The 68,542-nt window shown below is 37.7% G+C and overlaps 3 protein-coding genes across 4 annotated transcripts; 1 reads left to right on the top strand and 2 right to left on the bottom strand.

Moving 5' to 3' along the window:
- Nucleotides 1-10,395: 10,395 nt before the first annotated feature.
- On the bottom strand, nt 10,396-49,545 carry glcci1a (glucocorticoid induced 1a). Its single transcript, XM_084424019.1, has 8 exons — nt 48,652-49,545; nt 30,709-30,860; nt 23,466-23,555; nt 14,523-14,663; nt 14,266-14,415; nt 13,171-13,381; nt 12,885-13,005; nt 10,396-11,507 (listed from the first exon to the last, which is right to left on the bottom strand). The coding sequence occupies exons 1-8, from the start codon at nt 49,088-49,090 to the stop codon at nt 11,177-11,179; spliced, it is 1,635 nt and encodes a 544-aa protein (XP_084280145.1). The 5' UTR covers nt 49,091-49,545; the 3' UTR covers nt 10,396-11,176.
- A 1,987-nt stretch (nt 49,546-51,532) lies between these two features.
- umad1 (UBAP1-MVB12-associated (UMA) domain containing 1) lies at nt 51,533-63,100 on the bottom strand. 2 transcript variants are annotated; one of them, XM_084424020.1, is made up of 4 exons: nt 62,979-63,085; nt 62,597-62,724; nt 57,857-57,942; nt 51,533-52,462 (listed from the first exon to the last, which is right to left on the bottom strand). In XM_084424020.1, the coding sequence occupies exons 2-4, from the start codon at nt 62,673-62,675 to the stop codon at nt 52,184-52,186; spliced, it is 444 nt and encodes a 147-aa protein (XP_084280146.1). In that variant the 5' UTR covers nt 62,676-62,724; nt 62,979-63,085; the 3' UTR covers nt 51,533-52,183. The 2 variants fall into 2 exon arrangements, with proteins under 2 accessions (XP_084280146.1, XP_084280147.1); XM_084424021.1 differs by having other exon boundaries at nt 52,050-52,462; nt 63,052-63,100.
- Nucleotides 63,101-63,806: 706 nt separating this feature from the next.
- On the top strand, nt 63,807-64,974 carry rpa3 (replication protein A3). Its single transcript, XM_084422593.1, has 4 exons — nt 63,807-64,036; nt 64,323-64,397; nt 64,492-64,600; nt 64,685-64,974. The coding sequence occupies exons 1-4, from the start codon at nt 63,938-63,940 to the stop codon at nt 64,765-64,767; spliced, it is 366 nt and encodes a 121-aa protein (XP_084278719.1). The 5' UTR covers nt 63,807-63,937; the 3' UTR covers nt 64,768-64,974.
- Nucleotides 64,975-68,542: the final 3,568 nt, after the last annotated feature.

The raw sequence follows: 68,542 nt of genomic DNA, 5'->3' as shown, positions 1-68,542 counted from the left end.
ACACACAATTCCAGTATTCTTGTTTATCTTATTTATCTTTTTCTTTTTTACTGAAAAGGGGAACATGTAGGCTAGTCCACAATACTGGACCATAAAGAAATCTCAATTGGGGGAAAAAAATAAAAAAGATTAAAGATTTGGCCTGTCTCACCTCAGAGTCTTCTCTATGGCCCTGTCCCAAATGGCACACTTAATGTGTACGGCCGGGTTTTGTGAACTTACAATGGCCGCCGCGTGCGTGTGTCTGTTAAAGCCCAAAGTAAATGTCCGCGTGACGTAATTTTCGTCATCAGGAGGGTCCGCAGATGTCCGCAGACCCCATCCACGTGCAGCCCAATTTTTGTGAGCTTACAACAGCACATGTGTGAGTGACTTGAGCGTTTGAAAAGAAAATCCTCTAGATAGTGCGAATGCGCCGAATGCGTCTTTCCACGCTCACGGCCAAAGGAACGCGGAAAATTAAGCATACCCGGGCATTAAAGGTGCTGTATGTAACTTTTTCACTCTACTAAACCATAAAAATACCATAATATGTTTGCAGATATTTAGGAAACATGCTGAGTTCACATACTCGTTTCTCTGAAAAACACTTCTACAGCCAGTTATTTTACTTTGAAATGTGCGTTCCGTGTCTGAATGTCTGTTTTTGTTTTGTCTGTGTGATCTCGCCCACTGCCAGTTCACCCAAATAGTATTTCGACACCCGGGATGCCAGTTGGCAGGAAACAAACTGGGTCAGAGATTACATTCTACCCAAACTAAAAAGCCTCGGTATCCATCTAAAAATCTCTATAAACGAGAGCATATTAAAACACGGATGAATCAACTCATCAACTTACTCCTCGTAAGTCTTTGATTGTCAATTGTGCTCGTTCCTGAGTGCTCGTTCATCGAGTCTGAGCAGGACGGGCTGGGAAAACTACGATCTTTGATCTTTAGAATTTGGGCTGCAGTACCTATTTCGACCACTAGCTGTAATTCTTACAGACTGCACCTTTAAGACCACAAGACCGTAGGCTTGGGCTGGGTTCCAGTCCACTTTTAGACACGCACTTGCAAACTTCCCTAAGCACTTCCCCTCGGGGGAATCCCTGCTGCCATTTCGTGAAGTGGACAAGGGAAGTTTATATGGACAGACCCTCGTTCCCTCGATTTTGACAGAGGGAGCGAGTCTACTTCATATGTACACTTCAGGTACCTATATGTCCCACAATGCAGTACGATTGTGACGTATCTCGTCTAATCACCACCACAACAAACAACTCTATGATATATTAATTATATATTTTTAAATTTAAAACAACCCAAGCACACCTATATACATTTGAATGTTGAAAAAATTGTAATAATAAATAAACTTCATAGCTGATACCAAGTGATCAAGGGCTTAGGACATTCCAATTCAGCCCATTGCAGTTTCCGCCAGTAGTGGGCACTCGTGCAACGTAAGCAATGACGTACATCATGAGTGAACGAGACGGAGGGAAGTTAGCGAGTGAAGGGCATGACAATTTTGGACTGGAACGCAGCATTGGGCTGCATCTGAAATCGCATACTTCCATGCTATAGTAGGCAAAAAACACTATGTGACAAAAGAAGTATGTCCGAAATTCACAGTATAAAACTAAAAACTTTACATATTTAAAATAGAAACTAATAAACCTTGCAAACAAAATTACCAAACCTTTAAGTAAAAAACAGAAAATATGTTATATTGAATAACTAACTAAAATAATTCAAGCTCAACCATTCAACCCTGTTATCCAAATTATTGTACAAATTTACAATGATTTTTCTTTCATTTATGGGATTGTTCATTTATGTGTTTAAGATCACAAGAAAAACGCATTCTTATATTTACATGGAGTCTCCTTATCTGGAGCGTTCTCTCTGTGCACAATACAGTGTGGGATACGTCATGTTGCTGGTACACAATTGGATTAAGAGGTTTATGGATTATAAAGATCTAAATGGGCTGACAAGGCAGTGATAGTCACCTGGAAAGTGAGTACTATTGGATTAATGGTGGCCCAGACGCTAACCTGTCAGAGAGAATTAAAGCAACAGCCTCTCTGCAGAGGTTCAGCCATGTTTGTCTTTGCTCCTGGACATGAGGAATCGTTGCTGATGCTAGTGTTCACTCGTGGAGAGGGAACAATTCCTAATTTTGATCCTGCCACTCATTAAAACCACTACTCTGGCTTTTATAAATGTTTTCATTATATATTATTTTTGCGACTGCCAGGAAAAACAATAAATCCAAATACCAGAATGACTGATATAGTGTAAGAATTCCCAGTCCCGCACTTTCAAAGCAAGCATCTTCTCAGCACAACTGATATCCAGGAATAAATGTTCCAAAATCCAGGACAGAAGGGAAGACTTTGTGACACTGAGAAATATTATTTGCCAAATAATAAATAATGCCAAATTGTTTTACCAGTAGGTCAACATTGAGGAAAATAAGTATTTTAAAGGACCCTAAACATTAAAATGAATTTTTATGAAGCAGTTTAAGAAATTTTTATTTTTATTTTTTTACATCCACAAGTAAATGTTGTGTTCAGTTCAAATAGTCATGGAGATATTCAGATTTATTTGCATGTTTAATGTGAATAGAACATTGAGAATGAATAGTTTTTATCGTGACTTTTGCATACTGTACTGAATTAATGATCTCTGATGTGGTTTTACCAGAATACCCGTCGCAGATCTGTTTATGGAAATAGGATTAGGTAGGAAACAGTGATCGTTTCCTTGTTGCAGACCCTCTTTAAAAAGGGGCATCTGGTTGTATCATGATGAAATTCATGTTATAATTGTGCAGCTGTGTGGTTTTGAGTCATCTTCATTATGGCTCTGTTTTGTTGTTGATAAATCAGAAAGCTGTGAACAAAAGTTTTTGTTTGTTTTATTTTTTGGAGAAATCTGTTGCATGTAAACAAATGTGTTCTTTGTTTTGGAGAAATCAGAATGCTGTGAACAAAGGTTTTTGTTTGTTTTGTTTTTTGAGAAATCAGAATGATGTAAACAAATGTGTTCTTTGTTTTTGATCAATCAGAATGCTGTGAACAAACGTTTTTGTTTTGCTTTTGATGCTGTTAACATTTTTGTTTTGCTTGAATTGGCTTTGTTTTTTGTTTAGTTTTGTTTTGTTTGTTGTTTTTTAGAAATATGTTATGAGAAATCTGAATTATGAAAACAAAAGCATTTTTGTTTGTTTTACTTTGCTTTCTTTTGCTTTGATCTGCTCTGATTTGCTTTGCTTTGCGTTGCTTTTCTCTGCTTGGGTTTCTCTTCATTTTGTTTTTAAAAACTAACCAGAGCAAACTGGCATCATAATCAGTTATGGGATAATTAAAAAAAATCCCTTGTGGCCTTGTTAAGAGTCATATTTGCTCTTTAATAACAGAATCACAGCACACATGTGACAGCCTAATGTCTCATTAAGGTCATGTTTTTGCATCATAGTGTTTTTGTTTTTGCATGTTGATTGCACTCCATGTCAGATAAAGACTGCAATGCATCAAACAGTCAAATAAAACCTTCCAGGCAAAAACTGTTTGGATATCTTGTAACATGATTCTAAATTAGGTCAAATGTCTGCAGTGACTGCATTCTGAAAGTCTCACAGTGTTTTGCACACTCATTAAATAAATGTTAAACACTATTTTTGATTGACTATTCTGGAGGCAAACGCTTTAGAGAGACTTGCAGCGTTTGCTGGTAAGACTTATGACTATGTAGTTTGTTAGTGGTGAATGTTGCTGAATAGACCTGAATGTAGCATCTGCAGCATAAATGTAAGGTCAGCTAAATTTCACCCCCCTTCAGCAGCAGTTCATCTTAAGCTGCTGTACAACAGTAAGAAATCTGAGCCAGACGCTACATATACCTCCTACACACAATCAATATAGCAATTATGAGATGACAGGACCAGATTCAATATACACTAACACAGCATCTTTGTTAACAACCCTTCTGAACTGATTCAGCACCCTGCTCATCACAGCCGAAGCATCTCTTTCATTGGGGTCCTTCTGGTTTTCGTGAAATAGCGCCCTCAGCTGTCCATACACCATTATGAGTCAAATTACCTTTTTGTATTCAAATAATTGTTTCAATCTTTTCTATTATTCTTATAATTTATTTTAAAAACGTTGACATGCATTCATCTCTCACAACCGTATTTGGTTCATCCATTCAGTTCTTTTAATCATTTTGGCCATTCTACTTATTTCTTCTTATTTACCAGTGTCAGATTGAGCTTTTTACTTAAAACTCTGCCTAAAAGACCAGCATCTCAGAGTCTTCTCTTCACTGTTGTTGCGGATAAAGTTGTTGTTTATTGTGTACTGTTCAATGCAATTAGAGACCCTGATCTTCTTGTCCTCAAGTTGTTGTGCATCTGTGCTGTCCTCTTGTCTCTCTATCCTGATGAGATTCTGTTGGCTGGCTTCTTTTAAGGCCAAAATTCATAAAATACACTGTAACATTGTACTTCAATTGTCAGTCTTGTTTCAAATTTGCACACCAGAATGATTTCCTATAGTAATAAAATATTTTTAAAGATGAATCTCTTATGCTCATTTGATAAAAAAATACAATAAAATGCAATTTTCTTGTTTATTGTATTTTATAAATCAATTTAATCCTGTGATGGATATACTGAATTTTCAGCATCCATTAATTAATTAATTTTAATATTTTAATTTGAATACTTTTGTGGAAACGTATACTTTTCTTTGAATTCTTTGATAAAGACAAAGTTCAAATCCAATGACTGGATTGACCAATTGGGAGCAAATGGCAACCCAAAGAGCCGTGCACCCTCGAGCAAGATCTCCCCACAAGAATGACAAAGAGACCGATTGTGACAGAACTGATATAGCTTCTGACACGTCATCGGTCACGAGTGAGTGAGTGAATTACGTGATTCTTGATGTGATGTGTGAGATGCGACTCCTTCCACTCTGTCGGTCTGGAACTGTGAAATAGAACTGTACTGTTACTCAAGTATGTTTCCAGGAACTCTTTACACCTCTGCTTTACTTGATCAATTGAATGCAGCCTTGACATTAGCCTAATTATAGGGTCTATGACTGCAGTTGAAGTCCACTTTTGGTCTAGATATCAAAGCTTTTACAAAACCTTATAATGTAAAATTATCATTCAGTCCCCAACAATGTATCTGATCAGTTTGTTCTCATTACAGCCTGTGACCTTCACGCAGTCAGCAAGAGCTTCTGTCATGCAGAGTTATGTCTTTAAGTGTCTTCTAAAGTCAAACAGGCCCAGAAGCTGTGAATAATTCGTCTTGCAGAGAAGGTGAGACGTGTGCCTTTGAAAGCCCTCAGGGCTTGTACATAGAGACTGAATCCTGACAACTGAACTTCCTCAACCCTCTTCATAAGTCCTGACATGTGACACCCACAGTTTTACCGTTCAAGACCAACAGTTCAGAGCTCTATAAAACATAGTTAACCCAAAAATAAAAGTTCTATCATCATTTACTGACCCTCATGTCACTCCAAGCCTCAATGACTTGCTTTGATACTTTGAATAACATTCATAGTCTTCTGAAGTTAAGAGTTTCAGCAAATTTTTCATCCATAGAACCTTTCAATCACACGAAACCTTTCCATTGTCCATATTCTTTATGGTAGAAAATGTTTTCTTAGATGATTAAAATGTTCTTCACACACACACATTTTTTTGAAAAGCCCCTTTTTATTTTTTTGAGTGTAGAGTACATTTGCTGCTTTTTTTGGTCAATTTTGGTGCTTACAAGCCTCTGGTCACTATCATGCTTTCATTGCATGGAAAATATTTGCCTGAACATTCTTCAAACGTTCTCATTTTTTGTTTCACAGAAGAAAGTAAGGTTTCGTAATGACATGAAGTTGTGGTCAGATTTAAAACGACGGAGAAATATAAAACTATTGATTTAAAGATTTTTAATATATAGAAACAACGTGTTATGTTTATTGCATAATATGCATATAGCAACATTTAAGTAGGCTAGTTTAAGAGGGAGACTTACTCTTTTTGATCAACTCTCAACTCTCTTAATTGGAGTGGGAAATACAGTTATAGCTCCCCGGCAACTCTGATTGGCTGAAATTTCTTTACAGCATCATGGGTAATGTAGTTTTCCACCAGGAATTCTGGTATTAAATGATTACTTAAAGGTGCAGTGTGTAATTTTTAGCGGCATCTAGTGGTGAGATTTGTGAATTGCAAACAGTCAGTCACTCACGGCCTAGTCTCGCGTAGCCAGACCTTCAGACTGACGGCTGAAGGTCTGGAATTCATAGCAGCTTTCTTTGGCCAAGGCCCGCCCATAAGGCTGTTTGACCGACATGTCAAACAACCAATTACAGTTAGTTTCGTTCAGCGTCACGTTTCGGGGCGTGGAAATGTCCCCACAACAACAGACCGGCGTGCAACAAGTCAGTCAGCATAGAAAATCAAAGAAGGAGAAGAAAACAAGCAGTAAGTCATTGTTCTGTTTATGCACGTATAACAACAATGGCGTCTTTTTGTCTCCACTAAGTGCCTCAAACAAAACTCCTGGACATCTCTTAAAGAGTCTATGCCGTGAACCTCGCATACTTTTCAGAATCCTATAGCTGATCATGATAAATGCTCATTGTCACTCATGTAAACACAACAGTTTTTCTTCCGCAATCACACGTCTGCGCTTTGTTTCCCGGCGGACCGAAAATAAACGCGACACTCGCGCCCCCCGGAAATCCGATAAAATTCAACCAATCAGATGACGACTTTGACATTCCTGAAGTGTTTCCAGTTAAGTGTACCATATGCATCAGACGTTTAGCCAACGTTCCGTGGGCGTGACGTCTGAGGCTGAGACTACTCACGGCCTATCCCTCCATTTGCATACTCGAAAGAGAAGCTACGGTGGCCGACGTAGGATCGGAAGATGTCGTCGTCTGAGTCTGAGTCAGCAGAGAGTAGCAAGTCAAGCAATGAGGTTTCTTTATATTTTATTTTATATTAAATTATATTTACTTAATTATTCAGTAAAACCACGTTATTGCGATTGTTATTTTTACTTGTTCATCATTGTGTTAGTCTTTTATTCACTGACTTTACCATAGCTTGTTTCCATGCTAGTTAGTATAAGATAAGAGCATCAAAGCAGCTAGGTAAGGGAAAATAGCTAACGTTACGATGTCCGAGGCGTCGTTCAGACAGCATGTTTTTCTCCTCGTTTGCGGAGTCAGGGACAACCTGAGTATTCTGCTGCGTCTTTTTCTGCTGCTTATCATTCAAGTTAGTGACGAAACGCGCTCTGTAGCGCGGTTTGTTCGCCGTCGGCTACGGTAGAAACATGACGTCGCGATATGTCGGCTTTCATAGAAGGGGGGTGCCCGCAGTTATGTAGATATAAATGACTCATTCTAAGGTAATAAAAACCTAACGGTTCATTAAGTAAGGTCTTTATACACCACTGAAAACATAGTTATGGATCTTATATTGCATTTCTGTCAATAGATCCTCAGAAATATTACACATTGCACCTTTAAAAACATTGTTGATGGTTTAAGCAGAAGCATACACTATCGAACAGCCTCATAGCTCACAACAGGTCTGTCTTTAAAGTGTTAAGTTATTGATAAAATATCTCATTTTCTATGGATAAAATTAAAGGATTTTATTTTACTTCCGGAACCAACCATTGCACTATATTGACAGTCGACATTTTTAGAAAATTTTCTTGGGTGAGCTTTCAGGCATGTTTTGATATTTCAAGAGGTCCCAAAAACTATTTTGCTTTATCTGAAATTTTCTTTTAAACTTCAAAAAGAAGCATAAACTTATAAAGCATTATCTTATATCTATGGAAAAATAGTGAGGAGACTGGGTTTTAATTCTGATTATTTTATTTAATTAAGACACAATATTCCTATTACTGAAATAAAGAAACAATTAGCCACTTAAGGCTAAAAGTTGAAGAAAGTGTAAAGTGTGGTTTTTGATACTGTCATTTGTATACAGACACAGACAACGGGCATACTGTATTACCTTATGCAAGCTCAGCAGCCTGTGCCAAGCACTTTGGCAAGACCACAGGAAAACAATCAAAGCTACAAGGCTTTAAAAATCATTTTCTCGACATTAGAATTGGTGCTAGGCAAAGAGTAATCGCCATGTGGGTGAAGTGCTTCCAAAATAGTTGTTGAATAGAAACAGTTTTCGTCCTTTGTCCTCAGTCAATATTTTTCTCTTTCAAAACAAATGATGCCCTCCATCCACACACATATCTGGTTTGTACAGTCACAACAACAAAATGGTTTATTGCCATTGTGTGTAAACAGACAGCAGGTCAGCCTGACATATTGACCTGATCTACAAACACATCTCCCAGGCCAGCAATGTGCTCTTAAACTGCCAGTGCTGGTTTTAATAGCAGTCGATGGCTTTATCAACAGGCTGTGCTAATTTGGCTTCAGATTTAGGGGCCGTTCACACAGAACGCTTTTTTTCCATTTCCATTTTTCAATGCAAGCGTGCGCTAGACGGACGTCTTTAACCGTTGCGCCGTCTCGTGCATGACACGGCATTTTAAAAACGTGACGCTCATGTTAAAATAGGTTGAGTTTTTAAAAAAACGTGTCTCTAGATATTGCACCGTTTCTCGTTCTGCGTTCTGTGTGAACCGGCCCTTAGTCATGTATGGAATGGAGATTAAATGATGCACTATTCAAGCATTTAAAAACAAATCTGCATTATTGCAAACCCTTCACTTACCAAAAATGAGTTTAATCATTTTATAAACTACTTGGTCTATTGATATAAGGTGCAGCATAAAAGGTTGCATTGTTACTTTTAAAGCCTTTTGTATTGATCATGTAATATTATGTGGGCTGTCAATGGTTGGTCTTATGAGATGGATACATTAATTTGATTGCAACCGCACGATACATTATTGTTTGACCTTGGTTCATATAAAAATTCTGCTTTAAGACAAGAAAACCCTTTTCTGACAAACCATGCTTGCCTGTCACTTGTTCCTGGACAAAAAGCTGATTATTATTCACAATCGGTGAAAGTCTTAAACACGTAGGCTACTTATGTTGTCACAACGGTAAAGTGAACGGATAGATGCTCTTGAATTAAAAAAAATTAAATAAAATTGTCGACAAAACATTTGGGCTTGGTATTCTATGACTAAAATGTATCCTGCTTATATAAAGCCGAGCTTTTAGGTGAATCTCATGATGAAATCAGTCAATTTCAGATTAGTCCATAAATAAAATGAAGATTGGTTTTAGGTCCATTATGATATTTTGCAGTGTGACATTCTTTGAGAATTAAGCTCATTTATCTTCAAATTTTCATTACCATGATGTGAAATAAAAAATTAAAAAAAATTCATAAAAGTATTAATACATTGTTTAGTTAGTGCATTTGTTGTAATTATTTTAAATAAATAAAATTATGATCGTTAAAATGTTTTTTTTTTTTGTCATAAAAAATGTCACAATGCCAAAAGAAGTTAATGGTCCTAAAGTAGTAATATATGTATATTTTAGCCAGAATGTTGTGTGTGTGTGTGTGTGTGTGTGAGATTCACCTTTTTATTTTAGACTAATTATCAGCAGCATGTCCTAGTGGCATGTTAAAATTGTAAAAAATTTAGAAGATTTTGAGAATAAATTTGTAAAAGTTCCAAGATGTTATGAGATCAATGTTGTAATGTTACATTAATAAAGTGAAGTGTAATGGTAACAGGTGTAAAGTAACAGGATTTACCAACTAAGAAATTCTTGCTCTTAATCTCGTAACTATACAATTTATTCTTGAAACTTTATTCATGTAAAAGGCTTATTATGATATCCCCCCAATTTTATCATCAAAATCTGTTGTTGTTTTTTTTCAACATGCCACTTAAACAGTATTATAATAGACAGAAAAAAATTCTTCTACATCTCAGACCTGGGATCTGGGCTGTAGTTTGTCTTACTAAATGATAATATATGTCATATAGTGACTGTGAGGGTGTGAGTCTGATCCATGAGGGTTGTACGATCTGTCTAATGGTTTTAACACACAGTATGTCCGACCCAATCAAATTCTCTCCGCCATGTCATCCTGACAGCACCTCCCAACATGGAATGTCATGGAATGCAAAGAATGATGAGACGGATCTGAATGTGAATTTTTTTCCTGAGTTTAAACAGCAAGTGATGCACCTGGAGCGAGGCCGCAGGCGGACACTGTGCAACAAAGTGTGAAAACAAGAACCTTATTCTGTGTTTTTCTCTTTCTGCGATATCATCAGAAGGTAGGAAACCTGGATAGTCGTCAACCCGTGGAGTACAGCTCATTTCCCATTATGTACATAACACAGCGATACACGGTTTTAAATTCAAACAAGCTTTTTTCTTTATATATAGATTTTCTCATATATAGATATATTGATAGAGAGAGAGCTTATTCATACTGTGGATGTTGAAAGAGAACACGACACATAATTTAATGTTAAACATACGATCAGTTTCAAATGCATGCCCCTGACACTATTAAGACCTTGCTGAAAGCTTCAGTCGTCTTTCTCCTCATAAATCGGCGGTGAATTCGAAGGCGACACCTCGCTGTGCGCTGTCTGATTATAGTGTTCATACAAAAGCCACTTTGCTTAAATTTTAAGCACACACGAAAGCAAAGCTGCGTTTGAAAACAGCTGTGCAGTTGCTCGAGATGAATGCGGAATCGAATCAGATGGACAAGTACCTGTGAACGCATCCACATCCGTATATATGACACTAAAAAAAAAAGCAAAACGGGAATATCTGGAATGTGACTGAACTAATCAATAAGCAAATTTAATAAATTAGATTTCCGTATGAGACTCTCACTCATTTATCAAGATAACAGTGAAGCCATTTGAATTTTTGATTTGCATATTCTAAGGTCCTTTTCTCAAAACGCATCCTTCAGTCCGACACGAAAGCGTGGCATTGCCACATACTCAAACCCTCCGGCTGCATTTACATTTGCTATTCTCGTTCGGGCCACAGTTGCGATGCCATGCAGATAGTAAAGATTCAGCACAAAGGTGGGGTCCATCAGAGAGAGAAGAGGAAGTTTGGGGTGGGCGAAACGTGTGTGGCGGGGGGCGCGACGGAGACCGGCTCTGCGCGCTTTAGCTGACTTCGAAGTTCTGAGGCTGCGAGGCCGATTCCGAGGGCGCCTCCTGCTGCTGGGAGGGAGAGATGGCCAGCGCTTCCGGGGGGTCGTCTGTGCTCGTGCTGGTGGAGACCTGAGTGGGCATGTGATGGTGTTGGGCGAGGGGGCATGACCCGCTGGGGCCGGCCTGTGTTTCCTCTTTCTCCTCGTCCTCCTGCTGGGAGCTGGAGTGCTGGAGCAGGGATCCCGGGAGCTTGACGGGGCAGAACGCAGAGCCGGTGGGGATGAAGTTGACCTTGTTTTTGTCAGGGCAGGAGAAAAGGGGGACGGTGGCTGACTGTCTGGATCTGAGAAAGAGAGAAAAGAGAATGTTCCAAATGGAATACTAATGTACCGCCTACTAAATACTACACATGCAAGGTTTTTTTTTTTTCACGATTTCTGTCACCTGATAGGAGTTTGGGTTCCTTTGCAACTGTCGCCTTTGGCTTGCTCAGTTCGGGACAGTTAATATTCAGTAATATTATTGTTTTGACTGCACTGACAGTATCGGATGAGAACACAACTGAAATGATTTGGATGATGATGTCACTGATTTCTGCAGAGCTGCTTTATAACTGATTGAACTTTGTTATTGAACTGAATGGAATCAAAAGAACTGACGCAAAGTGAAAAACGACACTACTGTCTTCTGTGGAGCTGCATATGGCTGAATTGAACTAATTTCATAATTGATGAACTTTACACAGAACTCACTTCAACTGAATATTGACACTATTTTCTTTTTTAGAGCAGCTTTACAACAGAATTAAATTATTTTTCCATCATTGATCATTATTTTGATGTTTTGTGTTCAAGTACTTCATTGCTGAGTGCTTTTTTTTCCTGCATCATGGCTGATTTGTAGATTGTAAAAAAAACAAAACAACATTCTGTATTTTCGTATTTCCCATTCATTTTCTAAGGCGATAGTACTAGTGTAACTATGTCAATTTTGTGTGTGTGTTCAAATAGCTACAAAAGTGCCACAAAAGTCACAATTTGCAACATTCCGATAAAGTAAAATCCTTTTAAAAATCAAAACATCATTTTTTTTTGTCATAAGTGGCCAAGGAGCACCTGAAGGTTAATATGATTTTAATTTAATATGAATTTAAAATGAGTGTTCCATACAGTCAGACTGTGAATTAACGAAATGCAAAACCTAGCCAAATCGTTGTCATTTAGGATGGCAGGGCATGTAAAGAGCTAAACAACTGGCCTGATGGTGTCAATAAAAAAAAATAAAAAAATAACAAAACATTTTTGTTGAGCCCTGCATGTTATTTCTTAACAAATAGTCTGTGAAACCATATGCAAAAAAAAACGTGCTTCACTGATGTTTTACATTAGCATTAACATTTCAGAAATAAATAAATTCATTCATGCATTAATGTTTTGCATTTTAAATCCAATTTCCTGAAATTATACATTACAGAAAGAGATGATGTTTGATATTCTGGTTTATTCATCACTCTTAAAATGGATGATCAAAATGAATGCATTGTATTGTAAGACACTATGTACTATACTCTGGTTGGATACTGAATATTTTAGCAAATGTTGTAGGTCAACAGAATATTCCATGCATAAGGAACATTTGCATACTGTGTACATTATACATTCTGCGTGCTGGTATGCTATTTTAGGCTCACTACAGAAAAAAACAAACAAACTCTACTCACGTCATTTCCTCAAACACTTTGATCTTTTCACAGCCCTCTGGAGGCTCCCGTTTGAACATGTAGCTGTTGTTGGGTTTTGGAGACGAGGTGAACTTAGGCAGAGGAGAACTGCTGCCGCTGTCTGCAGGAAGAAATTACAAATCTCAAATGACTCTCTGGATTATTATCAGAGCTGAGAATCTGTCCAACTCTCATGATATAATACAGCAAACTATCAAATTTAATATGAACTTGATATAGCTCCTTGACCAACAATCTGGCTTGATCACAAGTCTGTAGGTTTGACCTTTGTCTCTGTCGTCCAGCATCTCGTCAGTGGAGTATGGGCTGCCGTCGTGTGAGCGAGGTGGGCATGCGGGTGAGGGGCAGGGCGACAGGCTAGAGCAGCTACTGGAGCGCCCGGGCACTGATGGCGTCTGAGTGTCTATACCACGACTACTGCTGCTGCGCTGCTGGGGCTGAAACGGAGCCCTCCGTCCATCAGGAACCTCCAGCGCCTGAGTGCCAGTCAAAGAGAGAGTCTTTTAACAAGTGTGCTCTGTTATCACTGTACAAGAGTAGAATAAAATAGAGCAGATTTGTCCCATTTGTTAACATTAGTTAATGTTAGTTCATGGTGCATTAACTAATGTTAACAGATATAACATTTGATTTTAATATATGTATCAGTAAAGGTAGAAATTAATATTAACTAAGGATAATAAAGTAGAATAGAACAAAAGTATTATTCATTGTTATTTCATCGTAACTAATGTAGTTAATTAAAAACAACAAATGGAATCTTATTATAAAGTGTAACTTTTTTTTTTTTAATAAATACTTTTATTCAGCAAGTACACATTGTGACTCTAAAGACATTTATAATGTTACAAAAGATTTATATTTCATATTATATATTTTTTACTTTCTACTCAAAGAATCAGTTTCTGCAAAAATATTAAGCAGCATAACTGTTTTCAAAATCGATAATAATATTAAATGTTTCTTCAGCACCAAATCAGCATATTAGAATGATTTCTGAAGGATCATGTGACACTGAAGACTTGAAACAGCATCACAAACAGTCGCTTCAACCACACACTATCATTATTTCTGACTTACAATAATTAAAATTACTGTATCACAGGAGTACTGGAATAAAAGTTTATAGTTCGGTTATAAACACTGATGTCTATGGTAGTTATTATAAAAACAGAGCAAAACCTTTTGAAAGTAACTGGAAGCTTAAAATAAAGATTGTATAAATTACATTGTTACACCAGTAAAACAAAAAAAAGTATGTGTCATTGAATCATTCAATTCAAGAGATTCGGTCAATAACGCTGATGCATCCAGTAATGAAACAAGTACTTAGTATGCCTTCAGGAGTGTGTGTGTGTACCTTTAGCTCCTCTTTCTCTCCGTTGTCTTTGATGAAGACTTTCTCCAGCTCATGGTTGATGCCTTCCATGCTGCTGGGAACCCTGGAGATGGAGGGCTTTGGCACTGTGATGTTGGACAGTGGCATCTGTGCTGACTTCGACATGGACGACTGTGCAGTGAGATGGTACAAATGTGCATTTCACAAACTATTCAGAAATTGCTGGATGTATTTACTAAATACACTGATAGTACAGTATGTGTTGAGCGTGTGCGGACCGGAGCTTGGCTGGCTGTGCTGATGGTGGTGGTGATGGTGCTGGTACAGCAGTGGAGGGGGGAAAGACGCTCTTTACTGTCTTTACACGGCCGGCCTCCGCCCGGTTTACTGCGCTGCAGCTGGAGCCTGAGCTTAGCAATCTGAAAGTCACAGAAAAATAAATAAATTATAAAAGACAGAGGAGACAACAAAGTTACTTTATCATCTACAAGGCTGGTAAATAAAAATAAATAAATAAAAGCTGGGACTCGAACTCTGGCCGCCTGAGGCGCAGCTGTGCTAAATGTGAGAGTGCTGCCCATAAAGCTATGGCTCCGATAAAATACCTTAAAGGGATACTTCACCTCTGGAAAGATGAATGTGTATTTAAAATGGGTCATTTATGTAGTAGAAATGTGAAATTATTTTTGAATTTGGAGCTTTCTAGACTGAGAAAAGCCAGAAAATGTATTTTTGGCTTATGTGGATGAAAGACAACAACTCCCAGAATGCACTTGCTTCGCTGCTCTACGAGGCCACTCCTAAGCCACGCCTACCGGTAAGAGCGCGCGCAGTTAAACAACAAGACTAGGCTACTAGTGAGTCTCCGTGACGAGTCTGCCATATCGAGATCGCCCAAAATGTCCGGGATTCGGCTTTTGCGTTCTACAGTCGCCATTCATCATGTTTACTGTTAGATTGAAACAAAAGGTGTGCATGTAAATAATGAATGGCGACCGCAGAAAGCAAAAGCTGAATCCCGGACATTTTGGACGATCTCGACGGCCGGACATGTCCGGGAAAAAGAGGATGGTAACCCCTACTACTCAGCTTTCTCCACAGAACAAGAGCCTGCTAGCTTAGCTTCCAAAGAAAGACGGCTGACACTATGTGTACATTCTGTGAGTGAGATCCCACCCTCTATGGGCGGGTTGAAAACATGCGGGACAGCCCCTACTACTAGGGCTGGGTACCGAGTTTCGATACTTTTTAGGTACCGATCGAATTGCCTCGATACTATCGAGTATCGAAAAATGACATGTTGTTCGGTACCAGATTTCGATACCTAAGGGGTTAACTCGTCAAAGTCAGTGCTCAAACAAATACATATGAAATGCACAACGACACACATAAAGTCGCTCACGCACATACATGTGTAGAGTTTGCGTAACTCTACACACACGAGAAGCGCGGAACTCTCCGCGCACATACTCATGTGAGACGCGCGCGCGCACGCACAAACTCTCCACGAGCATACGAGACGCGAGCACACACACAAAACCCGCGCACATACTCAGAGACGCGAACACACAAACTCTCCGCGCACATATTCATGAGACGCGAGCACACACACATAATACCTTAAAGATGTGGAAAAGTCGATCAAAAGAGTGGCTACATTTCTCCAGGCTCGATGCCAACAGCGCACGATGATGCAGTATTTGCGGTAAAATAATTGCTGCAAAGACCGGTACCACGACAAATATGATGAAGACCTTGACAGTGCACGGCCACGGAGTAAACATAATAGCAGAAAGTTGCTTCGCCTTCGACTGGTAAATGAAGAGGTACCTTGTTGATCACTCTGACAGTGTTTATATTGCAATAATAACCTACTGAATGTACACTGTTGTTCAAAAATGTGTTGGTTAGTCAGATTTTTTTTTTCAGTAAGGATGCATTAAAGTTATCAAAAGTCACATTAAAACATGTGTAATGTTACAAAATATTTCGCTTTTAAATAAATGCTGTTCTTTTGACATTTTTATTCATCAAAGAATCATGAAAAAAACTATCATAGTTTCCAAAATATTAAGCAGCAAACTGTTTTCATATTTCTGAAGGATCATGTGACACTGAAGTAATAATTTTGAAAATTCAGCTTTGACATCACTGAATATATCAATATATTCAAATAAGATTTTAAATTGTAATACTATTTCACAATATTACAAGTTTTACTTGTAAATGCAGCTTTGGTGAGCATGAGCTCTTTATAAAACATTTTTTGTTCCTTTGTGCTTTTTTTGTTCCTTTGTGCACTGGCTAAGGAGCATGAGTCAAACTGAAAAAATAAAACCAAAAATTTCTGAGGAAATGTGTTATGTAATCTTGTTAAAATGGATTTCATAAAATTGGTATCGAAAAAAGTATCGTTAGGAACCGGTATCGAAACTGAGGTATCGAAAATGGCACCGGATCGAAAGATTTTAAACAATAGGCCTACCCAGCCCTACCTACTACTGGCTGTAGTCTTTAGCCTCTGGCCAAAAAAATCTAAATGAATTTTTGCGTCTTCGGAGGATTTTTTCCAGACAAATAAATACATAAATCTCTCGTCTCAGGGGGACATGAGGGAGGAAAGCACGGTAATTCGAAAACACTACGGGTTTTGTACTGATACAAAGCTTAATGCTAAATCCTGAAGTATCCCTTTAAATTGACCTGAGTGCTTGCTGTAACTCACAACGGCCACAAGAGGTCAATACAAAACAGGCAGCTATGTGACAAGGCTCACCCTTTTAAATCCTGTACCAAAACACACACACACACACACACAAAAAAAGGTAAATGTCTTTCCTGGTCTATTAAGAATTGCTACCCGTAGTAGGAAGAACAACAACAAATAAATAATATTGTAGACACTATTCAAGATACAACTGAAAACCCATCTCTTTTGTGAAACCTTAACTGCATCCTACATATTCTATGCTTTTACCATTTCTTAAACCCTCCCTGTTCTAGCTGATACTATTCTGAACAATGTCTGAAATTTTGTAGGGATAGCACATCTTGCGTTATTGCCTCCTTAAAGTCTATTGCTTGTTATATTACTCATTTGTTACTTTAGACAGAAGTGTCTACTAAATTAATAAAATGTAAATATTGTAAATAATGAATCTACAACAAAAATTGGAAATTTATATTTCCACTGGCTTAATCACTCATAGTTTACTTTTATTGTCTATATGTCCTGAGACAACAGAACAAGTCTAGACTTGTGCGCTCCTACTGAAAATACAATCGGCTTTCTGTACATGGATGTTTGTCTTGATAATGTTACAGAATATTAAAGTCACCATGAAATCAAAATTGACAATTCTTTTTATGGAAAATTGCAGTACATATTAATTATTTATCCATACATATCTTTTTTTTACATTTTTATTCATGTGCTCTTGTAATCTTTAAATAAAATTAACTTCCCCTCCCTCTTGCAACAACATTCTCTTCTCTGATGACGTGTTTACCGACTTGAGGGCAGGAATAACCTGTCAATCACATGAGACCACAGGAAAACCACAACGATTTAAACAATTCCCAATGGACACAAGTCCCGCCCTACATTTTTTCTTGTTCGAGAAGCCGTTTCACTAGGATATATGTCACAATATATGTCCATCTCTGTTTGTTCTACATTAGAGATGTCAATCTAGAAAAGACATGGAAATGTATTGCAAATGACATGTACTTCATTTAACTCAAAAAGGCAGCAAAAACGCTGTTTGAAAATTACAGTGAAAAATGTTTTCTAGAGGTGTGTAACTGCATTGCATTACCTGAATTACACAGTATGTGTTCAGTTGTAACAAGGGGAAATCCTGAATGTGCTCTCTTATAAAGCCCTGCTAAGTATGTCAATATACACAACCTAAATCCACTTAAGAGGTGTAAGGGGTTATAAGCCACTAAGCGAAAGCACTTGACATGAACCTGGATAAAAATGTGGATAACGAGGACATGAACTTTCCATATGCAGGGAAGGAAAGAAGGCCTAAACAGCCTTTTCTTGGAAAATCTCCCAAATGGGAAACAGTGAGATTATTCAGGCCTTGCAGAATGAGCTCGCTGTGATGAACTCCTAAGAAGCCTCCAGGGTTTCCCATACATTCATTAATTTGTGGCGGCCCGCCACATATCAACGCTGACCGCCACGGATTGATTCAGATTTTTTAACTATTTAATATGGGTAAAATTGTATTTTATTCGCGCTGCTTGCTCCCCCTCTCTCTCACAAACTGACAATGGAGGCACGACTAGCCCCTCCTTCTCTTACCGCACGATCTGAATCAAAACATGAACATGTAGAGGGCGGATTGTTGCTGGTGCTTAAAGTCCCACTCCGATCATATTTTGAACTATTTTTAAACATTCTCAGTGGTCTTTAAATGATGATTATGCCGTTTTTAGCCAAAATCACAAAACCTGTGCCGTTTTCTGGGACTTTGCTTCAGCAGAGCGGCAGTAGCTCATTAGCAATTCGCCTCTGCGTTGTGGGGGGAGCCGTTGACACGGAGACGACCCTCCCCCTCGTTCACACCGCCGCCGACTTGAGCTTCCGAGAAAACGGAGGAGAAGCTGATCATCGCCGTTGCTGGGTTTCCTATCATTATCGGATTAATTGCAGTTTAACCATCAGAGTGAAAGTTTATCATTTGCATGTGTTTTTAAGTCCTGCCAGTATAACAGGGCGCGCTTGACAGGGCATATAAGAACGCAGAGAGATAGCAGAGAGAGAGAGAGAGAGAGAGAGAGAGAGAGAGAGCCTCGGCCGCGCGCGCGCACTCACTATTAATAATATTAAATAATAAAGTGACCAAAACGGTTATACAAATGCTGTCATTATAAAAGGTTTCTAGTGTCAATGTATTGCTTATTTATTTTGTTTACTTTTCATGGTGTGGCACTTCTCTTCTCCCATGATCGAACATAGAATGCTGCTACTTCAGAGCGGCCAAAGCGTCAACAAGCTTCCTCGTACTTTTTGACAAGCGTCCTTAACAGGGCGGCCAGAGCTTCTTTGCTGCTCAAGTCGGCGGCGGTGTGAACGTACAGTTAGCATTGCAACCCGCTACCGCACATAGGTGTTGATCCGCCATCGTCTTCTCTACTCCTCAAAACCTGAGCCGCGGGGGCGGAGGGGAGTATGAGCTTGTGGCCCGCCCAGTGGAGTTACTACGTCACAACTCCAGTCTATTTTAGCTGGCATTTTAACGTCTGCTACTGATTCACAGCCATTTGAATGCAGAAATACAACTTTGAACTTATTTTTCTCAAGATTTGTCCTCTAACATCAGAAAAATGCCACAAGAACATGTTAACACCTAGAAAAACATGATTTTCATCGGAGTGGGTCTTTAATGCTTATTCCCCCAGCGAAGATTCCAGAATCAATCCGGAGTTGAATGGTTAGTATAATAAACACTGTTGCTCAACATAACTCTGAGAAGTTGTCTAGATGTTAAGCGCGGTCGCGTTTCATTACAGATTCGCGCAAAACTTTTGCGATTTTTTTTTTTCTAAATATCAATTAACGTTACAACTATTGCGAAATGACGGCGTTTCCATTAACCGATGTTATGCCACTAAAACGTAATTTGTTCCTCTCGCGATCAGTCATTCCAAAAATCATTGCAACGGACGTTGGTAGGTTCATATCACAGCCACCAGACTAGACATTATATTATTATTATCTCCAGGTTCAGGTTGGTGTGTGTTGGTTTTTGTCCACCTCAATCTCCAGGTGTGCGTGTGTGTGTGTGTCTGAGTCTGTGTGTGTCCACCTCCAGGTCCAGTTTGGTGTGTGTGTGTGTGTGTGTGAGCCTGTGTGTGTCTGAGTCTGTGTTTCGGTCTGAGTGTGTGTGAATGTGTGTCTGTGTTTGAATCTGTGTGTGTGAGTCTTTTTGAATGTGTGAGAGTGTGTGAGCCTGTGTTTGAGTGTGTGAGCCTGTGTTTGAGTGTGTCAGTAAGTTTGTGAGTTTGTGTGTGTGTGTGTGTGTGTGTGTGTGTGTGTGTGTGTGTGTGTGTCCAGTTCCAGGTTTGTGTGTGAGCAAAATTTGCAACAAAAAGTCTGTGGAGCAGTCATAGCATAGAAATGTAGCAATGGCAAAGTCTTTAAGTTATCTGACACTAAGTGTTGGCAATGGGAATGTGTACTTGTCAATAAAAATATATGATATATATATATAAACATTATTTATATATATATATATATATATATATATATATATATATATATATATATATTTAACTTAATCACCCCCCCCCCCCACCCCCGCCCCGCCCCGCCCCGGTCCCCGGTCCCCGGTCCCCAAACACCACACCACCGCAAATAGAATCTAATTCTGTGGGAAACACTGGCCTCTATTACTTGGACACAATCCTGTGGCTGGAAATACAGCAGGAATTGTGTGCAAGCAACCAAAATGACAGATTCACATAAGAATTTAGAAAAGAAAGAAAAGACAAGGCTGAAAATACCACAAAATGGTTACTTTGGTGTCTCAAAAATGTAAGTATTAGATGTACAAATCTCATGCTTTTAGTTGTGATACCTATTAAATATGTTTAATGCATTTTTTTTTTTTGCATGAAAACTAGATTAAATGCATCCAATGTATGTATTACACAGCAGAGGTCTCAACTGTATATAATATACACACACACATACATATATATGTATATATACATATACATATACACATACTCACACACATATGTACACACACACATACATACATACTAGGGCTGCTTGATTATGAAAAAAAAAATCATAATCACGATTATTTTGGTCAGTATTGAAATCACGATTATGTAACACGATTATTTCACATGACTTTGGGAACGTGTTGCATTTATTAAGACACCTTTCAACAATTCTTAAAAAAAATAATTTGAACATTTATTGTACTTTTTGAACTATTAAAATAAATAATTTTAATTTCCCCGCAGGTCTACCACTTATAATGCGGGAAATTCCCCCACAAACATTGATTCACTTTAGCAAGTAGATTGTATGAGTAGCCTAAATTAATCCACACAGATTACAAAATCAAATCTATCATTTTAAATCTTTCACAAAGACACAATTTCACAAACCGCGTGAGTGTTCATCGGTGCTGCGTCTTCTCTCTCTCTGTCTCTCAAAATGGGTTGGACAAAGCAAGCGTCGAAACTACACTTTAGGAGTGTAGCGTTTTTAGCGTTTAGGAGTCGGGACATGACGGAATTGTCACTTGCACAATCGGGCAAGTATTGCATCGTAACTAAAATTGATCATTTTCACTTCTTTAGTCTTATCAGTTTAAACATTCAAGCTGAGAGAGTTTATGGCTTCGGGAGGGGCGGAAGTGCGCGTGTCATTCAGAACACAAGACAAAATAAGAGTGTTCTTGCAAAACAGAACATGACAAGATAATCGGTTTTACTCGATTGTACTATTTTGGTGATCGTTGGGAGCCAAAATCGAAATTGAAATCGAAATTCAATTAATTGCACAGCCCTAATACATACATACATATACATACATACATACATACATACAATAAAGTGCATTAGTTAACTACCTTAGCTAACATGAACTAAGAATGAACAATAGCTCTTCAGCATTTATTAATCTTATCTAATCTTAATCTTATATTGATATGTTATTCAAATCAAAGGTTGTATTTGTTAACATTAGTTAATGCACTGTGAACTAACATGAACAAACAGCTATATTTGTATTAACTAATGTTGTCAAAGATTAATAAATACTGTAACAAATGTATTGCTCTTTGTTAGTTCATGTTAGTTAATACATTAATGTTAACTAATGAACCTTATTGTAAAGTGTTACCAATTCTCCTCAGTGTTCCTCAGAATTGTGACAACCACAAGATAGCATTTTTTAGATGTTTTCTACTGAATGACAGGAAGTAAATGTTTATGCAAATTGTAGTTTTGACTGCGTTAATCAAGCTCAATCATTCAACCCTGTCACCCAAGGAATTGTAAGAAAACGATCAAACAAATATCTGTCTTTAATTTATGGGGAATATAAGTTTATTAATAATTACAAACCAACATTTGGGTGGTTAGCCCCTTTTGTGTGACAGCTTAAATTTGGCTAAATGTGCAGCTCTATTACCCATTCTGACATAATAAAAATCATTTTGATGTTTATTAAATGTTTATAAAAAGCTATAAAAAGTTTTGGTTGAAAGTTTTAAACCATATTTGACAGCTCATAACTTCTGGTAACAGGGTTGAAAAAAAAAAAAAAAAAAAAGGCAAAGCCCATAGAAAATGACCTGTGAATAAAGCGGCTCATTTTCTGAGGGTTAAGCCCAGTGTCGTCAAATCATTTTCCCAGCAAAAAATTATACAAATAGTAACAATTCTGAGCAGACACTTTTGAGTTTGAGGGTTTGCACAGGAAATGAATTACTTTTGCACCTGCACGCTGATTATGCAAGAGAGGACTATAAGGCCTTTGTAAATTAGACAGGTTTGTGCACATCACCGATTAGGGCTTTCCATCAACACAATGTCTAATTGATAAAAATGACACTTCAGTGCGAAAGGACACACGACATGACTTTGCACATATTACTTCCTCTAAAACCCACACGCCCGTATTGTTCCAAAAGCTTGGAGGTGATGGGAAAGCCATAAATTGGCAGGAGGGGGATAATGGTTGTTGCCGAGAGGGGAAGTTGATTGTTAAAAGGGGAGATAGTCTTATCTCACTGTTCCCTGAATCGTCAGGGAGGGGCTGAGTGCCCGTGATAAGGCTGACTTTGCTGCGGCTAGCGCTAGCAATAACACAACGTGCAGCGCCGGAAGTCTGAAGCCACACAGGAAGTTATATATAGCAGCGGGTGCAGGAGGAGACGGATGGGTCGTCGTGACTGGCAGTCTTGTATAGAGCTGTGTAACGGGGGTTTTATTTCCATCGCCTGGCTACTTCACTGGCCACACAGGATGAGATCATCGCAAATGCAGAAGTGCAATGCTCATCATTTTCAGGACAGTGAGAGCTCTGTTAATAGCTGTTAGTGTGATTGCACTTTCTTGTTCTCCAAACCCAAGGGGAAAAACTACACAGCTGTGTGCGCAAGACACACATAGTATTTCACTGTTAAAAGGGTGTGTGTTTTGTGCTACTGATGTAAGTGCGTGTGTGTGTGTGTGTACCGTACCTCTTTAAGATGGTCAGAGCTGCCCCAGGATGCTGAGCGCTGGTGTGTGCTCTTTTTCTCTTCGGTCTCGTCACTCCAACATCCAGGAGTCTGAAACACAAATTGCACTTTTGTCTTTTGACTATGGTGAGGATCTTATATTGTTTTTATATAAAGCTAGTTCTATATAAAGCTAGTTCTAATTAATATGGACTAACTTCATATTTTTATAATAAAAAAATAAAAAATAAAAAAAATATATAATATATATATATATTTTTTTTTTTATATCTTACAAATGCATATTGATATATAATATACAATTCATTCAAAAGTTTGGTGTTGGTATTTATTATTTTTTGAAAGTCTCTTATGCTCCCCAAGGCTGCATTAAAAAATAATAATTACACCATTACTCCAGTCTTCAGTGTCACATGATCCTTCAAAAATCATTCTAATATGCTGCTTTGGCTTCTCAAGAAACATTTCTTACTATTATCAATGTTGACAAAACAGTTGTGCTGCTTTATATAAAGTGCAATAATTTTTTTCCAGGATTTTTTGAACAATAGAAAGTATAAAAAAAACAGCATTTATTTGAAATAGAAATCTTTTGTAAATTTATAAATGTGTTTGATGTCCCTTTTGACCAATTAAATGCTGTTTTTGTTTCTTTCAAAATAAAATCTTGACTTTTAGTGACAGCGTACAGTGTACACTTTACTTACTTTCTTTATAAATAATTTTTACCTCCCATAGAAAAGTTTTGAAAGATTTAGTTAACTTCTGGGGACAATTTCCCCCCAAAATTGTAGCCAAGTAAACACACTCACACACTCACATTCCCATGCTTCATCCTCCTGACCCACTATTTCACACCAAAATCACAAAGGCAGCATTGTTCCTGCAACCGGTTCCTCAATAAACGGTCACCTACATTCCTTTCAAAAACATTTTCTGTTACTATAGGAAAGTCTGCAGGTACACGTGGATGTGATGTGTGCACTCAGGTATGTTATTTGTTTAGTCAGCCCACCATGCAGCACACACACTGTAAAATGTGAAGAGCCCATAAATGAGGCCCTGAAGTGTCAATCCAATGTGATTAACAGCATATTATGCAAAAAAAGTCTATCATAAGCTGATGTCCACTGATATTTTCCTACTTTTACCTCAAACGTTGACTGTACAATTGAACTTTTGTAAAGTTCGTCGGGCCATTTTTGAGCGTCGGTCGTTGGCTCTAGATGGACGCAGTCTGTTTTTTTGGGAGTCGGGCCGTCGGTGATAGAGTGAACTCTGATTGGCTGTTCAGTTTAGCGAACGAGTCAGTGCACGAGAATAAGAGCAAAAGTGACGAAAGCGAGCACATAAGTCATGACGGCACAGACAGAAGGCTGTTCTAATTTTACGTCATCTTACCTGAGCATTCCACTGCGTGAACATTTTCATAATAACATGAGGGGAATACAGAATGTGATCAGCGTGATTGATATTCAAAACTGTAAGCACGCGCCACTTTGTTTGTGGTTTGTGTACCTCCAGTCTTAATTTCGCTTTCCCTTTCTGAATGACGAAAATAGACGAATACAGCTGCTTAAATAAGAAAACACCAACCACAATTTTTTATACACTACTAGTTTTCAAATACACTACTTCTCACAATTTTGTGGTCAACAAGATTTTTTCCATCAAAGAATATTTGGAAAAAAAGATCCACAAACTTTTAAATGGTAGTATATACACAGAATATCAATCACAATTCATTATGCAATGGAGTCATCAACTTGCTGTCTTGTTACAACTTTCAGTCAGTTACAACTTGCATAAAAAAAAGCAAAAAAAAAGCAAAACAACATTAAAAATCTCAATAGCTCTGTTAAACAGCATGACTATCTTCATGGTACTTTTGGGGGGTTTTAAGGGCTTCCTGTGGACCAATAGATGTGGTGGAAATGTGCATGTGTACGTTGTGAAAAACAGAGGAAATATATTTTCTAGTGAAAGATGAAAATGGCTCTCTTGAGCATACATTGCCTCTATGGGACTGCCTGGAGCTGCTGCTGTGGAGAGAGGCAGATTCAAGCCCAGTAAAACCCCTGTGTTCATCAGCCAAACAGACGTCACACTTCAAAGCCTGACCTTTGGAAACAGATCGACACTAGAAGGCCAAAAGGAACAGAGGCTTTGAAAGCCTCGTCTTTTCTTTCTGTTATTCAAATTCTTTTAAAGGATTAACAAATTTTTTTTTTTTTTTACCCTTTTTCTGTGAAACACAAAATTGTATATTTTTTATTTAGCTATTTATTTATTATTATTGTCTTTTATTATTATTTGTGGGATACTACTTTTAAGGTACTTCTTGCTCTTTTCGAAGTTTGACAGCTCCTGGGCACACATTATTTTTTACATACTTTACATTATTGCAGCACCTCTATTCCTAGTCTGTCTGAAATGTTCTGATTGTCCAGCTGACCCTGTGGGTTGTGATTGGCCAAACACCTCAAGCATGTGTCGGAAATGTAACAACCCTTACCAATATCGTGAGTATCAGCTTCCAAGGCTTCTAAAGCAATTGCAAACACAAAAAATATGAGCAAAGTTGGAACTGCCCCATTTTTTCAAGAGCAGTCTTTGTATATAGCCGGCATTGTACTCTCCCAGGTTCAGGAAGCTGTCCTCCGTAAAATCCACTGTACACAAGCAAACAGCATTATGAATAAATCTTACCCATGACTCCTAATTTCATAACTTTTTTCTTTGCGTATGCCTTTGGATGGCCATTATGCTAATATTTCAAATTGTGGCATAAATGTTTGCAGAAGTAATATCGGGACTTTGATCGAGGAGCTTTAGCCAGGTATGGAGCAATAATCTCTGTTTGAATACATCCCTTTTATGGGAGACTATGAGTTTTGCAACTTTGCAGATCTTATATAAGCACAAACAGATATTTAATTGTATGGAAAAGAACAGTGCAAATATGCAACAAAACCTCTCCTTGTTTCATGATAGAAAGAAAGTCATAAGGGTTTGGAGTAACATGATGGTGGTGTAAATAATGATAGAGTTTTCTTCTTTTTTTGGGGGGCGAACTATCCCTTTAAGAAAAGGGATGCAGGCTTTTGGTTATTCCGAGAGTAGAACATCCCAAAGTCACCGCTGTTCACCTGATCTGACTGTGTTACTGCAGAGGAAAGCAGCACTGAATCACTGTAACAAAGGGGACGAGGGGTTAAACCCAAGACACGGTTCAATAATGGAGTGGAAAAAAAATCTGAATCCCAACAGAGCTGCCGCACTAATCTATAAAGCTTTTGTCATTGCATCAAACTTTAAAGACAAGCTAACATGAGAGTTGTTTGTAGTTCTTTGACACCGGTGAGTAATAAAGGGTGAGACTTGAGATGGCCTGCCCTGGTAACACCCAGGGCTTTGGCAAGTGAACATAATTATTGCACGTTTTTAAACCGACTGGTTATACAAAGAATATATAAAGAACTTCTTGCATGAAATTTCACACCAAGGAAATACAGTAGGCACAAAAATAATTCAGTATCTCGGTGTCAGTAAGCAGAGCAGAGCCGCAGAGAGTGTGCGGCCTCAGTTGCCATGCAGCAGTGAAAACAGGATGCGGGGGGGGGGGGGGGGAGTTGCGCTGCAACTCCTCCGTTGCTCTCACAAGTCCAAATGGACCACAACACCTGACCTCTGACCCTTCATTCACTCACTGCATGTGTATAAGGGGCCATATTTGGTTCTTTTGTAGCATTATAGTCCTCTTATAATGTTACTCAAGGCTTGCACAAGAAACAGTCGTAATAGTTTACATAATCATTTTCCACATTTTGTTACTTTTTTAGAGTCAGGAGACTGAAGGCTAAACAAGAAGTTTTTGCTTCTGTATCTTTAAGCTCCTATTTGTAAATGACCTTTGTTATGATCGGCTCTGTGAAATGAATATCAGCACTCTGTCACTCATGTTGCCTTCAAATTGCCATTTCTCATTAAAAATGAATGCATTCTGGTCAATTTGTTGCTGCAAATTGTTGCCCTTTAAAGTTACATCACAGCTGTGTTATTTTAGGATTATTTACATTATTATAATTAGCTTTTATTTTTATGTTTTCAGCTTTCATTTTAATTGTGCTTTTTGTCATTTTTATTTATTTATTTTTAGATTAATTTTTATTTAAGCTTTAGTCATTTATTACTTTAACCTATTTTATTTCAGTTAGTTGCGAAGACAACATTTAAAATTTTTATATTAATTATTAAAATTATATTTTATTTTACTTCAGCTTTTTTGAATTAAACAAAAATATTTGTAATAGTTTTAGTTAACAATAACAACACAGCATCACAGCAATGTCTTGCAGAGATAAAAACGAATTTCTGTCATTTAATCACCCTCATGTTGTTCTTTCCCTCTGCTGGAGATCACGAATCTCTTTTGAGCTTGTGTTCAATGTACAAGTGGATGCGCCCTATTTGATGTCACTGACCACAAATTTTATTGGTTCTTATGGGTCATGTGACCAACCACGGCATGACATGTTTAAAAACGCAAATATAAATTAATTTTGAGAGTTATAGCAAAGTGGAGGTTTGTGAATAATGACTTATATTTGGTTTGTACCTAACAAAAAACTATCATGTGACTTCAAAAGAGTCCAAATATTGTATATGAGACACTTGGTGAACACTATGGTGTTCTTTTTGGAGCTTGGTAGTACATGAGAACTACATTGACCCAAAAAGGAAATTTACTCAAAGCACAAATAAAGATCCAACAGAATTACAGAATAGCGTCTGGTTTACACAAAACGTGTTTTTGCTTTGAAAAACGCAATGCGGGTAGTGGAATGGATAAAAACTGCATGGTCTCAAGACGCGTTTTTTTTTTTAATTGAACTTCTTTTAACTCGAGCGCCACGTTTTTAGAATGCTGTGTCATGCGCGAGCTGCTGCAAAATATGCGAGACATGAGCGCAACGGTTAAAGATGTCCATCTATCGCGTGTTTACATTGAAAATCAGTCAAAAAGTAGCGCAGTAGAATGAAAAAAAAAGAGATTTGTTCTGTGTGAACATATCTAAGAACATATTGAACAGATGCACAATGTAGTTGTCTTTCAAAAACTAAGGGTTAACATTGGAGGCCGTTAACACTGGGAACGGCATTCTTGCGGTCTCGTCTTTCTGAACGGTTATATGACACTCGGTGCATGCTGAAGCACACAATAAGAGGCACGACAGAGTCATTACCTTTAGACACACTGCACTCCCGGAGGTGCCAAATCTCACCTTCAGTGTAGCAGCAGATGGTGGGTGGAACTGTGGGATTGTGGTGATTGTGTTCCGCCTGATACACCTGCTGACATTTGAGGGTAAATCAGCACCTGACCATAAGACAGGTGTGCGTGAGGTACGTTGTGTTCTCTATAGGGACGTGCCATAGTAATCGACTAGTCAAAGAGGCTACTTGCTCTGTAACTAACACCTCAAATTGGTTGCCCCATTCACCGGTTTCCTGTAAAATCGGGGCTGCTTTTAAACTGTGCCACTGGTAGATTTTTTTTTTTTTTTTTTGCAGGTTTTGACATTGCTCTGACAAAATGCTTGTATCAAATTATTTCACTCTACCTAATTAATCGTCTAATAATGATAGAACTGTGCTAGATAATGAGAGAGTAAGGAGATTTTTGTGAGCAAGGGCACCGGCATGTGTGTCCAGCTATTATCACTTCCAAGGAAACAGACTGGTGTGCGTTCCTATTCTATGGCACATGATACATCAAGACCTGTCAATCTGAGCGATCAAACCAATCCAAGCTTGCTCCAGCTGTACAACAGTGTCCGACTGGTCTCTACACATCGTCCCTACCCACTAAACCAACTCATCACACCGGAGATCCAGTTTCCATTGGTTGAACTTTCAAATGACGTTGGAAATCACTGCGTCATGATCGCATTCGATCAGGTTCCTGAAGTCTTACAGCTTTAGCCAAGCAGCATGTCATGTCACTGTGATCTGTGCATTGACTTATGTTGTGTTTGGGCTCGTTCAAGGCCACCTGCTCTAAATAAAGATATGTGATCTACTATGGTTTACTAATGTATTGCGAAGTTACAAACAACAACACGCCGCAAAAGCATCATGAGTATACGGTTTACACGTGTGTCGGTGGCGCTTTTTCATACAAATACTTGGTATAGTTTGGTAGTTGAGACCTTTTCAATGATTTATGACAAGTCTATCTGTTATGTTCGATGATTTTACAGATCTCGTTTTCATGTAAAGCAGTTATTTTTACATAGCTAATGTCATTTTTACATTACTGAAACAAATATGCTTGTATTCTGCTAGTTGAGACCTTTTCAATGATTTATGACACAACTCTATCTGTTGTGTGTTTGATGATTTTACAGATTTTTTTCATGGTATGAAAATAGATCACTTACGATATGTCAGCAAATTTAAAAGCACGTGTTAAGTGATGGTCATATTCCATATATTATCTGTAAAGCCAAGCTTCTAAGCTTTAAAACAACACTTATTTTGTATTGGTTAAGCAAGTGGTTGTTAAGTAAAGTAATAACTTAGTAGCGCCCACTGTTTCGGATTAATGAGGTTAAGGGTGACGATTAATCGATTAATTGATCGTTAATTTAAACAATGATCGATTATGGGAATTTATGTAAATTGACATCCCAAGTAGGTAGTAGATGGCAAGGCAGCCCATGTTCATTAATAAACCACTGAATACTCAAACTCCACTACAGTCACAACTGGTGATCATTACAGCCTCTGATAAAGTATTACAGTCTCTGAGTGATTTCTGCAATTCAGCTGTGGGTCTATTACAAACCCATGTGTAAGCTGCGAAAGTCTAGGTTCCCCGTCTGTGGTTAATGGTTTATTTGATACCAATAACAGTTTCATGCCAAATGCTAAAGGTAACTACAGTTTACAACCCAGTAGGTCTTTTAAAGTTTCCACGCATTTTGACTGATGAAGGATTTAAAAATAATGTGAATATTACGTTAAAAAACAGTTAGTGTTTACACTTATTAAGAATCATCAGTTGGTTTCAGCTCACAGAAATCCCAGAAAATAGTCCAAAGTAACATAGCAAACATGCAAAAACCCAGAAGAACGATGGACCTGTAAAAGCTGTCAACCTAACGTTTGCAAACACACCTGAACACACAGGCTTTGGAGCCAGAGTTAGATTTGGAGCACAGTGGGTGAAAGTGCCTACCTGCGTGGACTTGTCTTTCATGCAAGAGGGGTTGTGCAGGTGGGATTCACGTGGCCACTGCCCAATCAGGTAGGGCCCGGTGATAGCACCCAAAGAGGAAGTCCGTCTGATAGAACCTGTGCTCCACACCTGTTGCGACTTTGACCTCTCAACTGCCATAAGGAACAAACAGAAAGAGAAACAGATGGGTGATGAGCAGACGGACTGGGGTTGCAGCAGCTCTAAAGTTATTTCCCTACAAACTGCTACCTGTTTACTAGGGCTGCAACTAATGATTATTTTGATAATCGATTCATCTGATGGAGAAAAAAACAACAACTTTAAAATATTATACATAAAAAAAAAAATTAAATATATATTTTTTAATTTTAAATTAAAGATTTTAATCCATTATTGTAAACAATATTATTCCACATCCTACCCAATACTGTCTTCAAAAACGATGTGTAATATTAAGCCTATGAAAACAAATATAGTGAATGTATTTATGTAGGCTATGCTGTACATTATAAGCAAAATTGCTTACTATTAGCAGAAATTAAAGCAACTAAATTAAAAATGATAATAACCAAAAACAAAAGTACAAAATGTTAACATACAAGGCATGAAAAACACATTCACAAATCACTCTGACATAGTATTTATATTACATTAATGGGCTATTCCAACAATAGTGCATTTTCAGGGGTGAACTATCCCTTTACAAAGCTGCATAATTATACTACCTAGATTTTGGGAAAATATCTTATCAGTCCATTCTGCTCATATCCCATCTACCGTAGATGTAGACTGGGGCTCAGAAGCAGGTTAACTTGTTTGCATTTTGCATTTAAGCAGAACATCAATCCTTAATGCATTTGATAAAAATACCTCATACAAATCCCTCATCCCACAAAGTTGGAGGGGAACTGGGTCAAGGGCACATGAACTTTTCTAATCAGCGATAGTCAGAGCGTGACATCTTCCTACAGCAGAGATGACAATATTTACTCCTCTCAGTGGCACTATGAATACATCATCAGATCCATGGATCATCTTTATGGCTTTCAGAAGACTAACTCACTCAGGTATCTGTGTACACAAGGCAGTTGTAGGCAAACTGCTCTCATGTCTTTATGAAAAGCAGAGCCATGGGAAGTAAATGCAATGCCCTGGTGTTGAGTTCAAGTCAAGATTATTAACATTCACCAACAAACTCAATAGTTGATTTCCCTAAAAGTGGTTGGATGACTAGTTGACCATCAAGACCAATCCCTGGCAACCAGAATTGATGGTCAACAGCATGGCTATGCTGGTCCACCAGCTAGACTAACACTAACCAGCATAATCCCCCACCTGGACAAGCATGAATCCAGACCAACTGGTAAACGTTGTGTCATTGACCTGTTGGTCAGCAACTTCTAGTCTGGTGAATCATTTAAAAAAAGCAATTTAGCATTTTATCACATTTATGTGGTTCTGTATAACTAAACTAATAAACTAGTCATTTGTTAGAAGGAATAGTTGGCCAGTCTGTCTCAATCTAGCAAAGTGGCTATGCTGGTCCACCAGCTAGACTAACACTGACCAGCATAAACCAGTGTGGAGCAGCATGCATATTTGGGATGAATCTAGAACAGGCACCATCTACATTTGTGACCTGTTGACCAGCAACTTCCAGGCTAGTCCTCAATTTTGCAATTTAAGAATTTCGAATTTTAACACGTTTATGTGCAACTGTGAACTGTGCACCCTCATCCCGCACATCAAAAGTAACTTTTGACAGAAGTCAAGTTTAAAGGGATGGTTCGGAGTAAAATCAACCTAGGCTCCTTTGCACCATGACCTCGAGCCAAACACAGCGGATTATTATTTTTTCCGAAGTGTTAACAACTTAGTGTTAACTAATAATTGTTGCAAACTGGAACTACCAACAAAATATTAGTGCATTCTAGGGCTGTAATCTCCCAGTCGATTAGTCGATTATTTGGTCGATACGTTCTGGCTCGACCAAAATTCTGATTGGTCGATTTTTTTGCTGCGTTCATTTCATCAGTTTTGCCGCGTTCATTTCATCAGGTGGAAAGCACTAATTGCTAATGGGGGTGTTTTCAGAACACCCCCCTTGTTTTCACGTCTTTTGGATTAGCCCAACCCACTGGAGAAGAGAGACAGATTGAAGAAAGTAGGCTACAGAAGGTTTGCTGAATATGATTATTTTATTAAAGTGGACGTGCCGTTTGTGTTTAAGAGTAAAAGCTTTAAGTTAATAGTATATTCATGTCTCAGCCGCGAAGTTGAGCTCCTATGTTCAGCCTCGCTCTGTGCGAGCTGCACAGAGCGGCTGAAATGATAGTGTCTGTCAGTTATTATAATACATATGACAAAAACAATGGTCTAAATTATGTTGCATATTCCTCAAAAGTTCTTGTGATATCACTAGTTGACAACATAGTACTATTTTCGGAAATCATAGGCTATGATATTGCGCAGGTGCACGTGATGCAACGCTGTCAGAGCCGACAGACTCGTGTCAGACTCATTTCAGTGCAAAATAATTAGGTCAAAAACGATTTAATATACTGCAAATAGCCTACTAGTTTTTTATGTTTATTTATAATTCATTTAGGCGGACAACAAGGCTACCAATTACACAGTGCGCAGCTAATTAACTTAAAGTTTTTTTTTTCCTAACGTCATTTTTAGTCGATTTTTATTCGAAACTTTCTGGACTTCAGTCGACGAAGATTTTCTTTGGTTGATTACAGCCCTAGTGCATTCCTGGAACTGGGCGTCGTTACACTACATCCTTATGCATCGCTTTCTGAAAAAAGGCTCTTGGGGGGTGTTTGGCTCAATGTCATGGTGCAAAGGACCCTAGGTTGATTTTACTCCGAACCATCCCTTTAAGAGAGAACTCAACACATTAAATGTGTAATTACACTGTGACCCAAGCCGACTGCTTATTTTACAGCTACAGTATCGGTTCACGTGATTGGCTGTTTTAAGCCTGATGACATCTCACTTGGTTGCCGATTGCCAAAAGCTGTTCACACCTCCCTCAATTTTTTTATCATCGCCCATGTGTTTGCATGGTGTGAAGCCCACATCAGACGAGCAAAGCGAGCATCAAGTGAAACTGACAGAGAGAGCAGCGATAAAAACTCAAAGGAGATGCGAGATCCATTGTTAGTTGATGAGCAAATGTCAGAGCAAGTGTGCAAAATGTAAACCACGTGTTTTCAGATATGCGGTGTAAATAATTAGATCTAAGGTACTAAGCAGGATTCAGCGAATGGGATTAGGACTAAAAGACAAACGTGTGTACGAGAGACGCTGTGGACACAGAGAGTGTACTGTTGCTATGGTGATGAATGGTCAGCTTATGGATTATACAGTCCATTCTAGAAGACCATATTTAGACTTGGCCCTTATATCACTGTGTGCTTTTTAGGAGGTGACTAACTAGAGACAGAGTCACTGGAAAATGTAGGTTAAATCATCTTAAACTACAATATAAAGGATTTTAAACAGCAATCATACAGAATTTTGTTTTAGTTTCTTGCTTGTAATTGTTGCAAAGTGCACTGCTATAAAGATGACATTCATTGAGAAAAATCATATGGATTACACTTTTTAACTTCTTTCATTAGTAATAGTAACTCATACATATCATGATTTTAGACCAGCAAATCATATGCATATTATATTGGATTTTCATGACATGCATTTGAATGCACATTAAAGGAACTCCGGTTACCATGAAGAGATATTAACCTGAATAAACAAACAAGAGTGCACTGACAATTATGCATTTACAGTAGGACAAATGTTGATTTTAAATGCACATTTTGTTTGCTTTTAGACTCTTTGTCTGTACTGGCAATTGACAGCATGTTGACAGCTTAATTTGCATTTAACTAATGTCATTTAATAGCCTAATGTTTGTTCTTAATTTAAGGTATTATAAAGTTTTATCAATCATTTTAGTATTGAATATATATGAAGGGATGAAAGCTCTCTCTATTCAGATAGATGGGAAAAGCTATAGAGAGGGAGTGAATGACAAATATCAGGTTAAGTACGATGTTGTAAAACAAGCTTATGCTGAGTTCCAATATCAAAGTTTGGCTCTGACATCTGGACTCGGGCCAGATATACCAGTGCAGTGCATTCACAAGTTCTTTTATAGATGTAAAAACAACCTCACTGAGAACTGTTAACAAAGGAACAGACCTGTCACCAGTCCTAAACACTTGATTCATCAAGTTGAAATGACAAAATACTATGATGTTCAAAATATAGTACAACATTGATGTTTGAGCACTGAAGACAGAAAGATTCAAAACTACTACAGTGGTTAAAAGTTCTACAGCAAACACAACTTCTATTGAAACAGCAAGTTGGGGTAAGACATATGAAGAGGTTTGTCATTTTGCAGCCATTTTAGTTTGTCATAGCCTGGCAAAACCTTGACTTGCTACTTACTAAGGCTAGTAAGAGGCAGGTTGCACTTTGTTATACAAAAAAATACATCGAATTTTATTATTGTTAACTGCATTTAATTGAATATTAATTGTGTGCATCTGCTAAAAGATTATTTTACCAACATTTAGGAGTTTTCTAGTGTTTAAAAAATGTTCAAGCTTATTTTAAAAAGGAGAGTTCACTCAAAAATGAACATTATGTCATTATTTACTCAACCTTATGTCATTCCAAATCGGTATGACTTTCGTTTTTCTTCGATTTTAGATTAGTCCATGACCCTCAACAACCCAAAAAGGCTCATTCAGACTACATATTAAGCTATGCTTCTTTACAGGTGCCATAGTTCAACATGTTTTAGCATGTGTGCTAACTGTCAGACCACAGCTCCAACCTGAACTTGTTTTTTGTTTTTAGCATTTAGAAATGCACACTACAAAAACCTAAAGCTTGAATGAGTCAGAGTTATGGCCTGGCATTAATTTACTAAAGCAAATGCTTCTCACACGTGTGCTTTGTTGCACTAACAGCTATGCTTATTTGCACGTCAAGTTGGTATAGTTAAACACGAAGGGGCCGAGGTTGACTTGGTGCGCACTGCGCAGTTTGACTTGCCCAAATGTTGCTCAGTGAGTGTGGAAGGCATTTGCTCATGGAGCCCTGGCATTGGAATGCTTCCTCTCAGCCTGTTTTACAGTTTCCTGAGAGCAGATGGAAAGGCAGGGCAGGTTTATGCCAAGAACCGTTTCAGGAGAGCACACTGACACCCCCACAGCAGGGCAGGGCGGACAGATTGAGAGATTGAAAAAGAGATTTCTTCATGTCATCCTTCCCTTTAATCACTTTAGAGCTGCAACTAACAACCATTTTGTTAACCAATTATGTTAATAATTTATATTATTTATTTGATTAATCAATGAATCAGGTATTTCAAATTAATACAATTTTTCAGTATTCCATTGAAATTCATTTAAACACCCAGATATATCATTATAAATGTTCACATTACAAGAATAAAAAAGTAAAAAGTAAGTAAATGTGTTTTTTCCTTAGAGTATGAGCTCAATATTCTCACTATATTATACTATATGAACCACAAAAGCCTGATGACTCAAATATGATACTCAACAAAAAACTATTAAGTATCATGCATGACTATTAAGTCATGCTTTACAGGGTTAAAGTGATGACAAAGCACAAAACAATAACTAACCGTGAACACATTTTGTTTTATTATATTATTATCAGTTTTATCTATTAGCCGTGCTGTATGTGTAAGCTTTGAGCGTGGTAAACGGAGCGGCACTATGAATGCCGTTAGTAAACGCGTGAGAGGTGACATTCAGTAAAATACTGTGCTTGCAAACAGAGAGAGAGAGAGAGTGCGTGGGTGGACGAAACACTGAAAGACCTTCTGTTGTCATTCACACAATCACATTTTGACAAACATCATCCCAATACAGTCCGTTTGGCTTCGAGCTGTGAATTAGGTCATATTAGACGAGGGACAGGTGGTTTTGCCTGCTGCACGGTGGGGAAATAAAACAGAGTAATTGCTTCGCTGCAGAACTGCAGCCTGCAGGTTATGATGTGTTCACATGTTTGGAATTCTTTTATGGTATTAATATGATTTAATTGGAATTGATGATCACTGCTCCTGGCGTTCGTTCTTGATTCAGTTACTGTGGGTAAAGTGGGGTGAGCAAACTTTAGTTAGTGGGATATAACGCATTAGTGTGACAGCCAAGGTAAAGGAAGTGCAAGCCAATAACATCATGAACACTGAATATGTGGAAGTTTAAGGGTTTCAGAAGTAAATACAGTCCCTGTTGGGAGTCGATTTGCATTGCGGTAAACACAGGCGCTATTGTACGACATCCATTAGCACAGTCGGAGTGCTGTTGGGCCGAGCGAAGCGTTTCGCGCAAGGAAACAAAAACGAACTGCGAGGCAGGGGGACATGCAAATGTGAACTTTTCCCCTGCAAACGCATCAGTGTTCACCGCTCTTCAACGAACTCACCCGCGCACGTCACATTTTGAATCACAACATCACCACAGCATTCAGACAATCCTCTTTCACTTTTGGACGCCACACATCACATTAAAAAGCTGGGGTCATACATTTAATGGTAACACTTTACAACAAGAGCTCATTTGTTAACATAAGTTAATGTGTTAATAATATGAACTAACCATGAGCAATACATTTGTTACTGTATTTGTTAATCTTTGTTAATGTTAGTTAATAAAAAATACAGCTGTTTGTTGTTTGTGTTACATCACAGTGCATTAACTAATGTTAACAAATACAACTTTTGATTTGAATAATGTATTAGTAAATGTTGAAATTAACATTAACAAAGATTAATAAATGCTGTAGAAGTGCAGTTCATATTAGTTCATGTTAACTAATGCTAACAAATGAAACCTTACTGCAAAGTGTTATCAAATTATTGTTCATTTTAAGTTCATGAAACCTTATAGTAAAGTGTGTTAGTAAGTAATAATTAGGATTCTGCACTATTTCTTGGTCACTAATCAAATTTGTGGCATTGACCATTCAAACTTTGTACAGACGGTCAGATGTTATACTTCTATTGAAGCTTAATGCTCTTTGGATCATCCCAAATTATGCTTGAGAACATGATCATCAGATTTTACACAAACTTTGATAAAATAATTTGCAATTTAAAAAGTATTTAAAAAATTTGCAGTAACAATCTCTGAATATTCATAATGTAAGGTCAACAATAAACAGGGCTTTTTGCAATGCTTTTTTTTATAGGCTGGGTGGCAATGGACCATTTTCACATTTCCAGGGTTTTCAGAAGCGCAAATCATCATACTTGGGAACAGGCACGTGCAGAGGGGGGGGCGTTGGGTGCTCGAGCACCTGCCCCTTTGCCCCTTGGTGCCCAAAGTGCCCTTTTGTCAAGGCAAAATTTCCTCTCCTTTTTTGTAATTAAAGGCCCTTTTGTGGATGCCTGCCCAACCTAACTATTAGTAAAATTAATAAATAATAATTTAGCCGTAAATGAAATGATCCACATGATGACCTTTCACCTGACGAACTCATCCGGAACGATTCCTCACGCTGCACGCACATTCTTTAATTTCGCGCGGCTACACGCACTACCAGAAGATATCTTAAAATCTGCGGCTGCTGGTAAGTGGCGTTTCATTTTCAGCGAAGTGATTTTGATGTTTGTTTACTTATTATTATTATTTTACAAGGACGATGTGAAGAGAGCATGCAGAGATGTTGTTTATATTGCAGTGTGTAGGCTGTAGAAGTAACTGTTTTCCTGAATGCCATCAAGAAAACCGAGACTGATTTCATAACAGGTCAATAAACAAATAGTTAAAATTAAGTCACTTACATTTTAGACGCAATGACTGTTTTTGTTCTGTTTCAGCAGCGAAAATAGTTCCAAACAAATATCACCGCAGAATCATCGCGCATCTCACAGCAACACTTGCATTACTGAATGATTCAGCATTTTGAACGAATCGGTTGAGTCAAAGATTCAATTACCCATTCATAAACTGCCTCATTCTGAATAAATCAGCCGATTGAACGAATCATTTGAATGAATGACTCAATGACTCGCTCATTAAAACGGTCGCCTGCCGCCTCCTACTGGCGGTTTAGTTTCATAAAGTATCATCTTTTCAACATTCCTTATTTTTTTATATTCAAAAATATTTAAAATAATATAATTTAATACAGTTATAATTTTTCAATGTAAATTATTTAATGTGATTGGTAACTATAATATAATAACTATAATATATTGATCAAATTTAAGAATTTGAAATGAATGTTGGAGCATACATTTAATAAAATTAGGGGAAAGATGCCCTTTATAAAAGATACAAAAAATTAGAGATTTCAAACAGTGATGTAATGAAACATTGACAATTTAAGTTTGAAGGGAGAAAAGCCTCTGTTTAGGCTATTAAGGAAATGTAATTTTGCCGAAAGAAGAACTTTTATTGTATATAAATGTTCATTTTAAATCAGCCTACTTCAGTGTGATATGTTACCATACTATCATGCTTAACACTAAGAATTTGAATAATTGTAATGTGATGATCAGATGCAGATATCTAAATCAAAGAATATGGGCGGTTTGCAGGTGGATTATTTATTTTTAACAGTGGATTCGGGCAGATTCGGGTGACTCAAAGTGCACCAGATTAATGAATTTATCTTTAAAATGTACAAAATTTTCTTACGGGGGGGCATGCCCCCGGACCCCCCTAGAGGTACCAAGCTCCACCCACAAAAATGATGTGGGAAACACATTAGGCTATATGATGATCTACAAAAAAATACACATTTTATTATCTTATTATTAAAATACATTATTAGGATTTTACCACCTCCGCCTCATTTTAAGCCAGGAAAAACACAGCCCCATTTAAAGCCTTGTTCCGTGTGCCCCCCTTTTATACTTTGAGCACCTGCCCCTCCAGAGGTCTCTGCACGGCCCTGCTTGGGAAAACTTCTAAAGCGGTGAATGGGAGATGACAGCAAATATAATTTTTGTATTTGCATTTGCTATTAAAGCAAAATAAAAAATAAAATGTTTCCACAACTTTCCAAAGAGAGATTGATTACAGCTGTCAGAAGAGAGAAAGATGTCAATTTTGTCATCACTCCCTTGGCCATTGTATTAATAGTTTACAGCTGTCAAGGTGTATTAATAAAAACAAAACCGAGAATACAAGTTGCAAACAAAGAGGAAAAACAACTTCAGCTAGGCCTATATCTGTACAACATGGTAGAAATGTGGTTGAAAGCCACTGTACTAAAAGTAAATGTGCTAAAAGAAGGAACAGTCTTCTCTGATGATGCTGCAAAATGTTCTATGGTGCAAAATCACTTGTATTCCAGAAATAGTCCTTAATTAATAATTAATGCAAATAAGAACTGAAGTCAGGGCAAGAAGCAAGTCAGTCTCCAATTTAATGTTGAAACACCCAAAGCCAGAGATATTTTCACACTGAACTAGGCTATATATATAGCAGATTGAAAACCATAATCAGATATTGATCTACCATCTACAGAATTACCATTATATTACTGATAATTGTTTGGTACCTCAACGCTCAAAGATTTCAAATAAACACACCAAACCATCATGTGTAAAAAACATGCATTGGGCGATACTCCTCATCGTAAAATCGTCCTATCATCAACGTGTGAGATCGCTGATACACTAGATATTTGTCGGGTTGGGGGTGGGTGCTTTCTTTTTTACTTAGGCTCATTAATTTGATCATTCATTTACTTGTTTATTTACTCATTCGTTTAATCATTTACTTACTTTTATCACAAGAAAATGACGTGAACAAAATCATTTTGTAAGCCAAGAAGTAGTAGTTGGTGATAGAGAAAAAAATGTCACGTCGCAATATTGGAAACATTTCAGTTTTACACCATGAAGGTGAGTCAGTGGATAATCACACAAGCAATATGCAAACTTTGTGCAAAAGATAAGTCGGCAAAGGAGTCCCAAACCCCAGTCAATTATTCACTACAGAAAATGAAATTAAAAATTGACAGAGCTTTCTTCATCAAACACAGAGAGATGAATCTACTTCAACATATGCTGATAAGATAACGGTATATAACGGTCTAACTTTATTTTCTTAATATTTATCTTGTGGCACATGCGTTAGTGAATTTTTTTTAAAGATAATTATTTTGTGTTTAACAAGTTTGTGTTTGAAATAAAGCTGCTCTTAATTTTCATTGATGACTGATTATTGCAGTGTTCGGACCTATTAGATTGGTGTTACATAATTTTAATTATATAATTAATTGTATAATAGACCTACATGTTTTTAAATCCTTTTCAATGAGGAGTAAGCTAATTTATCTAAGCTTTTATTATCACATAGCATCGGTGTGATTCACTATGAAATTATGGCGGAGCAAATGAATTGTGATATTAATTTAATAATAATAGTAGCCTAACAATAATAATCATAATAATGATTTAGTACATTAATTGGAAATGCCAAATCCTCTTGATATCGTCGATAGCTGATGCTTTCGACGATATCTCTGGCTTTCTTCGACACAAGATATCAACATCTATCTGCACAACCCTACATTACATTGGTGTTACATTTGTAAACTATTGTGAACAAGTCATGCTGTTCATACAACAATTTCACACCACAACACTCACTGTAGAGCACGACAAAATGGTAAACATCCCTGAATTGCTGTGGGGTTTCTTTTGATATATGTCCTGTACTTAAAATAAACAAGAAAACATTGCATTGCATTTTGCTATAAATAATATGTTATACATGATTGTTAGCCTTTCAGGACATTACAATTACGTGCTAGTTCTTTTTGGCACAGATACATTACAAAGGTCAACATGGGAAATAGATAGTAGCTAGGCCCTATATCCTTCACCTTTTGCTATTTTCACGTACTGTAATCAATTTCAAATAAGTCTATCATATGTTGTTGTAGAGAAGAGAAGTGAGAGAAAGTGTGTTTTTTTGTGATTATGTCATAATGCTGCTCTCAGGCCTGTTATCACACATCCACCCAGAAGCTGCACTTCAACAGCACTCTAATGCTCACATATATGAACACAAAGTCACGGCCAAAAATACAGCTGTCTTAGAGAACAAGACAAAAACGTACTAAGCACAACAGAAGTACCCGAATGTATTTCTCCGATACATTAACTCCAGTGTTTCCCATTAATTATGTAGATTCTGGCAGCCCGCAATAATCTAATCTGTCCTGCCACATTTTCACAATGAACCGAAAATATTTTTCAACTTCACCTAATATCATATAAGGTCTCCAACAATGTGTTTTGCGCCATTGCGCCAGAGCTCCTATTCCATTGTCTGTTTGACGGGCTCGTTCATTTCACGTCAGTGAGGTTTTAACAAGACTCACTTGTCAGAATATGCAAAATGGAAATGCTTGTGGGACTTTTACAGATAAGGATATAACCTAAAATGTAAGTTATGCGCTGAGGAAAGCACCAGCATCTGTCAAAGCAGCACGACAGGGAAAAACGCGGTAATAGCTTGCATTCGTTTGAAGCTCTTATAAATATAAAGCATTTGTAAGACTGGAAAAACTGGAAGAGAGAGCTACTCTCTGACAGAACAAACATTTGAGCTCACTCTTGTTAAGTTAGCATCACCATTTGAGACGTAAAGTCTCACCTCAGAATACATCTCTTCCCCCACTCCCCCTCTCTCAAGCTGAGATCACATGAAAATCACTCAAAAATCCATTTAATGTGAATAATTATCTTTGAGTATTATATGTTTGATATCACTTGAAATGTCTCAGTGCGACTGGTACAAAAGTCTCATTCCCAAACAAGTAAAACAAAAGGTAATAATGTTTTTAAGAGTTTAGAGATAACTGGCACACAAAGGAAAGTGGTCTCTAGGCAAATGGTCTCCTACTCCCAAAAGGTGTCAACTCTGAATGTAATTTCCCATTGTTAGCAGATGTTTCCATGTGAAAGAAGTTTCTGTCTATATAATGAAATGCAACTAGAGGATCAGCACGATTCTGTACCTTAGATCAGCCCGTGATGCGGAGAGCCGCCGGGACTCTCAGCATCATGTATTTCCTAATATCGGGTTCGCATCTCTTCTCTTTATTCCAGAGCATTTTGAACTGATTATCTTTGAATTGATTATGTAATTGGCATGAGACATTTACCTGACATAATAAATTATAAACATTTGATTTTATTCTATGGACTCTGGCATTATTTTCAATAAAGAGTTAAAAAAAAAAGAATAGTCAAACATTTGCTCACTTTTAATGATGCACAGATATAATTAAAACCTTTTCATTTATGGAGTCTGATGAAATAACGAGAAAATACATATGAGAAAATGTATTGCATTTAATCAAAAATACTTTGTCATGAGAAAAGACAGTAACACGCAGAGAAGCTGACCGGATGCCTCCATTGGGCCGATTGAGCGCGGGCTTACACATTCTTATGTTTTGGACAACTTAAATCATGTACCTTTAGCGCAGCTTCCGCTTCAGCTTCCGCTTGTCTTCCGCTATTTTCCATATGCGTTTTGTCCATTAGAATTTTGCTAATGTAAAGCGGCGTGACTGGCTGATGGTTTCCGAGCACAGCGTGCAGACGCGACTAATCGAAAATCAAATTCGTTGTCGATTATTTTCATTATCAATAGTAATCGATTTTAGCGATTAGTATTTGCAGCCCTAGTCTGTTATGCTGAGTCCACTCAGTTCACAGTGAATCCAGCGAACTACATCTATGCATGTGCTGAGAGTTTAGCACGCATTTGGGAACAGTTAGCTCACCCAGAAATGAAAATTATACCACAATTTACTCACCCTCAAGCCATCATAAGTGTATATGACATTCTTTTTTCAGCCATACACATTATATCCTGGCTCTTTTATCATGGAAGTGAATGGTACCAGATTTTGAAGCCCCAAAAAGCACATCCATCCATCATAATACAAGTAATCCATATAAGACTCCAGCGTGTTAATAAAAGCCTTCTGAAGAGAAGCGATGCATTTTAGTAAGAAAAATTTCCATATTCATAACTTTATTATCTATAATCACTGGCTTCCGCTAACAGTCATACGCAAGTCGAGTTTCACTAGATTTGTAATAAGAGGCAATTCAATTGTAAACCTGTTTTCACAGAAACTCCAGATTTTCACTAAAATTAAAGCTAAATGGTTTAGCCCAGGAGTCACCAACCCGTCGATCGCGGTCGACAAGTCGATCTTGGAAGCATTTTAAGTCGATCGCGAAGAGTTTTCAAATCAGAGGAAAAAAAAAAACAATATTTTTATTCATTATTATTTATTAATTTAAAATGCACCATGTGTGAGCCTATTGTGTGTAGTAAATGGTGTCAAGGGGAGAGAGAGGGGTATATCTGTCCAATCAAATAGCCTATAGTTTACATATAATGTCTGTAAAACAACCGCTGACTTAAGCCTTGTTTATACTTTCGCCTGGCACCGCAGCGCGAGCCTCCGCTGACTGCGCGCGCACCTCCCCAAACAGACGAGGCATTTATACTTGACGCAACTGTTTTAGACTGAAAACCAGACCATACAACTGATTTAGACTGAAAACCAGACCATACAACTGATTTAGACGCGCAAACTGGGTGCCGGTGTGATGAGATATACTAATATCCGTCTGCTCGGGCAGATTCGGCTCAAAGTCGTGCATCTTCGGATGCGCGCGCGCTGTTACAATGACGTCATTTTTGCCGCGCGCGCACCTCCGCAAATGTTGAATTATAGTTGACAGTTTGTATAGTTATATACTATTTGTATAGTTAAATAAATATTTTGCTAGTGACTAACAGGCAACAAAGAATGTCAAAGTAGAACTACATTGTGGCCTTGGTTTTTCATAATTTTATGCAAGTGGTAGTAGATCTTGGTTTACATTTGGACTTTGGATGTGATCTTAGGCTTGAAAAGGTTGGTGACCACTGGTTTAGCCCATCTCATACAAGTATCTTGGGGATAATAATAATGATAATAATAATAATAATTGATGAGGGGTCCGCCCCCTATAGTCTCTTTAAAATCCTGTGGGAAACACTGAACTCAGTCTACACTCGCAGTACATCAAATGAATAGTGCTTAACATGACACTGAATTATAAGAGCTCAGAGACAGCATGTCTGAAACAAGAGTTTCACTTCTAAAAATATCTGACTGTTCATTTAACTCATGATAAAACGCTCAAGAATTCAAGGCCACAGAATCTTTGATGATTTCTGTAATAAAAAACAACAACTGTATGCTAGACAAAATTTCTGTCAGTAGGTAGCTGATATGACATCAAGCAGTGTCAGCAGTGTGACACGATATACTTCATTTCAACTATTTGAACTAAAAGTATTTTGAATTGGCTGTATAGAAAGCTGGGATATGATACAGTGTTTTAACATTAACAATCACACACAACGTTTAAATTAAATGCACTTTCCTTTAAATAAATACATACAAGATTAACTTAAAATCTGGATGCTGAATATTACAAATTAATAATAATATCCATATGATGTCCAACTTTGTGCAGTAATACACATTACAAATTGCTTACTATAATAATAAAAACAATGTCTAGTTAATTAATATTATATTTGTCATTTTTTTGTTATTTACAAATCTATTAATAAGCAAATATAGCCTATGTTTTTTTGCACACTGCAGAAAAATACAGTGAGAATTTCAAACTGAAATTCAAACTTCAAATGGCAGAAGATGCTTTCCAATGCTTGTTCAATGTCTAAACCAAAGTTTTCTTTCTTGGCTAAAACAAACATTTAAAGGTCCCATGGCATGAAAATTTCACTTTATGAGGTTTTTTTAACATTAATATGAGTTCCCCTAGCCTGCCTATGGTCCCCCAGTGGCTAGAAATTGTGATAGGTGGTGTAAATCAAACCCTGGGTATCCTGCTTCGCCTTTGAGAAAATGAAAGCTCAGACGGGCGAATCTGGAATCTTCCCCTTATGTCGTCATAAGGGGAAAGGTTACCTCCCCTTTCTCTGCTTTGCCCGCAAAGAGAATTTGGCCGCCCATGAGAAAATGAGCTACGCGAGCGCGATATTGGTTTTTCCTCGAGAGACATCATGGCTTGCAAACGAGCAAAGCATGGCAGTTGCTCAGTGTTTGGATGTACAAATGAACACAAAAGTATTTTTTTAGTTCCTTCATCTGAGCCTCTGAAGAACCAGTGGGTTATGTGAATTTCTGATGTGTAATTGTTCAAGTTCAGACAGATAATCTTTCTCTCAAAATCATTCAATACTGTTTATGCATCAGTAAATCAAGCCAGTGACTAAACGATCAACTTCACGTAATTTCTCTTAGTAGGATGAAAATAATCTTATTTAAACTGTGATTAAAACATATACAGAAAGCGATCAAAGAACAATCCCTTTCCAATCGCCCAAGCTGTGAATCACACAGCGCGAGTTTATCTGGACACTTTCCAAAACTCGTTATGAAATCAATGACGCTGTTACACTGCACAACGAAGCTCTTACTGTATTTAAATGATTTCATCATGTTTGCATTGGTGAAATCATTAGTGGGGGAGCAGAAACTGCGTTGCAATGATAAGATCTTCATTCACGCGATCAACAGACTGTCATCTGCTCAATGCTCATCACTGCAACCTTTTATGTGATGGGAATAGATCGAAATACTTTAAAAACTTCTCACGATTCATTCATCTCGATAGCTGTAATAGTAAAAACGTATAATAGCTGTAATAGTAAAAGTTTTCGAGAGAGTTCCACATGTAATGCTAGCTATTTCATATGAAGCATGTCAGCCAATCACAGCAGTGAGGGTTTACTGAAGTCTCACAGCAGACACGCCCCTTAATACAGAGCGTTCAAATCAGAGGCTAAAATCAGGCTAGGAAAATGCATTTTATTTCTAAATTATGACAATTTTTGATCTAAAAAAAATACATACTGACATTATAAGGGCACCCCAGGAAACATTATAAAATATTAAAATAATCCATGCCATGGGACCTTTAAAAAGACTTTAGAGCTCCTTGTAGAGATGGGTCATTCATGAATGATTTGTTCATTGTGTCTGTCACGTGACAAATGAATGAAGAACTTGGAAGGTACAGTAATTATTTATGTTCCTCATAAATTATATTTGGCTGCATTATAATGATTTCCTAATTCGGAATATGATCAAGATTGCGTAGGTGGACGTGTTCAGGTATTTTGTCCGTTGAAAATATAACATTTAACGCCACTTAAATGAACAAAATGACTTCAATAAAGATCCGTTCATTTTGATGAACGAGACTGAACGAGAGATTCAGTAAAATGATCCAATCCTCCCATCACTAGCTCCTTCCTGAATTTAACATATTTCCATATGATAACAGACAGATAACCTTTCATCAGCCAGGCAAATATTTAAGATTCTCCTTACAATATAATCAAAAAAGGTGGACATTACATTAACCTGTATCTCTGATACAAAGCCTCAGCAGAAGGAATGCCTTACCACAAACACCAATTCATAATCAATGATTAAAATAATGTCAAGTGATTCATGATGATTAATGTCAACAAAAATGATTGCATACTGTAACCACAATCTCCATCCATATGCATTGGCCTCAGAAAGTATTTGGACTCACTAACTCTCTGAATATGATATCACTGTAAAAGCATATAAATTGTATTTGGTTTGATATTTTGTTAATGCAATGGATTAAAAAACAAATGTGAATTAAACATCCAAATCACTGATCTCTATCATAGATCAGTGGTAGAAATATATTTTGGAGCCACTGTAGCATCATTACTGTTAAATCTTTTTTTAATGACAATGGTGGCTTATACCAAGTTACCATAGGTTTAAAGTTAGTAGTGTCGTAAATATGTAGGCCTAAATATGAAGACTGAAAATGCAGTAGGCCTACTGGGAATGAATGGACATTTGACATGTTATTTATCCTAAATATACAGGCAACACGTCGAGTCGTTAAATACGGTTTTAGGTGCTCAATTTGCAACATTTAGGTTTCATAATAATGTGTTATGAAGCAGAACAGCAGGGTTGAGGTTGTGTGTTAGTGACGAGGCCCCCTGTGTGGCCTTCACACACACACACACACACACACACACACTCAACCTCCAATTACCCACGTAATTCTTTCCATCCCTGCCCGATAAACAACAGCGAATTAACTACAACCATGAGAAAGACATGCAAGCTCATTCATTCACGACTGGGTACACAGAAAGAACGCAATAGTGGTAGCAGCTAGTTATGCGTGTGTTTATGAAGCTACAGATCGCTAGCTTTAGCAGGAGCTGAACCAGTGCGGGCAGTGTCTCTAAACCTAGCGAGTTCACTACATAGACGGCTTTTCTGGGAATCACAGGGGGCGTGTACACGGGACGCATTCTTGCAGAAGACAGAAACAGAATGGAACCGAACGCAGCGTTTCAAAAAACGCGTATGACACAACGGGAAAAACGTTCGTGTTCGCGATATACGATGACTGTCTAGGCAACTCACTAGGTTTTAAATCACAGCCATGGTCATGATGCATAAACACCCTGATTATGCACATTAGTATATATTAACGCTTTAAACGCATTTGGTTTCGATCTTAAATAAATAAGCAGATTTAGTTAATAGGGTTAAATGTATTTTAAATATGTATTCACTGTAATATATCTAATACTCTTATTAAAGCTGTCATATCTGTGTTATGCATATGCGTTCCTGGTTTTATAGTGCTATAGTGACAGTTTTATGTGAATAATGGATGTTGTCTTCATATACAGTACATAATAAACACCCTGACCCAATTAAACGACTTCAGCAGCAGCGTATGTGAAGATGCTAAAATGAATGGCAGTAAATTAAGCAGGATTTGGGCCTGTTGTTTACCTCTCAGGACAGGTGAATGAGGGCAGCGCTCGGGTGAGCTCCTGTGGTCCGGAGGAGAGCGCCTCTGCCGCGGGATCAGCCGACCGTCCAGCGAGCCGTTTCCTGCCGGACTGGCGAGCGTCGGGCTGTCGGAACTGGAGCTGCTGTGCTGGGCTGCTGCGGTCGGTTCTGTGTTGCTTCCGACTGAGATGGAGGAGGAGGAGGAGGAGGAGGAGGAGAAGGAGGACGCGGGAGGGCGGGTCGGGCTGTGCTGCTGATTTCCACGCAGGAGCTGGTAGGGCACCGTGGCGCGAATGGGCTGCAACCGGCTAGTGTTGCCGGCGGAGGAGGATGATGATGATGATGATGCTGCTGCTGAAGAGGAGGAGGAGGAGGTGTTGATGGGGGACCCGTCATTGCCGCGCTTGACCCGAGCCGAGTGCACAGGTGATGCTGACATGACTGAACCTAACTATGTGGTAGTTTTACTAAAAAAAATACGCTAATACATTCCTTCCCAAGTCTTCATTAGCTAAACTCACGTCATTAATTAAACTTCTTATTAAACGTCTTTTAACAGTTAAAAAAGCAGAAGCTTATTTTAATGTTGGTGAATGCGCAGCCTCAGCTTGTCGGTTAGTGTGCTGAAATTGTAGCAATGTAACGTTAGCTTCCCTGAACGAAGTTTTTGTCCTTTAGTCATGCAGATGATTGGATGACGCTAACTTGTCCTTAAAATGTGTCAGGGGTTCATCCTAGTCTGGAAAACTAAAAAAAGTTGACGCTGAAGAAATGTTATCCCGACTGTCGTGTGTCTCTGCACCCCTCTTTGCCTTGTGTTACTCCAAATGACAGGCACTTCAGCGGCAGTCATCGAGACGTGTGGGCGGGAGCGTCCGGCGCTCTTACGACCTCTGATTGGTGCATCGCAAGATCAAAATAAAAAATGATTGGTTTGGCGAAAATGATGGACTCAGAAGGAGCCAATTGACTCATTGTGGTTGAGAACGTTTGCGATTCTGTCTTGCTATTGGTTGAGTCTGTAAACTGACAGACTAATCTAATGGTACAAAGTACAAACATTAATACTAGATAACACAGATGGTGTAACGGACTTAACGGTAAGCAATGCAAAGAGCATTAGAAGACATACGAGAGACCGGGGCTCTAAATGTAATTTATTAAATGTATTAATTAATTAATTTTAGCTCTAAGGTTGAGCAGTATACTCAGGATAAGTTTCCCCAATAAATGTCAAATTGGGGCAAGTTGTCACATTTTAAATGTCATTTATTACATTTGTTAATTGAAATGTCATTTATTCAATTCAGTAATTTCAAATGTTTTTGGACAAAACAGTGATGTGACATTTTTGTTAACATTTAAATGTTTTGCCTTTTCTGGAATAGTTGTTTTACCTATAAGTACACAGTAAAATGTATATCATGTTTGTGCTAAATAATATTTGCAAGATATGTACATACAAAACAGCAAATTGCAACAAAACAATGTAATCAAATACGATTTTAATTAAACGGTGTCATTACATTCCGCTCATGCTCAGAATTTAGCATAAACATCATGTGGGATCAGAATCAATGAGGAATTCTGTTCCAGATATGAATCAATAAGGAATCCATAGTTAAGGTGACATTAAAGTGACATTACATTATTTTACAGACATTTTAAAGGGCAAAGACAGCACAATGCAAACTTTGATTACTTCAGTACAGTGTTTTGAAAAGGACAGGTCCGTGACTGATAAATTAGGAGGAACCTTAGATGAAATAACTGCATCTGACCATTCAAATCAAAGACCAAAAAAAAGAAAAGAAAAAGTATATATATATATATATATATAATAAACAAAAGTGAGATTTGATGTGATATCAAGCAAATAAACTATCAAGTAAAGTACAGAGGATGTAAAGGAGACACAGCTAAACCTGAGTGCATTGTGTACATAGCAGCACGCACTATAAAACCCATTCATTAACCAAAATTCAGATGAAAGGGGGAAAAAACAGATCAACAACTATGTGGCCTGTTCAAACAGAACCGTAAATCCTATTAAAATCCATGTGCATGTTTTTGCAATCAAACAATGTTCAGAATACATATCTGCTTCCCAAAATGGAGCAAAACTTAAAACCCTCATGCATTAAAACCAAACAACAACAGTAGATGTATGCAATGTTCACACCCCCCCCAAAAAATATGTTTATAATGAGCACTGCAATGTCCGTCTCTCAATTTTAAGTGCAATTCTTTCACTTAAGGTCATGTGTGTAATTTTTGTGTTGTAAAAATCCCAACTTAATATGCAGACACAACTACAAGTAAGCAAAATTCTAATTATAAAGACAAAATACTTCAAGGCACTCATGTGGTGAAAGTAAAAAGCCAAAACGAGTAGATCTACACTTTTATTTGGAGGTTTTTAATGATTAAGCCCAGTTAATTAAAGGCTTTTTACTTTCACCATGTGAGTGCCTTGGAGTATGTCGTCTTTATAGTTTGATCCAATGAGCACCAGTGGCTACGTAAAGACTACCGTGTAGCACTCTCTGCTTTTGTTGTTTTATAAGCTTTATTACTGATTCCCCTGAAGTGTAAACACCATCAAAACACTGTTTGCATCCAAAACAGCACAGCACAGCAACACTGACACAACCAATGGCGTCAGTTAACGGCGGCACTATCTGTTTGGTTGACCGGTAGCAGACAGAGGAGTGTTTTTGCTACACCTTTAAGGTTTATGGGTACTCACTGTAGTTACAGCAAATATAGTGGACTAGCCAAAAGGTCATTATGATTGTCATTTTTAATATTTATATGTATTTTAAAAATATAATTTATTTTTCCATTAAATACTTATATTTGTTATCCAATTATTTATTTTAGATATGTTTAAAGAATTACATTGCTGAGTGACAGATTACTATAAAATCATTCTTTCTATATATCATGACTGGTTTAAGTGAACGATCTGGAAGAAAACTTCTTGAAACCGGTTCCATAAATTACAGTAAGTCTTTGCAGAACTAAGAAAAAACTGAGGAAGGCCAACGCAGACTGCGATGTCTGAAACATCAAACAACCGAATGCAACTACTAAGAAACATAACAGTTTCGAAACTATTTCAGCATATCATCTTATGCTACAGGACCCCAGAGTCAAAATGCTAAATTGCACAAAATTTACACCCGTAAAATTGAAACAAACTACATTTGAAAAATGTAAAGCCATATGTCATCTTATAAATACTCATCTACTGTTTTTAAATGAGGCGGTAACACTCATCTCACACAATCAAGTGTAAGATCCTGAGAGACTGTAAACCATCTTGATGCGAACTTCACTAACTTATTTAAACTAAATGGACAATATGTTCGTTTGAGTCCAACACCCTATTAGTCAGTGACCGATTTTTTTTTTCAGCTAACTGGAACTAGATCTTCATTTATTTAAGAGGCAAGCGGTTAAGGAGAATCTTGACAACCAAAGGCTCATAGTTCATCACGTGTTAGTGATATGACTGATGGGCTGAGAGTCACGGCTCACAAAGCACAGAGTTCTCCAAGGAGAAGTCATAACGAAAGTTGGCTAGTTTGTCATTTATGTCATGAGGCAAGGTGATATCTGTTACAAAGGGCAGCCCTGCCTGCATGGCAAGGATGTGTGGTGCTAAAGTGAACGGTATATCGCCTAGAAGTTCAGGGAGAGCAGGGGTGGGGTCCACACCGTGCGTTTCTGAGGACATCTTAGCAGATGTGGGCTGAGAGGAAGGCTGAGCAGTCTCTGCAAATCCTCTGTTCCCGGCACTGGATGGCTGAACAAAAAGAAAGAAAATCCACAGTGAAAACTGAGAAACCTGAGCTGTTGAAGAGCAGTACTGTTATTATGTTCATCACAGCATGTGTGACTCAACTATAGTACCATTTACCAGACTGTGAGCTGTGCCACTGCGAGCAGGTGTTTAGCTCTTTAAATCCTCATCAATGCTGAATGCTCAAGGTCAGCTGATATAATACATCAGGTATCAGTCCATTTAGCATTATTTGTTATTAGTAAGACTGACTGCAATGAGTCAGGAAATGTGCCTCTCATTATTACCCCCAAAAAGAGAGAGCCTGCAGCCACATAGCTGAGAAATCTGGTCTCATATGAGCCGGATGATTCATTACAGCCCTGAAACATCACGATGAAGGAAATCACATGTTGTACCACAACTAGAGCTGAACGCCAGTCTGACACAACTAATGATGCACAGATGTGCAGCACATTTAAACCTGTTTGTAAATAGAAGTGAATTATTTTCATCAAGACAAACAATTCTCATTCAACTACACTACTGTGAGATTTTTCTTTTTTTTTTAAAGAACTTAAAACTATTATTTAGCAAGGACATATTAAATGAATCAAAAGTGCCAGTAAACACTTTTATATTGTTACAAAAGATTTCAATTTTTAAATGCTAGTCTTTTGAACTTTCTATTCATCAAAGAATCCAAAAAAAAAATATGTATCACGGTTTTGTATCACACTGAAGACTGGAGTAATGATGCTGAAAATTCAACTTTGCCATCACAGGAATAGATTACATTTGAAAATATATTCAAATAGAAAACAGATCTTTTGTATTTTACTGTATTTTTTATCAAATAAATGCAGCCTTGGAGAGCATAAATGACTTTGAAAATGTCAAAGAAAATTCTAAAATATATAATAGTTTGGGTGTAGTGGTGTATTATAACATAATCAGCTCTAATACACCAGTAAGAGACACTGTCAATCCTGTGCATTATCAAGTAAGGTCAAATGTGAAACTAAATGCTCAAAAATGTGTTAATTTGTCAATGATTAAATGAGCAAAGCTTTCTTAAGCTGCAGGTAAACAGGATCTGTTTGTCTTAATTGTGGAGGTGGTTTCTTACTTTTCCTGTTTGTCTTATATGAGTGCCAAACACATGTCAGACAGGGAATGATGATCTATTAATGTCAGTTTTTTACTGTAACATGAGACTGTAACAATACATAGAGGGAGAAGCAAAAACACTTAACAACTAACTGAACTAAATAAGGTGGAAATCTTAACTTCCATACGAATGAAAGTGGATGGTGATCGAAAGCTGACTAAAAAGCACAGTAAAAGCAGTCCATATGATTTGCACTAAAATCCAAGTCTCCTGAAACCACATGATAGCTCTGTGTGAGAAACAGCCGAAAATTTGTTTCACTCAAAATTGAATCTTCTCCTTGGAAATATTGGTCTCTATTCATACTCATTGTAAGGAAAAGAGTAGCTTGGATATTCTTTCAAGGAAAAAACTAAATCATACCAGTTTTGATAGACACAAGGTAAGTAACTGATTAGAATTCTCAGCTTGTCCTTTAATCATCTGAATGAGGTTTCTGAATAGCAGCTTTGTGTAGCTCATAACACACGTCTTGTGGTCCGACTGAGTCACAGAACTGCTAATTCAACTCTCTGGTCATTTCTGAGGTTGTGCTTTCGTGGCATTTAACAGCTTTTCTATGAAGTGTCATTCTGTTCCTGTCAATGTTTCGCATGTAGTGTCAATTAATTTTCCCCTAAAAGTCTGCATCAAGCGTGAAAAGCATTCCCTATTGTAGCGTATAACCAAGTGAAACAGAATTTTTTTTTTTTTAAATGTACGGCTGGACCTTTTGGATTTTGTCCATCGGGAACTGATTAGATCCTTGTTAATTGCTGTGATCTCATGTTAGCAACAGGTTGCTGGAGAAGAGGGATTATTGTCCCAGTGCACACGTCATCAGAGACAAGATGTTACAAGAGGGAGAGGAATGTTTTTATTAAAGATTAATTAAAAAAATAATAATATGATGTGCAATATATGGTGGTCCCTCTTTTTAAGAAGGGGGACCGGAGGGTGTGCTCCAACTATAGGGGGAATCACACTTCTCAGCCTCCCTGGGAAAGTCTATGCCAGGGTACTGGCCGATAGTAGAACCTCGGATTCAGGAGGAACAGTGTGGTTTTCGTCCCGGTCGTGGAACACTGGACCAGCTCTATATCCTCTCCAGGGTGCTGGAGGGTTCATGGGAGTTTGCCCAACCAATCCACATGTGCTTTGTGGATTTGGAGAAGGCATTCGACTGTGTCCCTCGCGGCATCTTGTGGAGGGTGCTCTGGGAGTATGGGGTTCGGGGCCCTTTGCTAAGGGCTATCCGGTCCCTGTCCGGAGCAGGAGCTTGGTTCGCATTGCAGGCAGTATGTCAGACTTGTTCCCGGTGCATGCTGGACTCCGGCAGGGCTGCCCTTTGTCGCCGGTTCTGTTCATAATTTTTATGGACAGAATTTCTAGGCGCAGCCAGGGGCCGGAGGGTGTCAGGTTTGGGGACCACACGATTTCATCTCTGCTCTTTGCGAATGATGTTGTCGTGTTGGCCCCATCAGACCAGGACCTCCAGCATGCACTGGGACGGTTTGCAGCCGAGTGTGAAGCGGCTGGGATGAGAATCAGCACCTCCAAATCCAAGGCCATGGTTCTCAGTCGGAAAAGGGTGGTTTGCCCGCTTCAGGTTGGTGGAGAGTTCCTGCCTCAAGTGGAGGAGTTCAAGTATCTTGGGGTCTTGTTCACGAGTGAGGGAAGGATGGAACGGGAGATTGACAGACGGATCAGTGCAGCTTCTGCAGTAATGCAGTCGCTGTACCGGTCTGTCGTGGTGAAGGCGGCTCGATTTACCGGTCAATCTACGTTCCTACTCTCACCTATGGTCATGAGCTGTGGGTCATGACCGAAAGGACAAGATCCCGGATACAGTTGGCCGAAATGAGCTTTCTCCGCAGGGTGGCTAGGCGATCCCTTAGAGATAGGGTGAGAAGCTCGGTCACTCGGGAGAAGCTCAGAGTAGAGCCGCTGCTCCTCCACATCGAGAGGGGCCAGCTGAGGTGGCTCAGGCATCTTTTCCAGATGCCTCCTGGATGCCTTCCTGGGAAGGTGTTCCGAGCGCGTCCCACCGGGACGAGACCCCAGGGAAGACCTAGGACACGCTGGAGGGACTATGTCTCCCGGCTGGCCTGGGAATGCCTCGGTGTCCCCCCAGAAGAGCTGGAGGAAGTGTCTAGGGAGAGGGAAGTCTGAGCATCCCTGCTTAGACTGCTGCCCCTGTGACCCGGCCCCGGATAAGCGGAAGAAGATGGATGGATGGAAGGATTTCATTGTGACTAACATTAAAGGGTTAGTTCACCCAAAAAAGAAAATTCTGTCAACAATTACTCACTCTCATGTCGTTTACAAACCCATAAGACTTTCGTTCATCTTCGGTGCACAAATGAAGATATTTTTGATGAAATCTGAGAATCTAGAGTCCATTCACCCAAATCTCGGACGGTTCAAAATGTTCATAAAGAGCTTGTAAAAGTAATCCATATTAATCGGGTGGTTTAATTGATCAGCGAACTTACACAGTGCACTCAAATATAGTAAACGGAAGCTCAACTCTACTTTCTTGACGCATGAGAACAAACCTCATACAAATATCTTCATTTGTGCATCGATGATTAATGAAAGTCTTATGGGATTGTAACGATATGAGAGTGAGTAAATAATGACAGAATTTTCATTTCTGGGTGAACTAAACCTTTAAAGCAGGGGTGTCGAACCTCGGTCCTGGAGGGCCACTGTCCTGCAGAGTTTTGCTCCAACATGCCTCAACACACCAGCCTGGAAGTTTCTAGTATGCCTAGTAAGACCTTGATAATCAGGCTCAGGTGTGTTTAATTGGGGTTGAGGAACTAAACTAAACTCTGCTTTAAATCATTGTGCTGTTTTTGTGATCATGTGACCTCTTTGGAACTTCTAATTCTTTGGAAACTCACATATCAAACTACACACACTGTCAGGCCTCTTTGACAGCTGACGATTTTCATGTGGTTTTTCCATTATTTTGCCCACGTGATTGTAAAACGCACTTATCCTGTCCACAAGTCAACTCCAATAACTGACTCTAGGCTTTGGGATTTTGTGAAAGCCTCTCATATTCAATGAGAAAGAGTGAGACTGAGCGTCTTTCATTAGCCATATGTCTCCAGGCGGTGCTGGAACAGATTTGCTGAATGGTAGCGGCACATGTTGGCGCTGTTCAAGTCCTGCCACCTGGCACCTGTCACACACCCGCTCGGCCAGCGCAACTCAAGGGGATCTTTCTCTCTTCAGTGCTGTTGCGCGTCCAGCACACAGCATATGGAAATCACGCCGGCCCACTAACACAGACGACTCTATGAGTGATCCTTAAGATTTAATTAGGATCATACTGAAAACGTAGCATACTCTGTGTTTACTGATACTCAGCTCTAAGCAAAGAATGTTTTGATGTTTTATCATCCGCCAGGTCAAACTCGTAAGTTGGATCACTTAAAAAAAAAAGTAACAGCACACCTTTCCTCAACAAGCATGTACATCATCAAGTCTTTATACAGCTCTTTTCCAATAAACACATCTTAAAGGTGCGGTGACACTAGTGAAAGTTTGTCAGCAAAAAAGTCCACTGTTAATAGTGTATCGATCAAAGTGACACAAAAGTCACTTTAGAAATGAGCAGCTTTCTGTTGTTCAACTAAATTAAACCTGTTGCAAATCTTCCTGTGGAAATTTTTCTCCCTCACGGGAAATTCCAGGATTCCTAATAAAATGACTGAATTTTGCCCATGTAAATAACGGTAAATGTGACTGCACTTTGAATTTTGTCTATATGATTCTGACTTGTGATGTGCACTACATTTACAGTCTTCTGCTATGTGATAGATTTATGTGACGAATGGACTAAAATTTAAGTTGTTATTCACTGATAAGCTTGCCCACCAGTGAACTGTTAACCAGTGAACCTCTGGGACTGGACCAATGAGTCAGTGAGTTGTTCAATCTTTTGAGCCTACACTTTCAATAATCCCGCTGATCCAGTTCACAGCCGTTTCAACAGCAATTTGTAACTGTTTTGTTTTGGAAAATTGGTGGGTAATTGGAATTCATTTTTACATGTTTGTATTATCTGCTTACGCCCTACTAATGCTTTTCCATACGAATCACAAATTCATACAAAGTCTTACATTAATAGCTCACTGGATGGGAAGATTATAAATGAATGATGACTTAGCCTAAATTTTGTTAGAAGTTTGTTGTCATACCATCATTAAGTATATGTAATTATGGATCACTCTACTAAGTGAAACAAAACACACCTTAGATGGTTGTACTATTACATTTGTTGCAGGCTGCTCAATGTTCATGGATTGAATCTTCTGTCGCCGGTCCTCGGCAGTTTCACCTGAAAGGCAAAGAATAAACACAATGAATACTTTTAAAATCAATCACAGAAGAAAGGCATAGCGATTCCCAATGCCAGTCATAGACGCTTTACGGCAACGGCTTGATTTTCAAAAAGAATAATAACTTTTCCTCCACGGCCAGGACGTACTTACAGCCACAATCAACGGTGTTACTTAAGAGTAACCTGCAACACCTTGAAACCATAACTAGACTGAATGCTGTGTAACATAAAAAGGCATTCCCCATGCAAGACCCGTTCGCATCATTACATCTTTTTCCTGTCTGAAGTTGCAGATGGTGTAATTCCTGCTTGAAAATGAAACCCAGCCTCTATCTGTTGCTCCTGAAAATAACACAACTGAATGTCTTGGTGATCGTCTGCTCACCTCTGGGGCCTTCACACACACCACGGCTCCTCCCTGTGTCATTAACACCTTCACAACACCTCCACAAATAACTCCCTCTGAGATGGTGTCCATTGTTTAAGTTCAGGGAAAAAGCTTGTATGACTTGCGTTTAAAGGGGCGTTCACACTGACAGCGATATAATCACCAGAGGTCACCACTAGGTCTTGGTGTTAGTGTGCAAGTCACTGTACCTCCTGGACTGCAGTTTCCAACTGCATCATGACGTGGGTCACATTCTCTGCTTTCATTTGTTTTGCACGGGAAATGCTCTCTGTTCCTCATTTAGTCTCAAACTGCCATCTCCAAACGACAATGAATTATTTGCTGCGAAACACTGTAAGAGTGAATTTCTTATAAGACCTTCCCTATACCAACCAAATACCTATTTTGGTATTGCACCAAAATATATGTTTTAACCAAAACCTCAATTCAAGTTTCATTTCCCTAATGGTTTGATGTTTTAGCTGAAAATCAAAACTGAAAGTAAAGTTTTGGTAATTGAACTCTGGTTTGATTGCCGTTAAGGTGTTCTGAACATTTTGTTGTGTTCTCAGGTTATAAATTAAGGTGTAGAAAAGCTTTTCCACAGTGAGCTGATTCTTGACATTTCAGCCAGAGAAATTTTACATATTGCAACCTGACGCTGAAGGCTGAAAGAGTCAAAACATAAATTGTCTATTACTGTATTAAAATAGAGTTTGAGAGCATTGTGACAGTCTGCTTTCCTGTTGTTCTTTTTTTAAGGTCTTCTTGTGTGTTTTTAGTCATGCACCTGTTTTTTCTTGTTTGTTTTTTTGTAGTCAATGAGTCAGTCATTGGAGAAATGCATAATTTGAGAAGCGCTAATTAAACAGCATTGTTTCAATCAATGATTTCGGCTGAAACCGGAAAAAAAGCATTTTTTTTGGTAGCCAAAATTTTGGTGCATCACTACCAGACCTGATCCGTTTATGACCAGATGTTAAACACATGCTCTTCTGGAATGTATAAAGACCCAAATCAATTTTATTCAGCTTTAATAGCTAATACGGAAAAGCAAACTGTAGCACAAGGACACAATTAGTGTGAAAGGATGAAAGAGCACAATTATTGAATTAATTCACTGGAAGCCTTTACATTACACAAGCATCTAAAATCAAAAAAAAAAAAAAAAAGTAGAACACTACTCAGTGCTATTGGCTGGATAACTTCAGCTGTAATACAGCCAGTCGCTTACAGCAGTGAATCAATATTAACACCAAGATTGATAACTATAACTCAAAGTAAAAAATAAAATAAAAATAGCACCCACACCACAATCGTTACGGTACGATAACAACGATCTCGCTTTAATCACTTTCAGATCGATTTCTTTCAGGCTGGTGACCAATAAAAACATTGACAGCCAATCAAATCCATTTGTCTTTAAAGCGTGTGTTCTGGGTGTAGTGTTCTCAGGTGCTTGAACGTTATTATCTCTTGGTGCGGATTGTGGAGCCCAAGATGTTTATCGCTTGTTATAGCATTTGTTCTTTCTGTGAATGAGCATTTAATATTATATTATATAATATTATATTAAATATTTATTAGAATAAATATTAATTCAGTGGAAACAATTACAAAACTCAACATTTTGCTTGTACTGTCCTTGTTCCAAAAATCATGGCGACGGACGGATATAGGTTTACGTTTCTCGCAGCCACCGCGCTAGCCATTCATTTTAATCGAAGGAGACGTAGGCATGTTATCCAAGCATTAATGGCAAGGAAAACCCCTTATACTGGGATATGAGGTGTTTCTGGGAGGTTATACCCCACAAATGAGGTGTTTCTGGGAGGTTATAGTACGTGGAATTCTTTCGTCTTTTATGAGTTTAATAAAGAACTTGTCTTCTGTCCAAACATACCATGCCCTCTTTAAAGAATGATGTGACTTTAACCAGATGAACTGTAAATGCAAAAAAAAAAAAAACATTGTTTCCATTGCAGTTTTGCAAAATATTCATTTTTCGAATTGCCTGAAAAACCGAGCGTAAAATTATTATTATTTTTTTTTAAATATATGGGAGTTTTTGCGAAATTGACGCGTATTGCCTGTATTTTCAATTGGTGCAATTTGAAGGGTATGGAAACGCAGCCAAAGCTGAAACAATCTGCAACAAAGCGATATATAAATAAAGGTGAGTTGACATGGAACATAAACTGATCCTTTGCTAAACTCCTACTGTTTGCCATTTTACAAATCATATATCAAATTATGGTCTCATTTGCACTTCAAAGTCAAAGCAAGGAATTTCTTTCCCCAAGAGAAGTGGATCTGTGGCACAGATAAATAATGCAATGTAAAGTAAGCCTATATCGTGTCCCTTATGTGCTGTCAGCAATCAGCATGTTACTGCAGCCGCATACGCAAGTTCCTTGGGCCTGTTTTAGTGTGCTGGAGGTGAACCGAATGAGAGGCCGCTCACTGCAGAGTCAATGAATGGAGCATGACGTACAGATCCCCTTCCATGTAATCTGGGCGTAATGAGTGGATCTAGAAGGTCCAACCACACCCTAACCCTACCCATAACGATATCCTTCCACCCATTAGATCAACAGAGGTGGAGCTGGACTAGGTCAAGCTCCACCCATGATGTCTAGAGAGGGGGAGCCGGACGTCATTTGGCTCTGCAGTGAGCACTACTTCATATGAACCGCTCACACTCAGCAGGAGTTATGTGCAGTGCATTACATCAATGACATGATAGACTAATTGTCAATTGCGATTCCATTCATACAGGAAAAATGATCAGAAATTTCAGCTAGTCAATTATAACAGAACCATATTTAGTGCTCCAAACCAAATCGACAAGTGTGTTCTGCTGCTGTGTGAAGGTAGTGGACATGTGTTAGTCCCGTCAGCCTGGCGAACCCCTTTAGTCTAGTTCCAGGTTGTACCAGAGCACTTCAATGTAGTCCAGTAATCATGCTTGTGTTGAGTTAATCTACAATTCTACCCTAAAGTACTAAGACTGGTTCACATGAAGCAAGCTGCACTCTGGACCGGATTAATTTCATAATGTTACATCACGTACCGTTTGTGTTCCAGTTGCCAAGCACACTCCTTAAACCCATAATGAAGAGTGAATGAAAGAGGTTTCAAAAATCAAAATAGACATTGGGTAATGTACTTTGTTTCAAAATGAACCTAAAATGCTGCTGAAGATTATGACTCAGAAATCAATAGAACAATAATATATTTATAATCAGTTTGGAATAAACACTGAGACTTTGCTTTAAAAATAATAATAATTTATACATCCCAGAACCGAACACAGTCAATATGAAATCAAAAACTGAGCCTATTTACTTATATAATCCTGTAGGCCATGCGGCCTTGCCAATAGTGCAAATAGTAGCCTATAATTTAATACCAGTTACCATTATTTTCATAAGAGTTAAGCGACAAGCTTCACATAAATGTTAACTTCAAATTAAAAGCATCACTCTCCTATTGTGAGATTCTCTGTTTATTTCCAAAACATTCTCACAGTATGGTTAGCCTAAAATTGGAGAACCAGCATAGTTTGCCAAACATCCATTTATCCTCAAATATTCAGCAGTAATTTTCCATTCCCTGGTTACCAATATTTCCTCGAACTACATGAGCACATGGTGTGAGCTATTCAAATCTGGCTCAAGCCCTCAGTAAACATATCCTGCTTTTTATGAAGCAAGGTCCCTTTGACCTACATTCCCTCTAATACAGTAAAATGTATGCTGGGAGGCATGAAAACATAAAACCTTATTACTGCAAGTTGCAACTAGCACAACAAAAGGTATGCTATGTAATTTCATTGTATTAACTGTCGAGGCTGTGGCACCTGTATCCACTCCAGGTACAGGAAATGGTGATCCACAGAGGTACAGAGAACCCCAAATACATGTCCTGATTGATTGCTACTTCATATTAAGGAAAAAACGTCAATGAGACTAAATAGAATTGTTTTAACTATTACTATTGATGAACTACATTCACATTGAATGTGAGGATTGAACTATACTGCCCTCTTGTGGTGGATAGGAATTAACCAAACAACGTCTGTATTTATAGTTTCTTAACAATATTTTGGATGGTCACACGGACAGGCAGATAGATTGATAAACGGGCAGATAGACTGATAAACAGATAGATAGATATCACTTTATTATTCAACTAAAATAATAAAACAAAATCTAAACAATCAGAAATGTGCTCCTAAAATAAAATGATCAAATGACTTACCAATGATGACAAATCCATCAGTTTCCCTCTCAGAAGATTTTTTGGCTCCGTCATTCTTGAATCCGAAAAACTTCAACATCTTGTGTGTCTGTGTTGAAAATCAGTCACTCCTCAGCACACGTGATATGCTGGTATGAAGCAGATTTCGAAATCAATCGAGTGTAACAAGTGTAATTTTCTTTTTCTGTATGCATTCAAAATTAATGTGATCTATATAAAGTCACAACGTGAAGTCAATGAAAACTGTGCTGCCGCTTTGTTTTTCCTAGAAAGCTCAAGAAACAAGCAAGTTAGCAAGCGTTGCTATACTACATTTCTGCTGAAGTACAGTGAACAATAAAAAGAACAATCTTTTTGAGATTTGAGTGAAATACTGTCTTACTTAAAATCATATGAGTATAATATTTCAGTTTTGTTGTGGTAAAAGCGAGCTACTCGACTGAAGTTTTGTTTACCAATCCTTCCCACGCCGTGTCCATCTGCTTTTTCGCTCCGTGTGAAAACAAAAAAGAAGCTTTTGCGTATCACTCTTAACAATGCGTTTCCAAAAGAACTTCCAACAGTTCTTCAAGCTCACGTAGTAAAGCATCAATAATGTATCTGTAAATATTTACAAGCATGTCCCTTACTAACAACTGTGAATATACGCTTATTATGTGTGTGCTTATTAAAATAACCATGTGCGTGTGATTTCTGTGGGGAGAGAGTGTTGTTCACTTGAGAATTATTCTCTGTAAATATGAAAAAAGTTTATTTTGATAGACAGAGAATACAATCAAATTTGGCTTTTATCATAAATCTATTTCTAATGATGGAAAATACCATATGATTAAACAAAAATGGACTAAAGGAAAACCAAACGTATTGTTATTTTATGTAGAAATTAATTATTATAGCCCTAGTGAGTAACTTATTGGTTAGAAAAATTAGTAAAACATGACGCACTAGGTTTCTGTGAAGCTTTTAAGTAATGACGATATTGTACAATTTCTTACATTTTTTCCTTTTTTTTCTTCTTTTTTCCTCAAACTGTTATACTGCATTTTGATATGTAAATGGTTATTGTCATGTTCAATGAAGTAATTTGACAGGCAATACATTAAAAATAAATAAATAATAATAATAATCAAAAGAATGAGCGGAAATGATTCGGACTTACCACAACTAGGAACTATAGTTAACAGGCTATTTGTGTCGAGCGTTTTTCTCTGACGCACCGGAAACGTGGTCATCTGGGGGAAAAAATACGTCACTTGATCCGAGTTTTCCCGCGGTTCTGTTTGGCTCGACTGAAGTCATATTGGGTTTTATTTCTTGTGTGGTTTGCCGTAAACATACGCAATGTCAGGCGTTTATGAGTCCCCGAAGCCCAGAATCAATACGTCGATGTTGTCTCAATACATCAATCGACCAGTCTGCTTCATTGGACGCTTGGAAACGGTATTGACCTAATATTCACTTATATTCATGTCCTGCATAATGAAAATTTTATCATTTATTTATTCCGCAATGAGCCATCTAACGTTAGCTGTATAATGAAAATCAAGCGCGAATGATGCGTGGTATAAGTGTTATGATACGGTCTAGTGTATTTGAGTAGTTTTCAATAACTGCAAGACGAGCTTATTAGGGCGAATTTTTCCACGCATTGCAAAATAAAAACGTATTGAAAGAGTGTGAGTTCTGTCTAGCGTGTGAACATGACAGTATGGTTGTGTATTGACAGGTCCATCCATCAGGAAAGGCTCTTACTCTTTCAGATGGAGAAGGAAAGACTGCATCAGTGGAGCTCAATGATCCTGTGAGTGATCAGTTCAGCAGCAGCATATGATGCACCTCTCTGTATGATGTTGGCATTTATTAAAAAGGTCATATTTCCCCCTCGTCCTGTTTAGCTGGATGAAGAGCTGAGTGGGATTGTTGAGGTTATTGGAATGGTGTCCAACAAAGGAACAATCATGGCTGTTTCACATACCCAGTATCGTGAGGACAAAGTCTCTTTCGGTATAATTTGTTATATTGATTATGATAGTTCTATTGTCCGTGTCATTTGCACTTGGATGTAAAAGATTTCCTCTTGCTTTGCAGATCTGGAGCTGTACAACGAAAGCCTGAAAGTCCTTCATGACTATCCCCAGTATTACCCGTTTGAGGTGTCATTAAGCGGTTAAACAGCACTTTTATTTTCATTTTACAGTTTTTGTATAATTGGATATTTACCGTTTGTCCAGTTTTTGTTACTTGAAATAAAACTTATATAAAACTGTTGTTCACATTATTTAATTAATGAAGACTTCTACAGCTGTACATTGACAAAATAATTCTGGAAGTTATTTACAACAAAATATTAGGTAAGTAAAATAAAAGTTTGTACCATTTTTACATTGTTTTTTTTTTTCATCATGAAGCAAAGCATGACTAAATGAATGGATTTGTCTTACTTTAGCCATTTATGTTAGTTACAATGAGAGAGATGTACGGAAGCGTATTGCATTCACTTGAGGAAAAAAATCTACTCAGTTTTTCTGAATTAACGAGTTAATTATCTCAGAATTACAGGATAATTTTTCATGATTTTTTTTTTTGCTATGTTTTTCTGAATTAACGAGTTAATTATCTCAGAATTATGAGATAATTTTCCATGAATAAAAATGTTTTGCTCTGTTTTTCTGAATTAATGACTTAATTATCTCAGAATTCTGAGATAATTTTTTCTTGAAATAAAAATATTTGCTCTGTTTTTCTGAATTAATGACTTTAATGATTATCTGATTTCATAATAACATGATTATTACATAATGAAAAACGATTTTTTTTTCTCAAGTGAATGCAATACGCTTCCGTAGTGATGTAAAGTATACTTAAAGTATATTTGCATTTAAAGTGAGCTGAGCATAGTTTAAAAATTAATGTACCAAAAGCATTTTATTTTTATTTTATTAATGTAGTTATTTCTAAATAAGAATTTCATGTTTAAATTCACATTGATTATACTCAAATTAAAAGATGGGTTGACTGATCAGTCATTTAAGTAATAAAGTATTTTTTTCTTTTTCTAACTGTATTGGGTGAACAGGAGTGGTATGATACCTTATTGTGTTTATTTAAACAGTTTTGTGTATCCTATAACTGCAAGATGAGTATAATAAAGGGATAGTTCATCCAAAAATGAAAATTATGTCATCATTTACTTGCCCTCGTTTTTGTATCTTCTGCTGAACGCAAGAATGTTTGTAACCAATCAGTTGATGGACCCCATTGACTTACATAGTATGGAAAAATAATACTATGGATATCAATGGTGTCCCACAACTGATTGGTTTCCGACATTCTTCAAAATATCTTCTTTTGTGTTTAGCAAGAGAAAGAAACTTATTCAGGTTGGACAACTTGAGGGTGAGTAAATTTTAGATTTTTTTTATTTTTGGGTAAACTCTTCCTTCAAGGCGAATTACTATGCACATTGCAAGTAATAACATACTGGTGAAGACTGGTCAGCACTTGATGAATGTGGGGATATGTGAGGCTGGTCTACAGACATATGTTTGTTATTCCACATTCAAAAGACAATGAAGAATTATTCTTTTCAGGTTATTTTATTCAATGCTTGTCTCCCAGCATTTCCTAAAAGTGGACACCAAGATTATTCATTTTGGGCTTTTTTTTATTATACAAGACTGGGTTCAATAAACTTGTTTTTATTCTACCACCAGATGGCAATGAAGTGAAAAACTAAACATGAAGGCCATGAGTTGGAATCATAGATAGATTGTAAAAATGGAATACACTTTTTCTTTTTTTTTTTTTTTTTAAATAGACAAATTACATTTTGTTCATTTGTATTGTTATGCTTTTACAACATAAGACCTAAAATACAAGAAATGAAAAAACAAAGTTTAGCATCATCTTACTGTTTTACTTTTTTATAAATTAAAAAGCATCTGGATTTGAACTGGTCTTGGTTTAATTTTATGAATTTTGATTATGACAATTTTTAGTTAGCTAACAAAATATAAGACTATAATATAATAAGACTATGGTCTTATTTTTACTATTTACTATGTATACTTATATACTTATATTTAATATAATTTAATTTAATTTAATTTCTCCAGACCAGTGAGCAGAGGAAACTAAAACCAGAATTTTGGAATTTTCCTCGCATTTCCCTTGGAATGCGAGGGAGGCTAATATTTCTATGGAAAAAAAAACTTGTACCATTACAAAATTCATCAATCATATGACAACGTGTCAGGAGGGGGCGAATGAGCCAAATACCTCAAGCAGTCACTTCAATATAGCTGTCATGTTGAGTAACTCCCCTTTTTTTTGACAGGACAACCCATCTTCATCAGGAAAAAAGGCATTAGGGTAAAAGATGCATTCTGCATGTTGTAGTATTTAATACGATGAGCAATAGGTGGCCTGCCTCTGTAGCGCTCGATGGTGTGAGGAGTTGCCCGAGGTCAAGCAGCTGCCATATTGTTGCAAGTTCTGACAAAGTGCTGTTTGTACCACTTGCACAGGAGTGTGGCAGTATCTATAGCCAGAAAATGTTTATTTAATCAGTACTGGAAAAGACTAACAACATTCTCTTTTTAAAATATAAAATATGTTAAATAAAACAGCAGGAACCAGAAGACAAATTAGATTTTATTTGTATTGGAAATGAGTAACATCCTCTTCTCATTTACTACAACAAATCTATACCAGCTTTTTGTATAAGAAACATTTACCTGTACATACATAGCCTATATATATATATATATAATATATATATATATATATATATATATATATATAATTTAATATAAAATTGTATTAATTATTGGCTTTTATTCAAACCCCCTGCAGTTTGGGAAGCCCTGGCGTGTAATAAATTATCCTAATCAAATAAATGTGATAACGAGTTAGGTCAAAAGGAATGTAAAAGTAACTAAAAGTAGTCAGATTATATTCCCTGAAATGTAATGTAGCCTAATAGATTGTTGCTGACTACAATTTTCTTCATGTAATTAGTATTAATGGATTACACTTTGTAAGTAGCCTAATCTACTCAGCACTGACTACAGTGATATATTTAGGCCTACTTTCTAAATGGTTTTAGGTCAGAAATGGATAGGCTATGCCGATTTGATCAGATGTAAAATACGTTTAATAGAGTCAAGCTTTTCACCTTTGACGCAAACATTTACTGTAGAACGGCTACTTTAAGAATAAATAAATAAATAGGCCTACATTAATTAATGTTATTATAACAGACAGCCTATAGCCTATACTTTTTAGAAACATAATTAGCTGAAGTGGAACCACGTGGTCATCCTTTGATCAAATAATTATTCTGTTTCCAAAGATTAAACATTCAGTCATATTTATTATTATTAATATTATTATTATTATTATTATTATTATTATTTCAGTAGCCAATAACAAATGCCCCGACCAAATATGTGCAAACCAACTCGATAGGGGTACGCTTGTGTTCACACTCAGCAGATTTGGTCAGCTTCCAAGCGAACTCTGGTATGAGGACCAAAGACATGTAAATGAACCAAAAACGGGACAAGATGCAACCCTAAAAAGGAGAAAATGCTCACCTGTTTTTTCTCGTAATAGTCGCGATGTTGCCCATCACAGTTCGGTTCAGGCATCAGAACTGCGTCTCCTCGCAGCAGATCTTCATTTTGTGTGTGTATGTGTGTGTGACGGAGGGATTCCCGCCGCTGTTTTGACTCCTTTACATATTTTATTATGTCTTCACGAGTTCTCAGCTGGTCAAAATACCATCGTACAACGAGCGCATTTAGCCCAGCACACAGCATTGGTTTGGATGTTCGGTAAGTTCCTTCATGAAATATAGGTAGTCTAATAAAAGCTGACTAATCACGTGCGTTTCCCAAAAGCATCGTAATTAGACGTTAGCCAACTATGTTCGCAAGTTCCGTC

Source organism: Rutilus rutilus (assembly GCF_951802725.1).
Source record: "Rutilus rutilus genome assembly, chromosome: 11".
Classification (NCBI taxonomy): Eukaryota; Metazoa; Chordata; class Actinopteri; order Cypriniformes; family Leuciscidae; genus Rutilus; species Rutilus rutilus.
The sequence above is the reverse complement of the archived record's forward strand: the minus strand, read 5'-3'. Positions and strand labels throughout refer to the sequence as shown.

Excerpts from the sequence above, each read along its gene's own strand:
- glcci1a (XM_084424019.1), bottom strand. The coding sequence starts at position 49,090 with ATGTCAGCATCACCTGTGCACTCGGCTCGGGTCAAGCGCGGCAATGAC. Across the intron at positions 30,861-48,651 it reads TCATTCACCTGTCCTGAGAG|TTGAGAGGTCAAAGTCGCAA; the intron begins GTAAACAACAGG and ends TCCTTATGGCAG. Across the intron at positions 14,664-23,465 it reads GCTCTGACCATCTTAAAGAG|ATTGCTAAGCTCAGGCTCCA; the intron begins GTACGGTACACA and ends TGTGACTTTCAG.
- umad1 (XM_084424021.1), bottom strand. The coding sequence starts at position 62,675 with ATGTTGAAGTTTTTCGGATTCAAGAATGACGGAGCCAAAAAATCTTCT. Across the intron at positions 57,943-62,596 it reads TGATGGATTTGTCATCATTG|GTGAAACTGCCGAGGACCGG; the intron begins GTAAGTCATTTG and ends TTTGCCTTTCAG. Across the intron at positions 52,463-57,856 it reads TAATAGTACAACCATCTAAG|CCATCCAGTGCCGGGAACAG; the intron begins GTGTGTTTTGTT and ends CTTTTTGTTCAG.
- rpa3 (XM_084422593.1), top strand. The coding sequence starts at position 63,938 with ATGTCAGGCGTTTATGAGTCCCCGAAGCCCAGAATCAATACGTCGATG. Across the intron at positions 64,037-64,322 it reads TCATTGGACGCTTGGAAACG|GTCCATCCATCAGGAAAGGC; the intron begins GTATTGACCTAA and ends GTGTATTGACAG. Across the intron at positions 64,398-64,491 it reads CAGTGGAGCTCAATGATCCT|CTGGATGAAGAGCTGAGTGG; the intron begins GTGAGTGATCAG and ends CGTCCTGTTTAG.